The 72,089-nt window shown below is 43.6% G+C and overlaps 1 protein-coding gene across 1 annotated transcript; it reads left to right on the forward strand.

Annotated features, from left to right (window-relative positions):
- The first annotated feature begins 6,024 nt into the window (after nt 1–6,024).
- Nucleotides 6,025–56,149, forward strand: CCKAR (cholecystokinin A receptor). The gene is made up of 5 exons (XM_054999671.1): nt 6,025–6,166; nt 7,483–7,734; nt 49,342–49,594; nt 53,548–53,675; nt 54,977–56,149. The coding sequence occupies exons 1-5, from the start codon at nt 6,049–6,051 to the stop codon at nt 55,504–55,506; spliced, it is 1,281 nt and encodes a 426-aa protein (XP_054855646.1). The 5' UTR covers nt 6,025–6,048; the 3' UTR covers nt 55,507–56,149.
- The last annotated feature ends 15,940 nt before the right edge of the window (nt 56,150–72,089 follow it).

Genomic DNA, 72,089 nt, shown 5'->3' on the forward strand with positions numbered 1-72,089 from the left:
TCTGCATAGGGGGGAGGGAGAGCTGCAGCCCTCCCCCTCCCTTCCAACCCTCTAGTCTTCACCCTTACTTTTCTCCCAGGCCCCCGCTGTACTCTTCTCTCACTTACTCTGTCCCCTTTAATCTGTTCTACACTAACCCACAAAAATTGACACTAACCCACAAAAACAGCGATCCAAAAATCAGAATTTTTTAAAAAGCTACTCTGACTAGAGCAGACTACTCTTTAAAAGCTTGCTAACTGTTTTGATTGTAACCTGGAGGTGGAAAAATCTCATTTTAAAAAGCCTTATTTAGGTGGGTGCTATTAACACACTACACTAGCAAGAAGTTTAATTCTTCTTCAGGAATCAAGCAACTCCCTGAAACCCAGATCACAGTCAACCTATGGGGCAGCACAAACCCGGCACTGGTTCTTTCTTAAAGCCCCTGGACTGGCTTCACTGAAGCCAAGAGACCCAGAACAAGGCAGCAGTGGCCGAGTTAAACGTTTTACAGGGGAGGAGGTGCTATTTATCTATTTAACTAGAACATAACACCTGAACCCTTCTATATTTCTACACAAGCCTCTTAAGAAGAAAGCTCTGTTGGTCCCCTCAAGCTAAAAATTAATTTGTGTTTTTTAAAGAAGGCCTACACCTACCCTATGTTTTAAAAAAAACCTTTTCATACGTTCACCTTTTTCTCTAAACAACCCACTAAAAAGGAGCACCCTAAAAGCCCACTAGTGACAAAATCAATAATAACAATAACTTCAGGCTAACAACATGCCTCTAACTGGTGAACAGCAATCCCCCCCCCCCCCGATTGGAACAGGACCTCTCAACAACAAATAGCAAGCAGTGGCAGAACTCTCTTCACTGGCTTTTAAACCAGCATGCAAGTGAAGAAACAACAAGAAGAGAAAAATGAGGAGGCCCCAGAAGGTCAGAAGGAAATAAATGGACAGTGAACAATTTAATTTAGCTAAAGCCAAAGCATGCCCTGACCTGGATAGCCCAGGTGAGTCTGATCTTGTCAGATCTCAGACTCTAAGCAGGGTCGGTCTTGGTTACTAGTTGGATGGGAGGCCTCCAGTGAAGACCAAGGCTGAAGAGGCAGCCAATGGCAAACCATCTCTGTTAGTCTCTTGTCATGAAAACCCTGCCAGGGGTCGCCATAAGTCAGCTATGACTTGAGGGCACTCTCCAACACCAAAGCCAAAGCATCCCCGTAACAGCAAAATCAGTTATTAAAGATAAACTGTAAGGAAAAACTTGTCTCTTTCTCCCCTCCTAGTCTATCACTCCCAACCAACCCACTCACCCAAGACAGGAATAAACAATGAGTCTACAGCCTCCACTCCACACAGTAAATCCGAGGCAGAGAGCTGCCAGAGGCTAAACATTCACACAGCACAGTTTCTCCAGTCTCCCTCTGACTCAAAATGGATTCTGTGCTCTGATCCAGACTGCCTGAATCTCTGCCTGGCAAGTTTGAAAAAGGCCCTCTCACATCAGAGAATCCCAGCTGACCAGACAACCAAGATCTGTCCCGTCCCCCCCCCCCCCCATACTGGCCACTCACTCATTCTGGCCTCTGCCTCCCATTCTTTTGCCTTTAAAACTTTTCACAACAGTGTGAGGATCCCAGTTTCAATTAGCAAAACCTAGCAGGAGTCTAAGGGTAAAGAATCCTTCTGTTCTTCCAACACTGCCCTGAACCACCTCAAAGCTGTGGTCCAATTTCCCTTTAAGAGCCTGATGGAGGTCCACCTTGTCTGTCTGGGTTCTTAAGATAAAAATCCAGAGCCTGAACACAGAATAGCAAGTCACGTGCTTTGTTCTCTTATCATGTTTGTGCTGGATCTCTGTGGCATGGGGAGGGATAGAAGGAGTCTTTCTCTGGGGGGCCTGCCAGGGCACTAAGGAGCTCATCAATCAGAACAATTAGATGCTCAGGTACAGCTTACTTTGGCTCCCCCCCCCTTCTCACTTTTCCTCCAGACTATCAGCCATTAAACTGGGAGAGGGAATGGGCCAAAAAAGAGCATGGGGGAAAACTAGCAGGAGGCGGCAGCTTCTGCTTTTTTGCCAGATAATTTAAAAGGTTGCTGCCTGGCAACCTTAATTAAAACTGTGTTCAGAAACTCAGAAAAAAATTAGGCAATCTACTATGTGCTGCTCACTTTCCAGCAGTAATTTTAAAAAATTGGGTTTAAGAGCTGGTGAACGCACCATTGTGGAAAATGGAACAGCACTTTCCACATGGTGAAAGTACCCCTGCATTTGATTTGAGCCATACAGCTAGCTCTAAAACACGAGGAGACTTAGACCGTCTCTTGAAATTCAGCTGCATGGCAGTCACTCTACATATGACGTCCCCTTTCTGCTGCCGCATGTTCACATGATACTTCCACATGGAGCAGCAGAAACAGGGAAATGACTTCCCTCCACATTGTTTTTGCATGGGGGGGGAAGCTTGGGAGAAAGGCAGGAGCTCTCCCTTCCCTGGTGGTAGTTTTCTGAGCCCATTTTTCAGGCTCTTTTTTAAGTAGAAGCTAATCCCTGAGGTGATACCTGTCTGCGCAGAGCACAGGTTGTCTCCATGCAGAACTCGTAAAAGAAGGAACGTGTAGAATGACTGTAAGATGAGAGGGGAAATAGCATGTAATTACACCATTCCTAGGTGCTACCTTGCTCGCACTGTGGTCTATAGAACAGGGTCAGTAAAACTGATGAAAAGAAGTAACTGACCCCCATTTGTGCCCATTAACAAATTACGAGAACTGTCTACTGATTAAAGGCATTTTAGTTGATTATCTTTTAACCAATTACACTTAAATGCATTTGTACATTAATGTAACCTAAATATCAGCACTTTTTAAGGTCATTGAAGGAAACAGGAGCAGGAGTCTACTTTTTTTTTGCACTCAGAACTCTCCCAGAATCCTGTACATTGACAGCAACATGTAATAACACTTGAATACTCCAATAGACTGGTAGCTGTCTTTAACACGCCTTCCTCGTGTATATTTCATTTTTAACTGAATTGAATAAGTAAAGGGTAGAAAGAGAAAGGGCTTAGCCATTCCTCCACTCTATTCCTCCCAGAAAGCAGGTGATCTACCACTGAGCTATGGCCTTCCCCCGTGTAGTACTGGGAGTGGCTTCTGAGAGAAGCCCTGGCACCCATAGACACGCAGCTCAGATCGGCTGCCCCTTTCCCTGTGTTCTACTTTAACTCAAGAGCGAGTTGGAGTGTTTGTTTCCTAGCTCCAAATGTTCTCAGATGAATACTAGGCCTGTTTTTTTGGAAAGCTAGTGTAGAACATTGTTTAGGTAAATGAAAAAACAAACCCAGGTACAACAAGGAACATGGATCTTTCTGCTGTATCAACAACTTCCTGGATCATGGCCAGTGACTGTTTTTTGTTCCACAGTCTGAACTGTGTTCACTAACTTTTCACCAGAGCTGTTAAAGGAGACAGATGTGTGCAAACCGTGAATTGGTTCCTGCTTGGAGAAAAATATCTGTTTGTTGTATACTAATTAATCTCTATTGGTGACAAGACAGCCAATGTTTTTCACACACTGGAACAAGAAATTTGAAGAAAGAAAGCTCACATTCACAACTGATTCTGTGGACTTGGTCACATCCTAAACACATTTTTGGGTAGACTCGACATTGCCCTCTGTCCTTGGAATTCCACCTGAGCAGGTCTGTGGTGCCACATCTCTGTTTTTCAGTCTTTCCAAACCTTTTCTACAAGGACTTTGGACTGACCCTTTAATCATCACCAACAAGGTCTAGATTTGCTCATATTCATCCTTCTCACCTTTGTCTGCCCTTTCTCTCCACCTGCAGTCTTCCTGTTGAGTTTAGATTATAAGAATTTTCAGAGCAGAAATCTACTTTTTTAACACAAAAGAATCCTGTACATTGACAGCAATGTGTAGTAACAATTCAATAAAATAACAATACTAATTCAATATCAAGGAGAAATTATCCACATTATACAAAACAAGATGGCTGGCCAATCTGACAAATTCTGGTTGTATACTTGACACTTTAAAGGGTGGGGTGGGTGGATGAGGAAACGGTTCTCTCACATTTTAAAAATGAATGAATGATTTATTACAATTAAAGACCAGCTCCAGAATATACATATCAGCAGTGTCACATAAAACCATTACATACGTTGTATTAAAATGAGCAAGTATAATCCACTAATCAGGGGCCCCCAACACGGTGGCCGTGGCCTCATGCTGTCCACCGACAACTTTCCTGCACCAACCAAGTGGATGGGGCCAGGTGGGCTAGATTAAAATAAAATAATGTTGATTTGGCAGCAATTGCCTTACCACCATAGTGTTGGTTTTATTCTCTCACTCCTCTTTTGCAGTGTATTTTTTATACTACCCCTCTTTTCTCCTGCACTTGTATTTCCTCTTGGTGTGTGTGTGACTCTACCTCACACAGCAGCCATTTTGTGGTTGTGTCCACCATCCTGTGTCAGAAATCCAAATGTGTCCTCAGTATTCCAAAGGTTGGAGACTCCTGCACTAAGTTAATAAAGAACCACAATAAACTCTAGCCATTTTTTTAAAAAGCTGAGTACATAACAAGAAAAGCTGACAATTACAGGAGGTTTAGTTTGCCACATGTAGAAAGCAACCACAAACATGGCCGACTGCTAACTGAAGCGGTACAAATCTACAGCTGTACTGCCTAAATCTGCCCCCACACCCTGTGCAAAAATGCAGAATGGCTTTCAGGACCAAACAAGATATCAGATACGAGCCTGTTCATTGCTTTTAATTTTAAACTGAAAAGCGACTAAGGAAGTTGACAGTTGAGCAGAAGAACAGTTGGGAGAGAACTAATTCTTTCCCCTTGTATCAGTTTTTGGATCAAATGCTCTTTTTCCAAGCTGGTTTTCTCCCCATTGGGGAAAATATAGGAAGACCCCAAATCTGTTCCTCCATGAATAATAATAATAATATGTTTATTGCTTTTCCAGCCAAAGCCATAAGCCATACAAACACCAACAAAATATGAACTGTACACTTGAACATACGTTCCTCCATGAAATTGAAATAGCTTGTGGAGGGTGATTCTGAGCAGCAAACAGAGGGAAGGGGGAAAGTAATGTTGGCCCTCCTCATGTCCTATTTACAGCCTTCTCTGCTGCTTTTCAAAAAGTCAGGAGACTTCTCTCTTCCCCCTTCCCATGTAATTTGACCCAAAGTCCCAGTGAATTTCGTGAGATCAGAACAAATGAGAGCATCAGTCTTAACAATTATGCTTAATGGTCTTGGCAACAATCCAACATATAATTAGGTGCACTGAAGCCCGTTGATTTCACACACTGTTTTGGACAGCAGGCATAACATTTTACTGACCTAATAAGGAACAGAAGCCGAATATCAACTGCTTTAGACATGAATATATTTTAAAGGATTGTACATTGCATTAAATATCATTACTTTAGGCTGCAATCCTATGCACACCTCCTTGAACATCAGTGGCATTTACTTCAGGGTAAGCAAGCTGAAGATCGGACTGCACAAGTCTGATTTGTGGCATTTTGAACTGCAGGTAATTTATTGCCCTGGGTTTATAAACAGCTGTGGATGAAGAAGTACAGAGTCTGTGTAAGCTCAGAGCTCTTATGCAAGGGGTTAATTTTTGTCCTCACTATCCAGCATAGTTATGATCCCAACACCAACCTCAGCTCGGTCAATAACAGAAAGGGGTGGCTCTAAAAGGGAGAGGAAAGCGAGAGAGAGCGTGTGTGCATGCATGCATTTCCCTCTGCGGCATCCAAGCTGTTCAGTGTCCTACTTGAAACAACCTTTCCCATGCTTCACAGAATTCCGTGGACTGAGCACACTCTACAGATGGCTGCAAAAGGACTTCCACGGGCAGCAGACTTTGTCATGCCTCACATGGCAGGTTTCTTTTAGGCCTGTTTGTGCTCCTCAAAAGGATGGACAAATAGCTACACCTTCTACACCTTCCAAACTACACCTTCTCCCACGGAAACCAACCTTTGGAGAGTGAAAAGAATGGATATTGTTAACAACAGCTTCTATGATATCAGCACCAACTATTCTGATCTCCTGTGTGAGCTCTTCTCAGAAAAAGATCCTTTTTTCTGCGGGATTCGCTCTCAGCGTTTTAAAGGTAGGTGCCCCCCCCTCCTTTTTTTTAAATCAACTAGTTTCATCAGCAGCTATTTTATAGAAAACAGTTTATCAAGGATTCTAAGTCAAGCTCTGAGAAAACCCACGCCTGTTGATAAATGCTGATGGCAGAAAGAGAAGCCGGACATTCACATGCTGTCCTTCTAATTATAATTACAGGAGAGTGTGGAAATTGGCTAGGAAACTGAACACTGGCGGGACATAGAATGTTAAAGAGAGTAAGCTTAAATAACCATTTCTACTTTTAAAAAAAACAATGCAAGCACCACTGCTTCCCTTAAGAACAACATTTAGAAGGAATTGATGTGGGCATAGTACACCATAGGTGTCAAAAGTGTAGTTATATTAAAGGAGATGTTGCATTATTTTTTCCCAGTTTGAATCATACTCCCAGGTAGTAAAAACAGGGAGTCACAAACTTTCTAATATGGAAATACTATCAAGACTCTGAATAAAGTCTTGAGATGCCGAGCATACTATGCTTTTGAAAGAAAACACGGCATGTATTTAAATAAATTACTGTCAGGTCAGGATCCATTTAGATCTATTTATGCTAGAGACTGCAATAGAGAAAACCTGTCTAAATACAAATCTCATCCATGGCTTACAGCAGTCCCGCCGTGAGGGCTCATTACATCCTGTTTAATTGCTTTTCATTTATGGGAACTGAGAGATGCTTAATTTTGGAGAACTTTCATTGCCCTTCTAGGACAGAGCTCCATGTTTAGCAATAAAGGTGGGATTTTCCAATCCTATCCAAAAGAGATGCAAGGAGGGAAAGGTGCTGGGGGGGGGGCAGGCAAGAAGGGCTGTTATCCTTGGATGTCAATTTTCCTCTCCAACTCACATATTGGCCACTCTTCCTGATTTGACTGGCAAAGATGCCTTGGAACCCAGCTAGGAGAAAAACAGCTAGTGGGAGAATGGTTGGGCATTCTCCTTGGGGTCCATGACTTCTGCCCTCCCTCCCATTGCTTTGCATATCAACAAAAAGTGCAGGTACCTGCCAAACTTGTGCCTGCAGCTATAGAATTAATGTAGTTTGCTGCAGAAGAGGATGGAGCTTTTCTTCTTCTAACAATTGTTTTTAGGAGATGGGATTCTTTCTGACAGGCACTGCATGCCCTGCAGTGGTGAGAAGTACTTCACCTGCTAAAACACGCTGTTCCATCACATAGCCATAGCTAACCCAAGGGGGGCCTTGCCACCCTGAACTGTAGCCAGAGAGACCTTATTAAGAACTTGCATTGCCTTTTCCAATCACAACTCTTTCCCATGCCTCCTTGTCATTTTCAGACCTGGACCAGACAGTTCGGATTCTGCTCTATTCCTTGATATTCCTGCTCAGCGTCCTGGGCAACACTCTGGTGATCATAGTACTGATTAGAAACAAACGAATGAGGACTGTCACCAATATATTCCTGCTCTCATTGGCCATCAGCGACCTCATGCTCTGTTTCTTCTGCATGCCCTTCACGCTCATTCCTAACCTTCTGCAAGACTTTATTTTTGGCAGCACCATTTGCAAAATTACCAGTTACTTCATGGGTGAGTATCTGAATGCCAGCTTTACTATCGTTGCCTTTATACAAGTGGGTTCCAAACCTTCTGCCTTTGGAGAAGTGGGAGAGCCTCTGCTCTGTGTGTAGAAGGCCCCAGCTTCCATCCTTAGAATTTCCAGTTGAACAGAGTCTCCATAGACGAGACATCTGACACCAAGATACGCAAGTGGAGAGAGGCGCACTGTTAGCCAGGAAACATAGGAGACAGAGCAGAAGGCTTTGTCACTTCCACCTCTCTGCAAAGAGCTGGGAGATGGCTCCTCCGGTTTGTTCATTTCCCCTTCCCCCTTCTCCTCCCCGAAGGTATGTTAATTTCACCTCCCAGTTAGGGAGGCAAAGAAGAAATAAACAAACCCTCCAAGGAGTAATCTCCCAGCTCTTTGCAGAGAGGTGGAAGTGACGAAGCCTTCTGCTCTGTCTCCTACGGTTTCTTGGCTAACAGTGCGCCTCTCTCCACTTGCGTATCTTCATGTCAGATGTCTCGTCTATAGACACTCTCAGGCCGTAGGTGTCCAGAAAGACCTTCTCATTGTCCGTGGCCATGGAGAGCAGGTGTCAGTAAGGACAGACAATGCTGAGCTAGTTGGACCAATGACATGACTTGATATCAAGCAGTTTCTTATGGGCCCTTTTGGGAAACACGGAAACTACTGACATGTCTTTGAAGAATTTGGGGGGGCCCCTGTAAAGAGTGCACATTCGGTCAGGTGCTCAGGCAACTTCATCTCCTTTGCCTGAAGAAACGGGTCATTTTAGGAAGCTCATCTGACATTAGTGATCTTTGTACTGAGGAAACCCCGTGAGTTTCCAAGGAACCTCACCGGATTTCTGCTAATGGTCGGTCTTTGTAAATGTACTTTTACTTACCCTATGGCACTGTTTATTGAAATGTTCTTGATACTGAATATACTAATCTCACATTATGTAACCTACCTTGAATCTCAGTGAGAAAGGTGGGCTATAAATGACAAATAAATAAATAAATAAATAAATAAATAAATAAATAAATAAATAAATAAATAAATAAATAATAGTGCCTCTTGGACACTATGCCATCCGCTGATTTGCTTCTTGCCATGTGCTTGTTGCCCACCTTCCTGACCTCTTCCTCGTTACCTCCTGATCCTTGTCAAAGATTCCTCCTCCTTTTTGTTCTTTTTTGTCTTATTTCCTACTCTTTCCTCCCCATCTTCCACATTCCTTCCTTCCTCTTTCTCTCTTGAATCTGTTTAATCCTTTCCAAAGCCAGCCATGGCTGTGGTGATCAGTACATCCACTGGCAGTGAATTCCAAATTTTTAAAAATTCCCTCCAGTCTTAGCCAAGGATCTCTGCACCACCATTCTAGCATCCAGTTTACCCACAATGTGTTTTCAGAGGAGAAAGGCATTCAGCACATGATCGGAGCACTGTACCTTTATGACTGCCCCCTGTCCCCCATTTTTTAAAAAAACAAACCAGCAATACAGGTTGACAATTCAACTTGCCTCTTCCAGTCTACATAACTGGCTTCTTGCTGGAGAATGGAGGAAATGTATAAGAATTCAGAGAACAGATACTAAGCACCACAACAAAATGGCTGCCATGGAGGGGTCTGGGTCCAATCACAAACCACTGGAAGGTCCACAAGGGAGGCAGCTGTTACCGAACTGGTGCTCCCTGAAAGCATAGGAGGAATATTGCATGTGCTGTTCTGAAGTGCTTCCTACTCCAGTGAAGTGGAGAAAAGTCAGGGTTGGCTCTTACCTTTAGAGAAGAGATGCATTGGGAAAGAAGCAAATGGGCACTGGGAGTCATATCAGCAGGTGCCATGGTGCCCATCAGGCATCACGTTGGTCTGTATCTTGACATTGTCATTCAGCCCTTTGGGGGGGGATACTGCATACCAGTTGCAGCAGCTATACCAGCCAACACATTTCATTTAGAAATGCGAATCTTCTATGGAAATAGCTGACATGACCACTGACATTTTTTCTGATGTGAGTAGCAATCTCTGCAGTTAAACATTATCCCAAAGAAAGGTTCAGTATTGGGGATCTGAATAAATAACCTAGAGCGTTTGGTTTAAAAAAACAATTTGCTAGAGAAAGCATTTGTAAACTAAACTAATCATGAGAAGTATTGCAGTAATTAATAAATGGAGTCCAGCTTTTAACATAAGCTTATATGGAACCATCAAGCCATTCCTCTTGTGTACATGCATCAATTTGTATGCTTCAGCAGTTCCCTGAACTTTTCTTTAGCCATTAAGTTGTTGATAGGGGAGTTGCTGATTTCAATCAATGCATCTGGCTGCAGTCGGTGGCCACCTACTTGCAAGTAACTTCTGTTATACAAAACAAGGCTTCCTTTCAAACAGACATGCATAGCGCCAGCCTGCCCATCAAATTATTCCATTGACCTGACCTTCAATCAAGCCACCAAAACACATGAAAAACCAGACAACAGAATACTCAGCTTTTAAAAAAATAGCTACTGCTCTGTGGTCTCTCTCTAAAACTATTTTTTGCTGTAGCTAGTAGGTTTTGCAAAAAGTGATTTAAGCTGATTCTCTAATGTTCTTTCAAAGCACTTCACTCCTGTTGTTAAAGGATAAAAAGGTCAACCTGCATTCTCTCATTTAATATACCTCCCACTTACCCGTATCCAATAGTTTTTGATATATTGACACTACTACCAGAATTAATAAAGACCAGCATATTCAGCACAGTTAGATGATTCCAGGAAAGAGACATGGGAGGGGTGGGATATTGCAGAGACGTATATAATTATATATGGTAGGGAGAGAAAGGGGGAAAGTAAGAATGGACACAGAGAGGTTTATCTCCTCAACTTGTCAGGTACCCAAGCTAATCAGTAGGTTTAAGACAGAGAAAAGGAAGTACCATTTCATACAACTCTTAGAATTCCCTACTGCAAAATGGGGTGAAAGACAAAAGTCTATATAGTTTTTAGAACGGCTTTGAGAAATGGATGGAAAGATTAGCCATGATGATCATGTGGAGTCTCCATATAGCTGCAGTATACCACTGTAAATATGGATAGTACATAGAAGTGCTGTTGTCCTAGCCTACACGAATCTTCAATTCCACCTAGCAGGTGTCTCGTTATGGTCTTAGTTTTTGAATAATGAATTTTCTGGACATCCTGTCTTCCTATGTGTCTCCTGGTGTGGGGCAAACTATCCACATGTCTTGGGGTGGGTGGATACTAACTAACTATGGAGTTAGGAAGTTTCCAGTGCCAGTGACCAGAACACAGCAGTTTGGGATGTGGGAAACCAGGGCTCAGATTTCTACAGAGCTTTGAAACACACTGGGAGGCCATATGCAAGCCTCTATTTCTTAAGACTAACCTACATTGACCATTGAGTTGTTTATTGACATGTCCATCCTGCCTGCCTGCCATTCTTCCAGCATGCAGCTCAAGGTGGCTTATGTAGGATTCTTGGGAGGTCTTCCATTCAGGCCCTGACCTGACCCAAGACTGCTGAAAGCCATTACAGGCCCCTGGGAAAATATTTCCTCTAGCCACCACCCCCTCCTTGCACAGACAGTTGGATATACACACTATTCCACACAGGAGGGAGGAAGGGAAGGGGGGAAATGCCTGTCTAGGAAACCATCATCATTCATTTTAACCCTTTGCTCAACTATCAACCATAGTGGGTGGTCTCTTGCTGCAGGAAACTTGCTGTGCAAATAGTTAAAAGGAGTGATTATGGATTTCTAGACAGTCCAAGATTACAGGCATCTTGCCATATGGAAACAAACTGCGGCAGGTGCGTTGCCTGGCGTTGTGCCCCCTGCCCCACTTCAACAGCAACTCAAGGAATTGTGTACCCACTTACAACCAGCCTGCCCAGACCAGCTTTCCTTCAGCGAAGGGTATGCCTTCAGACCATACCCTGATACCTTTTGTGAGGTTATAGTGATGTGCTGAGGCCTTCCCTGAAAAAGGAGAGCAAAACATGTCTCCCAAGTACCAGGTGGACAGGCTGCAAAGAGCCTGGGAGAGAGACTGGCCTGGGGACCCGAAGCAGCACTATCTGTCTGTGTAGCTGCCCACAATAAAGGTGGGCTGAAAAACAAGGTGCCTTCTCAGAATGCGAGTGCTTAATTAGAATGAGCAACAAACCATGTTCTGCCCTAGTAAAACTGAACCTTGTACTCAGCAGATATTCTGCATAGGTACTCATGAAAAAAAGTTCGCTACATCCTGTTTATGAGCAAAGCAAAGTCAGCCCAAGCCTAAGCCTAAATTCAGAGCTGGTTGCCTTCTTGTAAACGAGGTTGCGGTTTTTTAATATGGTTGTGTTGCAGTTGTATGATTGTTTATCAGTTTTGAATTGCCATCCACCTCTTTGAGAAAGGTGGACCTGAAATGCTCAGTTGAAATGCCATAGCTCAGTCATAGAGTCATAGAATCATAGAGTTGTAAGGGGCCATACAGACCATCTAGTCATGGAGCAGGGCTGCAGAGAGGCAGCCTGGACAGCAAGACAAAATATAGACTTCGGCCCTCCTCCTGCACCCCTTCCCCAATACTCTCAGTAGGCAACATAGCATATTTACAGTGCAACCCTAAGCAAACTTACAGCCTTCCAAGCCCATTGACTTCAGTAGATTCAGAGGGGTGTGATGGTGCTTGGGTCTGCACTGTTAAGTACATGGAACATAAGTGTAATAAAATGTTTTGCACAGTTTAGCAAGCAGTATTGAAATGTATTTGTTTGTTTCTAATCTTTATCTGCCACCGCTCCCGACACCTGTTCAAGGTGGCTGACAGCTTAGATAATACTATAAATCCATTAAACACAACCATAAAAAGATAGGCCAATGCCATTAAAACGCAACTATTAAAAAAACAGGCCAAGGTAATTTAAATAGGTCTGCCTGGTCTTCCATTATGGCAGGAGATCTTCCACAGGCAGCCTGATTTGCCTGAAGCTACACCAAACAACAGCAGGGGGGAAAGTCTTTCTACAACATTGCTAATGTCGGGTAGTTCCAAGAATTGCCAGAAACTCTATGGTAAACTCTATGGCAGTGACATAGTGACAAAAGTGACAGCACTGACATTGTCCCCACCACCATGGTTCCTGCCCACCCCCAGCCTCCTTCTGGTTGCCAGGCTAACAACCCTACATTAAAACAAGCTCAGGAATGATAAATAGTGATAGGTCCATTAATAACCATAGCCTTATAAGCCACTCCCCTGAAGATCAGGGTGAAAGGTCAGATAGTTGCCATCTTGTTTTTCCATTATCCTTAGGTAACAGGAATTAATATTTTGGAAGCCCTCAGTCATATGGGCTCCCAGAGCAGTCCCCCACCCCACCCCAATCCTTGGTAGAACACATGCTTTGCACACAGAAGGTCTCTGCTTCAGCCTCTGGTACGTCCAGATGAAGGGGCTCAGAGCTAAACCACACGAGACGAATTAGACAAGGACACTCAAGTGAAGGGAGATGCAATGTTAGCCGGGAAATGTAGTTTGAATTTTACCTCTCTCTGCAGAGCCAGCAAAGATCGCTCCTCAGAGGGTTTGTCAATTTCCTCTTTGCCTCTGGGAGGGCTCTGTCAATTACTAACAAACCTTCTGAAGAGCCATCTTTGCTGGTTCTGTAGAGAGTTGAAATTAACAAACCCTCTGGGGAGAGGTCTAGCTGGCTCTGTAGAGAGAGGTGAGATTCAAACTACGCTTCCCAGCTAACATTGCAGCTCCCTTCACTTGAGTGTCCTTGTGTAATTCATCTTGTGTGGTTTAGCTCTCAGGTAGCACATGTTTGGAAATACCTTGGAGTCACTGAAAGCCACTGCCTACTGGTTGAGGCAACAGTAGCAATGAAGATGGACCAGCGGTGTTTGATTCAGTACAAGGCTGCTTCGTCAACTGTCACATAAGCACTGCAGGATATTACAAGTCCAGCAATTAACTTCCAACCGCAGCTCACAGGACTCCAAAGCCAGAACCCTCCCTTGTTACTTGCATCTGTTATTTAGAGATATACTACCTCCAAACAAGCAAGGGGCGCCTACCATTGGAAATTGTCACCATCCATTGGTGCTCATTAAAAAAATATTGTCTCGCCTTCTGTGCCCTTTGGGAAGCATTCTTTACCATTAAACTAAACATTAAAAGACTGGGAGAAAAGGTCACCTCTGCATGCAGCAGTCATAATGCGACACATATAACCCTCCTGCTTCTTTCTTAACAAATTAAACCACTGAGCCCGATGGCGTGGCTAACATCCCTAATGCCTAACACACCTCGTGTTGTTTTGAACTGATTCATCTTTCTAAAGCTGCTCCACAACTTCCTGGATTAAGCCCCTGAGATCACTTCACACAGCCTTCAAAGGAATCTGTTAGCATGTTTTTGAAAACATTTTCTGAATGAGCAAACATCCTACAATACATCGTTCCATATATTTAAAGATGCAGCTTGGTCCCCATTCTAAACACAATTAAAGAACATCGTATTAAGTAATATATTCCAAAACATAAAATAACTGGCTTGGAATTTGATCATATATAGTTTCTTTCAGTAATGAACCACCTGTATCAAAGTCTGAGAAAAAAAGAGAACATTTTCATTAATAAAAGCCCATTTAGCATAAGTTAGGGTCTCCTTTTCAGCTACAGGGATAACTATTACCATATTTAAATAACTTACAAGTAAGACACAAAGTGGGTTGTTGGCTCTGTGTGAAGACGAGTGGGCTAAGGATGCAAGTCCTATACACTCTTGCTTAAACTCTTCTGAAAAAAGACTTAACTCTTTCAGCATATATACACCAGTCTATAGAAAGAACAAAACCAATAAATCAAGCTTATGAACTAGCCCTTTAATGTTACCTTAAAATAATTCCCATTGACTTTATAATACTTACAACTCAGTAAATATGTTAAGCATTACAGCTAAAGAACTCTTCCATGGAATAGTGAAGCAGTTGGAATTCACGTCTGACTAATGCTGTAATCCTTTGCACTCTTATTAGGGAGTAAGCAACATTCAGTTTAGTGGGATTTACCTCTGAGTAAATGCACATAGGATTGGGCTGCGGCCTCCATGTCAGGTCTGTCATGTGTAGAACAAGAAAATGAGGCTGGGGCAAAAGGGGACCATTTGTTGTAGACACACCTCCCAGTTTAGCACAATAAATTTCCCTGGGGTGGACAGATGGAAGGGAGACTACAGCAAATAAACAGACATGGGAAGTCAGTTCAGGAAGAGAAGCAGAACAGGAGGGACAGAAAACTTGCTCTGCCTGTCTGAACAAGGCGGTTCCAGGAATTTCATGCTCATAGCCCCAGAAAAAACTTCTAGAGCAGAACCAATGCCAGATGGAGTATGGAGGAGGGAGAATCCTGTGATTTCAGCACTGAGGAAAGCCCTTGGAGCTATAAAAATGGAGTACCTTTTGATACTCCTGGATTGGCGTGGATGGAAATGGTAGAGCACTACTATTGGCCAAATTGGGTATAGAATTAAGTGATACTGGACCAAAGGGCAATCTATATATTGCCCTTTGGTCCAGTATCACTTAATTCTATATCCAATTTGGCCAATAGTAGTGCTCTACCCTGGCACCATGCCTAATGGTGGCATTTAGGTTGCACTGTGATTGGTGCAACTTTAGGATGTAAAACCCCATTGGTGCCAGGGTCAGAACCTGGGCTGTCATGGGACAGCTCAAACTTTCTATTGCAAAGGAGGGGGGCACTAGAGAAGAGTACCAAAGTGATATAATGGGAGACCAGGAGATGTGCCAGCTGCAGATGACTGGGTTAGGATGGGTGTCAGGCATGACTCGTACCTGCTGACCATGGCCAGGGAGAGACTGACGACCCTTCCTGGCCTCTTGATTGAGTTATTAGGGATGTCTACATTGCATGGGATATTCTGAGTGCTTTGCTTATGATCCTGCAAACTTGGGTCATAGCTTATGGCCATGGATGCAAGGGGATTTGGAGAATGACACAGAAGAGCCTTGATTAATGTGTCCCCAGAGCTCTCAGGCTGTCAGGATACTTGCTCTTGTAAGCACCTGGGGAAAGAGGAAAGTCAAGAGGATAGTCAAGACATTGATTTGATATCAAGAGAGTAATGGATTCACCCATGCCAGTGACTGTTGATGGCCTACTCATCTTTTGGATTAGTGTTGCCGGATGTCCAGTTTTGATGGAGACAGTTTTGTATTTGTACTTTCTGTCCCAAAAATAAATTGATAAAGACCGGACACGTACATTTCCTAATTAAGAAATCTTGGAAACAAGCAGTTCCCAAGAGATAGAGTGTGGGGTGGGGGGACTCAGGGGTAAAAACAGAAAGGAATTGAGAAAATAAAGGACCAAAACAAGAAGTCAAACCCTAGAGCTTGGCTATGGAGGGTGGGCTAGTGAAAGGCAAACTGTGGCTGGTGCATTTCCGTCAATCACCACCTGGGAGGAGGAGACGATTAAGCTCTTCCTCCTCAAGCGACAGAGGGGCAGTTTATTGTCCTGTGGGAAGGCTCTTCCCTGTGCTGCAAGGGGGCAGTTAACTTTTGCTCATTCCTGTTGCGTGTTTTTTTCCCTTTCCCCTTCTCACTTGGGGACCTGCTCTCCCTGCGTTGTCTCACCCACCCTCTCCAAACTGGTTGTCTCTTCTGACTCCCATCTGAGGGTAAACTGACAGTTTTCCTCTCAGTGGAAGGCAGCTGCAAAAAAAGAAGGGGAAGGGAGTCCGAGCAAGTGCCAGGAGCAGGAATGATAAATCCCCATTGTGCCCTATAAGAGTCAGCCTAACCAAGATGACATTCCTGGCTGACCAGATGGTGTGGCGGGGGGTGGGTGGGGGTAGTTCAGTGCTCCAAAATCAGTGTAGCGGTTCCCCAAATCAGAGGGCATTTTCACCTCTGAGAAATAGTCTCCCCCCCCGCCATTCTGACCCTTGAGTGCCTCCCTCCCTCCCTCGGTGATCAACAGCAGCAGCTTTTCCCCTGAAGCCCTAACCTCCCTGACTCCAGAAGCAATGACCATGGGATAGAGACAGGGGACACTTGGGCTTATGCGTCTTAATTGTGTAAATATTTATTGACTTAATTTCTACCCCACTTTTCTCTCTAATAGGGATCCAAAGTGGTTTAAAACATTCTTCCCTAATCCATTTTATCCACACAGTAGCCCTAAGGTAAGGTAAGGTAACCCTAAATGGTAGGTTGAAATCAGTTGAGTGCAATGGTGGCTCTGATTTTACTGCCCATTTCCCCAAAATACAAACATTCATCAGACATGGGCTCAAGCACCTTTCTCTGCAAATTGTTAACTGGCTTTTAAATTATTCATGTAGTAAAAAGTTGTCTCAGTCTATTTCAAAAAGGAGTAAAGCCAAAGTCTGAGGGAAAAACATTTCCCAAAATGGTCCTCCAAATTTTTCCCCCTACATTGGAAGACCATGATTTTAAAAAAAGTCAGAGTTCATTTTTAAATAAACAGAAAACTCCTTTGCACAGACAATCAATAAACCAGAGAAATAAGAAAACGAGAGTCAACAAGTGTGATTCAATTACAGATATAAAATCAGATGAGCGACAGGTTATCTTCTTGGAGATCACAATCTTGAACAAGTTTCAAGGGAATTTATCAATGTGACATTTATAACTGCAGTAACACTCCTTTGAAAATTTATGTGACCTAAATTACACAATACGGTTGCTAGAAGCTTTGTCCACAAAAGATATGATATTTTGGTTGTAACCTAAATTTAAGTCTTAAAGTATAGTTTACCTGTATCTAAAGCTGTACACTGGTAAAATCATTTAACAAGTTCTAACAAGTGAGGTATCCATTGAATACATTGCTATTAACAGTCCCATCCTGAGAAAAGTAACACCTTTCTATGCCCAATAATTTCAATGGATTTAGAGGGGTGTGCCTCTTTTAGTACAGCACATACATGGCACTTCTATTTAGGAAAAAAAATACTGGTAATTGGAATACATATGTGTAATCTTCACCCCAAGTACTTGTGGCACAATGTAGTAGTGTTTATTTATGGACAGATGGATAGATACATGCAGAATGATGTATACATAACATAACGCTTCCTGAAGAAATGATGCGTATGTGAGTGAAGTAGGCCTAAAATGGGAAATTACGCAGATGGAAAATTTTGTGTAAAGCCTATATGCACGTGTATCTCCATTGTACATGTAGAACAGTCCATGGCATTTAAGTAAATGGGGAATGTTAGTTGTTCCAGAACTTCCATGTTGCTTTTTTTTAGTTCTTGAGTTCTAATATGCATTCAAGCAGAGAAATAGACAAGAGGATAGACACTGGAAAGAAGAATGCGTCATTCAAAGACTAGTAGTCCTACTATTTAACCAGTGAAGGCCCTATTCATATCTTCCATAAATTGCTAAAACCAAATATGAGAGATGCCTTAAAGTAGAAGGAAAGACAGAAGAGCCTCATGAAGAAATATATTGGCTCCAGAATGACCTGTTCTGTTCTGGTGAGACATGCTTGTGAACCTGAAACAGCAAAGATGAATCCACGAGGCTGTGTTTTTTACTAACGTTCCAATTTCCTGCTCCGATAGGTACAGATTTTAGTTGAATTAGGTGAGCATGCATCTAGCAAGTTACAGCAGTAAATGAGACAAGCTGTTGGAAACTTTGTAGACTCCTTCCCTATAAATAAGATGGAAATGTTCATTTAATTTAAAAGGCAATTTTCTACCTTTTTGTGAGTGCCAGCATGGTGGATATCAAAACCTGCAGATAATCCATCAAGATTCAGGAACAATACTTCAACTGCACTGATACAGATAAGCAATTAGGTCATTACAAAACATCAGGAAATAAAACTATAGAATACAATACAGCAACAAATAGGAACCTACTTCCAGTATAAAATTTTAAAGGATCATATGTTAACACAGATCCAGAAGAGTTAGCCATGTAGACATGGGCACGAAAAGGAGAAAAAAAATGAACTCACTGTTCGTTGTTTGTTGCCGCCGCCGAACTTGAACAGGGGAACAGTAACGAACATGTCCCATTAACGAACATGTTCGTTGTTTGTGGGGGCCAGAATGGTCCCGTTGGACTTAAAGAGCCCATATTCAGAGGGAGTGTTCAGCAGGCTCTCCTCCATCCCTCACCCAAGTTTGGTCAAGATTGCAAGTTATATATTCCCAAGTTATACATTCCCAAATCTGACGCCCCCAGGAAACTCCCATTCGACACAATTGGAGCCACCAATTGACTTTGGCCCTGTGTACAAGTGGTAGACTTGAATGCGGGCTGCCTCTCCTCTATGGGGTGGGGGGTTTGGCCGGTGGCACCCCCCATGTCCCCACTTGCCAGGCCTCCCAGAGGCTACTTTCCGCCAAGGTATAATGGTGTTTGATGTTGGCAGCTGCCAGGCCTGGCAGGCTGGGGGAGGTGGTGGTAGGCTGCCTCCCCTCTAGGGGGTGGGGGGGTTGGCCGCTCACCGGCAGCACCCTCCATGTGCCCACTCACCAGGCCTCCCAGAGGCTACTTTCCACCAAGGTATAACGGTGGGTCATGTCGGTGGCCGCTGGGCCTGGCAGGCTGGAGGAGGTGGTGGCGGGCCACCTCTCCTCTAGGGGGCAGGGGGTTTGCCCCCCCCATGTCCCCTCCCACTAGCCCTCCCAGAGGTGTTGCAGAGGCTGTTGTCAGCCAAACACACTGGCTGGACATGGAGCATTGGACGTTTAGGTACATGGGATAGATAGGTTTCTCAATAGACAGGTGCATAGCTGTATAGGATAGGTGTATAGGATAGAGAAATGCATGGATACATTGAATACCTGTATTGGATTGACAGGAGAGACAGATACCGTGTATGGGCATATTGTGGAGACATGTGGATTGCATAAATATCTGTGTTATCCCGTCATTAGAAATTTGGAAGGAAAGAACCAATGGTGGGAGGTGGGGCCTGCCCCTAATATGTAGAAGTGGAGGCTCACGTGCTGGCCATGGAGGCGGTGGAGGATGCCTCCCCCCCCCATTGGTTCCGCAAGGAAAAAGGATTGTGGGCAGACAGGTATGTGCCCATGTGGGGAGCTGTCGGCTGCCCCCCCCCCACATCACCCAATGGCCTGCCGTCACAGATGTGGCAGCCTATTCAGTGCACCCTATAGAAGACGGCAGTTCCACAGAATCTGCACCACTCAGAGACAGCTTACCTGTGTAGGCAGTAGAGGCAGACTGCTGCCAGCATCACCCACCTTCCTGCCTTTGCGGAAAGGACAGGTGTTGTGGCTGGGACCCATTCCCCCCCTGCTCAGAGGGGACACCAGGTGCCATGGAAAGGGGGACACCGTGCGGCACAACCACATGCGCAACAGCTCCTGAGCTGTCCCTCGTGCCCAAAAGCAGCAGCAGCAGACAGCACCCACCTTCCTGCCTTCACGTAAAGGGTGGGAGGGACCCATTTCCCCCTGCTCAGAGGGGACAGCAGGTGCCATGGAATGTGGGGCACCATGCGGCACAACCATATCAGCAACAGCTTTTGAGCTGCCCCTTGTGCTCAAAAGCAGCAGCAGCAGATAGCACCCACCTTCCTGCCTTCACAGAAAGGGTGGGAGGGACCCATTCCCCCCTGCTCAGAAGGGACAGCAGGTGCCATGGAAAGGGGGGCACCGTGCAGCACAACTGTATCAGCAACAGCTTTTGAGCTGCCCCTCGTGACCCAAAGCGGTGGCAGCTGACATGACCCACCTTCCTGCCTTCGTGGAAAGGACGGGATGGGCAGGACAGAAGAGGCCATTGGGAAGGGTCATATTGGTTCCATCCAGAGAGGGAGAGGTTGAAAGAGGGACCGTCCAGGAACTTGTCAGGGAGAGGACATGATGGGCAGGACAAGTCAAGGGGAAGGGTCATTTGGGCACCATCCAGAGAGGGAAAGGTTGAAAGAGGGACCGGGACTTTGTCAGGGAGAGAGGGACAAAGGGTTGCCAGCTGCATTGAGGGGCAGGACCGGGAAGACCCCTTCATTGGCGAGCCATTAGCCGAGAAACCCACTGAGTTGCGGGGCAGCAGAGGCAGCTGATATGATCCACCTTCCTGCCTTCACAGAAAGAACAGGACGGGCAGGACAGGAGAAGTTGCGAGGCATCTGAGTGGTTCCGGAGATGGAGAGGTAGAAAGAGGTACCATCAGGGAACTTGTCAGGGAGACGGGGGGAAAGTGTTACCGCTGGCTGCATCGCAGAGCAGGACTGGGAAGACCCCTTCAATAGTGAGTCATGAGCCGAGAAACTCGCTTTTTTTTTAAATGAAATTTTATTGGATGGGTTAACATACAATCAAATTAAAAGCAACTACATTTCTTTTCAATTCCCATAAGTATATGTTCCCCACCCCCTCCCCTCCCCCTTTTCAATGTTGACTTCCAACAGCACTCCAACCCCCCGTTTTCTGATCATATTTCTACAGTATAATTATTAGTCTGTTACTACTGGTAAAGATCGAAAGTATATCTTATCTTATTTAATATACTTCAAAAGACCACAATTGTCCTTTAACATCCCATTTTCTTTCTAAGTACTTTCTCATTTTCTTCCAATCTTCAAAAAATCCCTTTGGATCTTGGTCTCTCAGTTTTCTCGTTAATTTGTCCATTTCAGCCATGTACAACAGTTTTCATATCCATTCTTCAATTTCAGGTGTTTCTTCTCTCTTCCAGCATTGTGCATATAATATTCTTGCTGCTGTTATCATATAGTACAATAATATCCTATCATTTCTATTAACGTCTTCCAAATGTAAAGATAACAGCAACATTTCTGGATTTTTAACGACATTATACTGGAGTATTAAAGACATCTCAGCACATATTCTAGCACAAAAGTCTCTAGCCTTGCAACAAGTCCACCACATATGAAATAGAGAACCTTCATGCTCCTTACACTTCCAGCACTTATTAGACAGCTGTTTATTAGCTATGGCTAATTTTTTCGGTGTTAAATACCATCTATATAACATTTTATAGCCATTCTCTTTAATACTGGTACATGTTGAAGTTTTTAAGGTATTTTTCCACAATTGCTCCCATGCCTCCATCGTTATTTCATTATTACAATTTATCGCCCACTTTATCATTTGAATCTTGACTGCCTCATCTTCTGTAAACCACTTTAATAACAGTTTATACATTTTAGAGATTGCTTTATTGTTAGCCCCTAACAAAAGTTCTTCTAACTCTGAGTTTTTAATTCTAAAGCCTGTCTTCCTTTGATCTGAGTCAAATAAATCCTTAATCTGTCAATAGTGTAGCCAACCGTATTTGAATGGCAATTCCTTATTTGGTTTAAGTTTTAGCTCCTTGTCCTCTATTTCTGTTAAATCTTTAAAGGTAAGCCATTCTTTTCCTTTGTATTCCAAATTTGGGTTAATCACTTCAGCTGGTACAATCCACACTGGCTTCTCCTGATCAATGTACTTTTTCTATTTCAGCCAGGTTAAAAACAAAGTTCTTCTCAAATAGTGGTGCTGGAACATTGTGTCCATTTTGTGTTTATCTTACCACAAATATGCATGCCATCCAAAAAGTTTATTGTAGCCTTCCAATATTAACAGTTTATGGTTGGATAAAGACACCCATTCTTTTAGCCATACTAAACATATCGCTTCATGGTAAAGTCGAAGATCAGGTAACTGCATTCCACCTCTTTCCTTAGCATCACAAACTACTTTCATTTTTACTCTAGGTTTCTTTCCTGCCCACACAAATTCCGATATTTTCCTCTGCCATTTTTCAAATTGTTTTTTTTCTTTGACAATTGGTATTGTTTGCATTAGGAACATAATGCTAGGCAACACATTCATTTTAACTGTGGCAATCCGACCTAACCACGATAAGTTTAATTTGTTCGATTTTATCATATCCCTTTCAATTTGTGTCCAAAGCTTTTCATAGTTATTTTTAAATAAATCAATATTTTTAGCTGTCAGTTCTATTCCCAAATATTTAGTTTTGTGTACCACTTCACATTCTGTTACTTCCCTCAATTCTTGTTGCTTCTTCTTTGTTATGTTTTTGGTTATTATTTTAGACTTTTTTTTATTTATATAGAAACCTGCCAAGTCTCCAAATTCTTTAATTCTGTCCAGCAATCTTGGCAGAGTTTGTAGTGGATCTTCTACTATAAACATCACGTCATCTGCAAAAGCTCTTAACTTGTATGAAGATCCCTTTATTTTGATCCCTTTTATATTCTCATCCTCTCTGATCTGCCTTAATAATATTTCTAAGATCATAACAAACAACAGCGGTGATAGTGGACAACCTTGTCTTGTTCCTTTTCTTATTTCAGACTTCACTGTCAAGTCATTGTTAACACAAATTGTCGCTCTCTGTTCTTTATAAATTGACTTTACTGCTTTTATAAATTCTTTACCTAAATCCATCTTCTCCATCGATGCAAACATGAAGTCCCAATTCAAATTGTCAAAGGCCTTCTCTGCATCCGCAAAGAAGAGCCCAACTTCCTTATCTGGACGTTTATCAAAGTACTCAATGACATTTATAACCACCCTCAGACTATCTTTTAGTTGTCTATTTGGTAGAAATCCAGCCTGATCCTCTCCTACAAAATCCATTAGCCATATTTTAAGTCTATCTGCCAATATTCTTGCAAATATTTGGTAATCATTGTTTATCAACGAAACTGATCTATAATTTTTAACATCAGTCAAGTCCTGTGATTCCTTTGGTATCAAGGCAATACTCGCTTCATTCCATGTATCTGGAAGTCCTTTTCCTTGCAATATATCATTCATTATAGTTTTTAATACTAGTACAATGTCTTCCTTCATTACTTTGTAAAATTTAGCTTTTATTCCATCAGGTCCTGGTGCTTTACCAATCTTTGCTGCATCTATTGCTTGTGTAATTTCTTCATCTGTTATTGGAGCATTTAACTTCTCCTTCATATTTGTTGGTATCATTGGTTAAGTCTATTCTCTGTAGATATTGATCAACACTCTTCTGAGTTACTGCCTTCCTTTGAAATAATTTTGCATAATATTTATAAAAGGCTCGCTTAATTGTTTGATAATCTTTTAGTTCTTTTCCTTCTTCAATTATTCTGTTAATTATTTTATTCTCTCTCTTCCCCTCCCAATTGCTAGGCTAGGTACTTTCCTGGCTTATTTGCTCCTTCAAATGACTTTTGCTGTAATGTCTTCAATTTCCATTCTAATTCCTTATTTGCAATGGCTCTTATTTGCTCCTGCAGTATTTTGATTTCTTGTATTATTGTTTCCCCCCCTCCCCGGTTTTTTCTTTAATTCTTGTTCTTTTTTATGTAGTTTCTCCTTTATCTCTTGCCATTTCTCTTGTTTTTTCTTCTTGTCCTTGTTATTTAATGTAATTAAAATTCCTCTCACTACTGCCTTGTATGCATCCCATACCATCTGGGTTGAAACTTCATTGTTATTGTTGATTTGAAAGAATTGCTTTGTTTCTTCATTTATATATTCCATATTATCCTGGTCTTGCAGTAAATCCTCGTTTATTCTCCATCGCAGTTTTTTCTGCCCCATTGTAGCTTTCCATAGTATTGGATTATGGTCTGAACTCACTCTTGGCATTATTTCCACTTTTTTTGTCCATAGAGCTAACTCTTTTGTTGTCCAAATCATGTCAATTCTTGAAAATGATAGATGTCTCGCAGAGTAGTATGTATAATCTTTACATTTAGGATTTTCTTTCCTCCATACATCCTCCAGCTTTTCTTGATCAGATAGTTCAAAAAAAGATTTTGGTAATCTCCCAGATTTCTGTTTACCTCCTTTTGTCTTCCTGTCCATTTGTAAGTCCACAACTCCATTAAAGTCTCCTACCATTATCATCTTATCGTACAAATCTTGATCCAATTTGTCTGTTATTTCCCTATAAAACTGGTCCTTTGCACCATTGGGTGCATACAGGCCTATTATCAATATTTTCTTACCATTTACATTGATTTCCACGGCTAAATATCTTCCATTTTGATCTTGAAAAATTAATTTAGAGTCCAAATCCTCCTTAATATAAATTACTACTCCTTTTTTCTTTTCTTTTGTTGACGTTATATATTCTCTTCCTAATTGTTTGTTTTTTAAATATTTAACATCTTGTTCCTTGATGTGTTTCTTGTAGACAAACTATGTTACAATTTTGTTTCTTTAGCCAATGAAAAATTGCCCTTCTTTTTTGAGGTGAGTTTAGTCCATTTACATTCCATGATATTAATTTGTACTCCATAGTATTACTCTCTTAATAGACTATGAAAGTCATTTGCATTTTCTTCAAAAAACCTTTCCATTTCACTTCTTGTTTTAATTGTGACTCTTAAACCGTTGAAGTAAAAGCTAAGCCCTTCTGGTAGTTCCCATCTGTATCTGATATCTTTCTCTCTTAATCTTTGGGTCAACTCTGTATTTTTTCCTTTCTTGGAGAATCCTTCTAGGCAGCTTTTATTATCTTGATCCTGGTTCCCTCCAGTGATAGGGGATTTTCAAAGTGCCTTTTAATAATTTCCTCTTTCATTCTTTTTGTTATTTGTTGCACAATAATATCTCTTGGTAGTTTCTTTTGTTTTGCATAGGCTGAATTGACTCTGTATACTAGATCCAAGTTTGCTGTTATTTCTTCTGGTTCTTTATTCACAAATTCTACTAAAATATCCGTCATTTGTTCTTGCGCACTTTGCGTATCCGATTCTTGCACACCCCTAAACCTTAATTGTCTTTCCGTCGCCCTACATTCCATCATAGCCATTCTTTCCTGCAACTCTTGGTTTTCCAGCTTTATGTTTGTAGCTAAGTCATTAGTTTTCTGCTCCACATCTTGCACTTTATTATTTGTTACTTGTAATTCATTTTTGATTCCTTCCACGTTCTTGGCCAATTCCGCTACTTCCGCCCTAATCGTATCTTTCATATCCTTTAAGTCTTTTGCCAAATTTTCATGCATTTTTTGTAACGATTGACTCAGTTCTTTATAGCTTTCTGTGACTTCCCCCCCCCAATCCTTCAATCGCTGCGTCTACTGATGCTTGCCATTCCTTATCAACTTTCCCCCCCACCATCGTAGGACTTGGCTTGGTGCCTGCCCATGTATCTGCTCTCCTTCTTAAATCCGTTTTGCCTTCTTTTGTTTTCTTCTCTTAATATATTTCACTGTCTCTGGTTTCACAATTAAAATTATTTTTTACCTTAGCTGCAAAATGTCGGGCGCTATTTCTCTATGGTTACTGGAATCGCTTCTTCCCTCATATAAGATGACATGCTTCCTGTTCCTCCAGTCTCTGCACTCTAGTGATGTTTCCTTTGTTTTGCTTCCGGGTCTTCTTTCTTCTTGCTGTTCTTCCTGCTTCCTGTCTTTTCCTGCCTACTCTAGGCACTGAGTTATCTCTTCCCTCCGTCTCATCCCGTCTCACGCTGCTTCCCCCAGCTCCCTCCTCCTCTTCTGTGCTGGTTATCACTCTTCTAACCACAAGTATGCATAAACAATATTTCTTATCGCCTTTTTAGTCCTTAAAGTCCTGCCAGTATTAAATTTTTTGCTCAATAATTGTTCCTTATTGTTTGCTCTCTTAGATTAAGTCTTTTTGGTATTTTTATCTTGGTCTTTTTGCCTCCTTTTTCAATTAGAAAGTCCGATATCAATCTTTACCTTAAGCTGCTTTTGTGGGTTATCTGTGTTGTTTCCTTCACTTAAAGATGGTCAAAGCTGTTACTGAAGCTTGGTTTCTGACGATCTTATGCCAATTTAATGACTCCAGAGGTACTGCAGAGTTAGTAGCTTGCCCTCCTCTGAGGGGACCTCAAGGTAGTGGGGAGAATCCTTGATTCAGAACCCCCCCCCCACCGAGATCACACTCTCGGGGCTGCGTAGTGTTCAGGACCCCCTTCTCCCTGAAGGGGGGTTGGTAGCAGGCGTACAGTCACCTCGCTTTCCAAAAAACAGTGCCTCGGATAGCCCAGATCTCTAGGCTCCTTTAGATCTCCATAATCCCAAACTGGAAGTATGAGCCGAGAAACTCACTGAGTTGTGCGGCAGCAGTGGCAGATGAAATAACCCACCTTCCTGCCTTTGTGGAAAGGACATGAGTCGTGGTGTGGGACCCATTCCCCCGATTCACGTGGACAGAAGGAGCCATGGATAGGGGGCATTGTGCAATACCATACAACCACCTGCGCAACAGCAGCAGAGCCATCCCTCGTGGCCAAAGGCAGCGGCAGCTGACATCACTCACCTTCCTGCCTTTGTGGAAAGGACGGGATGGGCAGGACAGGAGAGGTAGTTGGGAAGGGTCGTATTGGTTCCATCCAGAGGAGGAGAGATTGAAAGAGGAAATGTCCAGGGCCTTGTCAGGGAGAGGAGGACAAAAGGTTGTTTGTCACAGCCGCATTGCGGAGTGGGACTGGGAAAGCCCAAAGGCAGCAGCAGTGCTGTGGTAGTCTCTTGTGTCCCAAGGTGGCGGCAGCTGACATGATCCACTTTCCTGCTTTCGCAGAAAGGACAACATAGGCAGGACAAGAGAGGTTGTTGGGAAGGGTGGTACTGGTTCCATCCAGAGGGGAAGCGGTTGAAAGAGGGACCGGGAACTTGTCAAGGAGAGGAGAGGACACGATGGGCAGGACAAGTTGTGGGGAAGGGTCGTATTGGTGCCATCCGGACAGAGAGGGAGAGATTGAAAGAGAGACCAGGACTTGTCAGGGAAAGGACGCGATGGGCAGGACAAGGGGTCATATTGGTGCCATCCAGAGAGGGAGCTGTTGAAAGAGGGACTTGGATCTTGTCAGGGAGAGGACTCCTGCCTTCACAGAAAGGACAGGACGGACAGGACAGGAGAGGTTGTTGGGAGGGGTCTAAGAGATTCCAGAGAGGGAGAGGTTGAAGAGGGACCTTTAGGGAACTTGTCAGGGAGACGAGGACAAAGGCTTCCTGGCCGCATTGCACTGCAGGACTGGGAAGCCCCCAACAATTGCAAGCCATGAGCCAAGAAACCCACTGATTCTGTCAGCGGCGGCAGTGAACATCACCTACATTCCTGCCTTCATGGAAAGGATGTGACTGGTTGCAGCGGGACACATTCCCCCCTGCCCAGAGGGAAAACTGGTGCCGTTGACAGGGGCCACAGTCCCACACAATTGCATGTGCAACAACAGCTGAGCAGTTCCTCGCGCCCGGAAACTGCTGCAGCTGACATCACCCACCTTCCTGCCTTCGCGGAAAGGATGGGATAGAGAGGAGAGGCTGTTGGGAGGGCTCTGAGTGGTTTCAGAGAGGGAGAGGTCCAAAGAGGGACCGGGAGCTTGACAAGGCAAGGAGGACCAAGAGTTAACAACCACATTGCGGAGAAGGACTGGGAAGGAAGACACCAACATCCACCGTGTTGGATTCCGCAGACTGCTCCGGGAGAGGCTTGTCCGCCCCTCCTGTGTCTTACTGCAGGCTGTTGCCAGCATCATGCACCTTCCTGCTTTCGCAGAAAGGACAGGATGGGCAGGACAGGAGAGGCCGTTGCGAAGGGTTTTATTGGTTCCATCCCCAGAGGGCGAGGATGAAAGAGGGACCGTCCGGGAACTTGTCAGGGAGAGGATGCGATGGGCAGGACAAGTCGTGGGGAAGGGTCTTATTGGTGCCATCCAGAGAGGGAGAGGTTGAAAGAGGGACCGTCTGGGAACTTGTCAGGGAGAGGACGCGATGGGCAGGACAAGTCAAGGGGAAGGGTCGTTTGGGCACCATCCAGAAAGGGAAAGGTTGAAAGAGGGAACGGGAACTTGTCTGAGAAAGGAGGACAAAGGGTTACCAGCCGTGGAAGCAGCCCCGAGAACTGAGGGGGGCTACAGCCCCCTGCAGAGAAGCTTGTCCTAGAACCACAGTAGACTTGGGGTTGCTCAGAGCCCAGGTAGGTCCAGGTCCATGGAGGGATACCCATGTAGGTTGAGGTTGACCTTGATGAAGGTCAACATGTCCACCAGGTCCGGGTGCAGACGTGCGTGGCAGGGACAGAGGAGGTCTCCCAGGAGGGAGAACACCTGCTCGCTCTGCACACTGGTGGGAGGGCAGGACAGGATGTTGGTTGCCACAATGGACAGGTTTACTCGCCCAATACTCCAAGGGGTTGGAATTGGGGGGGGGCTCAGTGGGTTCCGCGAGGTACTCTTATACCATAGCCCCCGCTGAGTTCTCCACTGCGAGAGACACGCCCACTGTGCTGCGGCCAACCACTCAGCCCACCAACGAGGCCCAGAGATCAAGTGGGGCCATTTGGGTGGGTCTCTCCTGGCGTGGCTCCCTTCCCTCCTCCTCCTCCTCCTTCTCCGCCACCTGCCCCTTGCCCCTGTCCGGTTCCCTCCATTCTGCCTTCTCTTTCTGGAAAAGGAGCACTGCTGTGCGGAGCTCCTTTTTCCAGCGCTACATCTGACCCGCCCGCATGGCAATGCTGCCCTTGATCCAGGAGTCACAGAGAGAGGCCATTAGGTATGTTACCTTGTGGCGCAGAGGATGCAAGCGCTCTGCCACGCATGCCTGCACCCTCCTCACAAAGTCACGTACCCTAGGGAGCAGCTCTTTCTTGTGCTTGAGCTCCTTGGCCAGGAACTGTTCGAGCCCATGGATCAGGGGGATGACCTGGCCTAGGCTGGCCTCATACAAGCACAAGAGCTCAGTGGCCTCCTTAAAGGGTTTTAGCATCTGGGACATCTGGCCAAGGACTCTCCATTCCATGGAGCTGAGGCTCAGTTCCTCTCCCCTCCTCAGAATGTCCGAAGATGACAGGATGTCTTGCAACTCGCCCTTCTGCTCCACCAGACGACATATCATGTCATAGGTGGAGTTCCAGCGAATGGGCAGGTCCTGGAAGAGTTGGTGCTCGGGGTCCCCCCTCCCCCTGCCTCTGGAACAGCTCGCAGGAAGAGTTAATGCTGCGGGAGAAGTGGGAAGTGATGTGGTAGCAGCTCTCCAGCAGATCGCACGTTCAAAATGTTCTCTCATCCCAGCTGTCCCTTGGCTTGCTCCCCAGTCTGAGCACGTCCCTCATCACCAGGTGCAGCTTGTGCACACCAGGCCTGGGAGGGATGCCTCTTTCAGGGATGCCTCTTTGCATGTTGCTTTCTGCGTCCGTCACCATGAAGCCCACAGACAAACCCTTCTCCTCCAGCCATCCACTCCTTCAGTGCCGCCTTTACGATGGTGGCGATGTTCTTCCCAGTGTGGACATCGTCCATCCCCCGGGCCTGAAGAAGAACTACCCTGTAGCTCGGTGTCAAGCATGAGGAGCTTGACATTCTTAACGGGATCTACATATCCCATTAGAGTATTTATGAGACTCTTCACACTCTTCACAGCCACCTAATGAAGAACCTTCGTATCAAGTCTTATTTCCTCTAATACCATTGTGATAAAAGTGCTTTTTGGACTTTCTTCACTGTTGGACTCAAGTTTGATTGTTGGATATGCTCTTTAGAGCAAAAAGGGGGGGGGTTCGAAAGTCACAGTATCAATGAGCATATTGTTCTCAATAAAGCATTGGAACAGAAGCCTTTGTTGTTTCTTGTCCAATGTGAATGGAGTTAACGGGCGTGCGCCAGCAATATCTTCCCGTTTCGTGAATAACACTTTTCAGAGGCTTATATAGACCACAACAATTTAACCAGCTTTATCGCAGTTGACGGCACTTCACCGTCGAATGGCTATACCATTTGGCTAATTAACTGCAATTCAGCTGGTTAAATTGTCATGGTCTATGTGAGCCTCTGAAAAAGTGTTATTCACGAAACGGGAAGATATTGCTGGCGCACGCCCGTCAGCTCCGTCCTCATTGGACAAGAAACAACAACAAAGGCCTATGTTCCAATGCTTTATTGACTTTGGACACGCCTTGGCAAGCAGGATACAACCGCTGGTTTTCTTGTGAGCACCCGACAATAGAAGGATTTTCTAATTTAAGAGAACAAGACAAAGGAAATAACTGGGTTAATAGACTCAGGATTGTACAGATAATTGTTCTTTACCCATGGTGTATGCTGTACTGGAGTGATTCTGTGATGTCTTCTATGCATTGCATGTATTATTACAGGAGTTGAATTGACATTAGGATTCATATCCTCATGGATACTGTGACTTTCGATTATTGAGTACCATTGCACATTTTGCACTTTATAGTAAACTTTGTAAATACTAGCCATTAAGTAGTTGTTACTTTGTTGTGTTTTGTCCTCCGAGAGGCTTTGCCCCCCTGGTTGGATTCGGATATGCTCTTTAGACAAATTCTGCTATATGCTGCTATTCATGCACTTTGATATGTCCATGTGCAATATGATTACTCTTTGAGGACTAGCACCTTCACTATTTGCATCCTGTGTTTCCAGTGTGTATGTCCTTCACCTATTTTCAATAGCACTTTATGAATTTACTCACTTCGGGTACAGAGACCTTATATGACAGACATAGAACTATACATTTCCATATTAGAATATTTTCGACAGAAGGATTTATTGTCTTCTTTGCTTTATTGCTCTATTGACCGTGTCTTATTACATCCTAGTCAGTATATCGCGGGCTATCTTGTTTTTGTTTCTGCAAGGTAGCCGTGATGGCAGCCACCCCAGAGGTTGGCTGTGAAGTGTACTATATGGCCTTTGGCAGCTGACAGCTCCCTGAGCACCATGTCTCACACAGACTGGTAGAGGGCAGGCAGGACTCGATGCCCAATGGTGTGCCGTGACGGCATGGAGAACCATGGGGCAAAGTGCTGAAGCAGCCTTTGGAAGCCCACGCCCTCCACAATGGATAGGGGCAATCCATTGTAGGGCAATCGTCTCTGCCATGACACGCATCCCCGCCTCCTGAGCCCTTGACCTCACCCTTTTCAACGGCACTATCCCCGACCCCAATGGAACAACCTCCTCAAGGACGGCCTGCCTGACTGTTCTGCTCCCACCAGCAGCACCCTCGGGGCAAGGCTTCTTGCTTGGGGTGGATTCTGGTGACCCTCCCACTGATCCCTGCTCAGAGGAGCTGGTAGCCCTCTGTCTCCCCCCGCCAGATGTTTCACTGGCAGCGGATGGAGACCACAGGCTCAGGTGGTGCATCTTCAGGTGCCTAGTCAGGACCGTCAATGACAGGTGCTTCGGGTCATTGCCCCTGCACACCAGGCCATCACGGACACAGCACCGCACCACACAGGTCATTTGGAAGGGCCCCAAAGTGCCTCCATACAGAGAGTTTTAACCATGGCCCACTAACTGTTCCAGGGGAAGGAGGACGAAGGTTTACTGGCTGCGCCGCAGATCTGGCAACAGAAGACGAAGTGACGGGTGGACTGCAGGCAGGAACAGCACCGGAAGTTCGGGATGGGGATGGGATGAATGTTTCATTGAACCCCAACCATTCCTCAGTGGATCCCTCGCCCTCCTCCTCCTCCTCAAACAGTTTAAAGAGTTCCTCTTCCCCCAGCAGCAAGAGCTCTTCAGCCTCCTCCACAGCCCCCACATGTGATTTTTGGGGAGCAGAAGTCTCTGCTGCCCCAGAGCCCTGCCCAGTACTGCTTCCCATGGGGCAACCGGGACAATCTTTGCACTTCCCCCCACGACCACCCTTGGCCCCCGCCCAAAGTCTCATTGTGCCAGCAAACAAGAATTAAGGAGGAAAGAAAAGGAGAGAACACTGTGAGCCCTCGGCCGAGGTGCCCACTGAGCTTGGTCTCAGGGCCTGGCAGCAGCCCTGGAACCAGAGGGAAGGGGTAGAGCCCTAGCCCAGCACACCAAGATGCCTGACTAGATCAAGCACTAATAATCAGGGTGAGCCCTCAGCCAAGGTGCCCACTGAGCTTGGCCCCAGGGCCTGGCAGCAGCCCTGGAACCAGAGGGAAAGGGCTAGAGCACTTGTCCAGCACTCCCAGAAACCTGACCAGATCAGGCACTAATAATCAGGGTGAGCCCTCAGCCAAGGTGCCCACTGAGCTTGGCCCAGAGGAAACAGAGGAAAACAGAGATGGGTTTTATCATTCTGGAATCAGAAGGGAGCCCAGAGGCATCTCACCTATCTGGATAGAGGAATTATCCTAGCCCTCATCAGTTCCAACACTGGCACACACTTAACGGCGAGTCTGAGGGCGTCCGCAGGGATTAATTTCTGGGGAGAGATGGTTAGTATCATGCTGTATGCCATGTATCTGTTTATGGATTTCTAGTCCAAGCAAACAATTATTTACTAGTGTGTGTACTCCATAGCTTTATCCCACAGTTTATCTTCTTTAATCCTTTCAAAGACAGCAGTGAGATCAAGAAAGCTGCCTAAAAGTGCTTTTTTGGTCCCCGATTGTATTTGAGAATCAAGCAACGAATCTATCTCAACAGCCTTCACAGGATAAAGGGCAGTTTCGCTACAATGGATGTTCAATAAAAACCTCCTCAAAATGAACTCTTCACAAGAAGCTTTGCAGCAATGCAGACTTTGGAATAATCTTTTATACTCAACGGCATTATGGATAATGGGTCTGGGTTTTTTTAATATATATATAATCCTATAGGTATAATCCTAATAATCCTAATAATTGACTTGCCCTATTGTTAGTTAGAAATGGGCTTCCCCAGGGCTTTTTTTCTGGGAAAAGAGGTGGTGGAACTCAGTGGTGGAACTCAGGACCGCACAATGACGTCACTTTGGGTCAGCTGGAACAAGGGGGGAGTTTTTTAAAGTTTGCCCTTGGTGAAAATGGTCACATGGCCAGTGGCCCCACCCCCTGATCTCCAGACAGAAGGGAGTTTAGATTGCCTTCTGCGCCGCTCTGTGTTGAAGTGGCGCGGAGGGCAATCTAAACTCCCCTCTGTCTGGAGATCAGGGGGCGGGGGCACCGGCCATGTGACCATTTTTAGGAGGTGCCAGAACTCTGTTGCACCACGTTCCTGCTGAAAAAAAGCCCTGGGCTTCCTACTTTCCAGCATTATTTGGATACCTATCCTAATTTTCACCACATTTGAGCTACATGCCACAAAGTTCTGAATTCTGTTATTCATGGCAGCTGCTTTTAAGTTAGCCCTTTATAATCTTACATATTGGACTTCATTCTTTCACTAATATTATTATCTTGATGAGAGAACCAAGATAAGTCCTATAAATATATCTAATTTTTAACATGTTCTCATCTGCAGATACTTAAATGTGCAGATTGGGGGCATGGAGAGAGAAAAGAGATTTTCCTGCAGACTTGGGAGACCTGGGGAACCCTCAACCTTGCAGAAAAATCTGAAAACTAGGCATTCCCAGTTTGGCTTCTGTCAATAAAGGAGGGGGGGGCTTTCTGGGAATGTTTTGGCCTTTGAGGGAGGACTCATTGGGGCAAGCCCGGCTGCAACCACAGGGTGATTTGCTATCATGTGGCTTGCATGATTCACCCAACCCAACAGCCTTTTTAACAGCAGCCACCCCATGAAAGTCAGTGTGGTGCAGTGGTTAGAGTTTCAGACTAGGACTTCAAATCCCTGTTCTGTTGAAGGGGAGATATAAAAAGGTCCCCGTGAAGGAGAGAGTGGAGCACGCCCTGTTCTGTTGCCATTTTTATCAGGATATCCGTTCAAATACAATTGCCCCATTGCTTAAAAGCTTTCCAGCCTTTTCTTTCTTTTCTTTTTTTTAGGATGTTCTTTGTTTCTTTTTTATTTATTAGTATTTACACATTCCATAACAAAAAGGAGCTAATCTGATTAATACCATCTTGTGAATGTGCTTTTTTTAATCAATATATCTTGATTAAAAAATTATAACAATAAACTATTAAACTATATACAATCATGAATTTGCAGTCATACAAGAAGTTAATACTAAAATCCGTTAATAAATACATACATCAAAATTAATAAACACATAACATGTCATAATAAGTAACAATTGAGTGCATTTTAAAGCAGTTTAGAGGGTTATATCTGAGCATCTATCTGAACAAATATAAGGAGAAAGTACTTGTAAATTCTAACATATTAAATTAACAGATTACTTATATATTTGCATATGTATGAAAGAGTTTAAGACCAGGTAAGGAACTATTATTTTCGAGGTATTCAAAGAAAGGAAACCATTTCTCAATAAAGTTGGTTGTTCTTGGAAAATTTTCTACTTGGTAAATTTTATCATATGACTTTTCTGATATATAATGGTCCCAGATTCTTTTGTGCCGGTTATCAATTGAGGGTGTAGACTTGGATTCCCAAAAGGTAGCAATTGCGCTCTTTGTGGCTACTAGTAGGGTGGCTATTAGGTCTCTTCTTATTGCTGAAATTTGGTCTTGGTATTTGTCCCATTGGTCCAATAGAACAATTTCTGGCATCGGGGGGATTTCATATCCTGTCGTTTTCCGAAGTCCCTTCCGCACTCTGCTTTCCAAAATTTTCCAGCCTTTTCTGCTGTTGATGTTTCAAAGAAGCTTCTAATGGGTGCTAATCAGCCGATTACTATTAGCTGTGCTGAAATATTTTCAGCGGCTTGCAAAATCCATTGGGATTTTAGATTTTAGTACATTTTGACTGATGTGTAGCAGGATTGATCTTCCGTATTTTTAAAATTTGCTCTAATGTACATTTTTCTAATTTTTCAATTTGTACTGGTCATAGACCGATGACATTTGAATCTGAATTCTGTTGTAGAACCAGTATACATTCTCTTCCTTGCGTGTTAAATCTATTGCCAATTTCCATCCCTTTTCTTGCCTCTTTAGAGCAAGGATGAGATCAGAAGGCACCTCTACAAAAATCTAGGACAAGGCAGGCATGAAATTAACAAGAGTTCTCACCATTTTGCTGATTTCACCCAGGAAATAGCAGAGGCATCCTGAAAGGGCATTTGGGTACAGAAAGGAGAGGGTAAAATGTTGGAAAGGCTTTCCCCAAGGGTATAAAAAATGATCAATGGAATACTGTAAACACAGATCACAGAACATCTTCATTCACAGACCACGCACAAATAACAAGAAGGTTGAAAAGAGATTATAAACTAAGCTTTCTGCCCAACTACCAATCGATTCAGAAGCCATTTGAAAACTGCATTCCTGCTCTTCACATGTGGACACTTAAGAGCAAGAGAGAAGTTCAAAACATATTTGAAGACGCACATATGGATTTGAGTCTTTTGATGAGAAAAAGCTTTTTTGCAAGGTCCCTGAAGATACCGAACTCTGTTACTGTACTGAAAACTTGGGAACTGAGAGTTAATAGTAGATAACATCTGTTTGACATCCTTCACCTCTATAAATAATTTTGGCACTGACTTCCCTGTCAATTTACAGTGTTTTAACAGCACCTCATATGAATTATTGTTACTGTTTTCCTAGAAAGCTGAAGTTGCCAGGAAGGGGAAGAGATTATGTTGCTTAAAAATGAGGCTTCAGTTCTGAAAAGGAATCAATCTGAGCAATGACTGGATTAACAGACCAACTGTTAATAACCTCAGGTTATAAAAGGTTGGATGGTTTCTTACAGGAAGAGATCTTTGGGCAGGATTTAGAACATTCTGGCATTAAGATTTGCTTGCAAATGGGGGGACACTTTACTCTTTATATTCTTTATGTGGTTGGTTGCTGTTTTGAAACTTTGGAAGTTTTGGACTTTCTGGTATAGTATAGTAATTTAATATAATTTGCATATGTAATAGTATTGTTTTATATTGCTGGCTTTTGCTGTAATAAATTGGATTTGGATAATTTGCATATTCTTTTAATCTTATTTTTTATATATATTCGAATTCAGGCCATTCAAAACTTTGTTAGGTATTCTGTTATCAGTTCTGAGGATTTTATTAAGTCTTTTAAAAAAAATTGTAAGATGCTTTGAATGTTCCTGAATAGAAAAGCAGAGCGAGCCCGTGTGGCGCAGCGATTAGAGTGTTGGGCTAGGTACTGGGAGACTCAGGTTTGAATCTCACTCTGCTGTGGAAGCTCACTGGGTGACTTTCGGCCAGTCACGCTCTCTCAGCCTAACCCACCTCACAGAGTTGTTGTGTGGATAAAATGGAGGAGAGGAGAATGGTGTAATCAGCACTGGGTCTACAATGGGGAGAAAGGTGGAGTACAAATGAAGTAAATAAATTTTTTTAAATGCAAATATTCAAAATTTCTGACTGCTATTTTCCCTGCCTTCTAGTAACTACCGTATTAAATGAATAAACAATCCATTAATGCAGTGAATTGCATAGTCTAGCAAGACATTTGCTTTGCTTTGCTTTATTTATTGTTATCATTTGGTAGTAAGTTGGATTGAGCTGGTGATCTTCGTGCAGAAACTTTGTGCAGAAACTGTCAATCTTCCCCTCTTTCTCCTCAACCCAGAAACCATCTCGGAGCCTGGGACGGTTGATTCTGGGTTTGCCGTGTGATCGCAGCATTTGTTGGTGTGCTACCAGGAGGAGGGGGCTGGTTGCTTTAGAAAAAAAACGGACACTCTTTATTGTTAAGAGAAATACCAAGAAAGGGAGGGGAGAGAGAGAGGCAACCATCATAGCTAAGCTGTGACGGAGAAAGGTTCAGAGAGCACATTTTGCTCTCACAGAGGTCAGGAAAAGTGAATGCAGAGACAGGAAGTGAAGGAAACATCCGGAAAGACAATACTGAGATTAGCCTTCTGGGTAAGCAAAGACAGAAGGAAGAATGCAGAGGAAACTGACCTGTTCACATTAGCTCTTTACTGTGTCTGGAACAGACGATTTACTGTAATACTTTTGCAAAGTTTATTGCTGATAAAATAATACAAATATGCTCTGCTCTGAATGTCAGCTGTAATATAGGCCAGGCAGAAAAATTCCTAACATGTTTCCTGGGCTGCTTATGGACAATTTGGATCCAGTTGCCATGATGGATATTGACAGGATCTTGGAGTTCGTGAGGCCACCAGTTGTGCACTGGGTCCTTGCTCATCCTGGCTGCTAAAGTCAGGTAGGGACTGTATAAATGAGTTCCATCCTGATGTCTAACATAAATCAATCACTAACTCGAACCACTTTCCCTTGGTTACTTAAAGAGGAAGTTATCCATCCACCTCTTAAAAAAACATCTCTACAAAAAAATAACATGACCAATTATTTTATTGCCCAGTATCTAGGCAAAGCAAATGAGAAAGCAGAAGCAAACCAACTACAGGTCTTCTTGGATAAGATCTTCTTTGCCTGGTTTCAGTCCTGGTTTCTCTTCAGTCTGGTTTCAGGCCTGGCTATAGGATGGAGACGGTACTGGTGGCTTTAGCTGATGGACCTCCATTTCATTGTAGACAAAGGCTACACTTCTTTGTTGCTCTTACTGCATTTATTTATTTATTTGATTTATACCCCACCCTCCCCACAGATGGGCTCAGGGCTCTGTCTGCAGCCCTTTAAACAGTAGGTCATGCCATCCTTTTTTAAAATTTATTTAAAGAAGAATTTTATTGGGTAGGTTAATACACACATATATCTAATACATACATCAGTTCCCTATAACACTCTACAACTTTTATACCGTATATTCATTAATTAAAACATATATTCCCCACCCTCCCTCCCCCTTTCTCTCTTGACCCCCAACAGCACTAAAACCTTTTTAATTCTCTTCATATTTTATCTATTCTAATATTTCTAACATTCCCATTTCTCAAAGGTAAAGTTCCTACCTAGACTTTAATTCCACTATCTTATAGACATCAGTAATTATCCATAGACCATAACTGTCCCTTCACATCCCACTCATTTTCCTGATATTCTTTAATTTTCTCCCAGTCTTTTAAAAATTCATTTGAATTTTGGTCTTTCAATTTTCTAGTCAACTTGTCCATCTCCACCATGTACAACAGTTTTTGTATCCAATCTTCAATCTCTGGAATCTCCGCTTGCTTCCAATACTGCGCATATAATAGTCTTGCTGCCACCATCATATAATATAATAATGTCCTGTCCATTACATTAATTTTTTCCATACTAAGTCCTAACAAAAACAGCTCAGGGTTTTTTGGCAAATTACCTTTTATAATTATCAACATTTCCGCATATATCTTAGACCAGAATTGTTTAGCCTTATCACAAGTCCACCACATATGATAAAAAGAGCCTTCATGTTGTTTACATTTCCAGCACTTGTTTGACATAGCATTACTCATATTTGCTAATTTTTTCAGTGTTAAGTACCATCTATACATCATCTTATATCCATTCTCTTTTAAATTTACACATGTAGATATTTTCATAGTATTTTTCCACAAATGCTCCAATGCCTCCATTGTAATCTCTTTATTAATATTTAATGCCCATTTCACCATTTGTGTCTTTACCACTTCATCTTCTGTATACCATTTCAATAACAACTTATAAAACTTAGAAATTATCTTTATTCCTTCTCCAAGCAAAAGCTCTTCTAACTCTGAGTTTCCACTTCTGAAACCTACTTTTCTTCTGTCTACTTCAAATAAGTCTTTAATTTGTCGATATTGTAACCATCCATATTTAAAAGATAAGTCTTCTTCTTTCTTCATTTTAACAGTGTCTCTTTCTATCAACAATAGTTCCTTGTAAGTTATCCAGTCTTTGCGTTGGTACTCTGTATGTGGTTTTATCACCTCTGCCGGAACAATCCACAAGAGCCTTTTCTCTTCTAGATATTTTTTATATTTTTGCCAAACCGTGAAAACATTTCTCCTTACATAATGATGTTAAAACATATTATCCGCTTTACATTTATCATAACATAAATATGCATGCCAACCAAACAAATTGTTGTGACCCTCCAAGGTTAATAACTTTAAATTAGATAATTTTACCCAGTCTCTTAACCATGTTAAACATATCGCTTCATGATATAATCTCAGATTTGGTAACTGTAATCCACCTCTTCCTTTTGCATCACATAATACTTTCATCTTAACTCTTGGCTTCTTCCCAGCCCTCACAAAGTCTGATATTTTCCTTTGCCATTTATCAAATTGCTTGTTGTCTCTCACAATTGGGATAGTTTGAAGCAAAAACATCACTCTTGGTAACACATTTATTTTCACAACTGATATACGTCCCAACAACAACAAATTCAATTTATTCCACTTTATCAAATCCTTTTCTAATTGCGACCATAGTTTTTCATAATTATTCTTAAATAAATCTATATTTTTCATTGTTAATTCTATTCCCAAATATTTTGTTTTTTGGACCACTTCACAATACTCATTAGCTCGGCCTGTTTCTTTTTCGTCATATTTTTGCAGAGCAATTTAGATTTAGCTTTGTTAACATAAAAACCCGCCAGATCTCCAAATTCTTTAATCTTATTTAATAATAATGGTAATGTCTGGACCAGGTCTTCAGTAATAAACATCACATCATCTGCAAAAGCTCTGAATTGGTAAGAAAAACCTTTGAGCCTTATACCTTTATGTCATGCCATCCTGTTGAGGTGTTCGGAAGCATAAGTAGATATCAAGCAATGTGCCTTGGACTGGTTTAAATAATTCCTCATGGATTGGCCTCCAAGGGCCAATTAGCTTCAGGATGGAAGGTGCTTTGTGGAGTTACGTAGGGTGCAATCTCAACCCCCATGTTATCCAACCTCTATGTAAAGCCTTTAAGAGAAATCATTTGTTGCTATGGATCACCAAGCTGCTGGGTGAACTCACTCTGCAGCAGACCACGTAGAACTGCCCACGTGAGAAGCAGTCCTCCCTCAAGTCAATTCCGGACACCTTCCGTGTGTCAGGTTCTGACTCTGTTTTATGTATGTTTAAACCAAAGAGACTCCATTTTAATCCTGTCAGTATCTTAAGTGCTTCTTTTGCAGGTGGTAAGCTGTTCGCTGGAAGATCGCTCGGAGAAAAGGAATGTTTTGTCTACTGCCTTTCAAACCTTGAGAAACTTTCACTTTCTCACCCTCAGGCCGATTGTTTTGAAAACTATGGGGGAGGATGGGGCCTGCGGGGAATTGCTATTCTGTACCTCAGCTTTTACCTGTCATTCGTAACAATGCTTCAATATCAGCCAAGATCCTTGTATTTTGGAATGTGGACTATAATGGTTGTTTATATTCAGTAAACCTTTTTGAAATCGATGGACTCATGTCTCATTGCAAGGGGTAGTCTGGATTGCACCTTTTAATAAGCCACAGTCTGACACCGTGTCTGCCCCTGGGACTTGTTGATCGTCATAGCAAAGCAGACCTTGAGGGGGAACTGCAGTCTCTTGAATGTGAAGGGGTTCTCTGATGGTATGAGTGGTATGAACACCGACTCCCCCCACCCAGCACTGCTGGTGAACAATGTGGCCTCGATGACGTTTCTGTGGAGGGCTTTCACTTGTAGTCTGGTGCCATTGCTGAGTTTGGGTGGGCTGAGGTTCTGGAGCAGCATCACTGGAGCCCCCAATTTGAGAAGTTTGTGGGCTGGCAAGCCAGGAGGGTTGAGTGTGTTGAGGAACTCCACAGGACAGTGGACTGCATCATCCATTTGCATCACTGAATCCACAGATCTGTACTCCATGTTGAGTGAGTTATGTGTCATTAATGATGGCAGCCTTGTAAATCTTGGGGGTCAGAGTGGACTTCTCCATGATAATGACAATATCAGGGTATATCATGGCTGTTAGGTCTGCTAGGGTTGTCACTACTGTGCCCAGGCCTGCAGGGATGGTCACCTTTCCCTTGGACTCAGGATAAGAGATGGGCATGAACCTAAATATGAACCAAAATACCACACGAACCAACCTGGTTCGGGGTTCACGAACCAGGGTTTGTGGAAGCTCATTTCCACAAGCTTCCATGAACTACTGGTTCGTTTGGTTCGTATTAAAGGGCCAGTTTAAATGGCCCTTTAATTTAAACTTTTCCAGCCACTTGCAAGAGGCATTTAAACTTTTCCTGCCACTTGCAAGAGGCAGGTCCCTTTAAACTATTAGCTGGCAGGCAGCGAGGGGGAAAAATCCCCCCCCCGCTGACTGCCATCTGATAGTTTAAAGGGACCTGCTGCTTGCAAGTGGCAGGGCCCTTTAAACAGCCCAATCACCAGCCCCAGCCTCAGCCCCTCACCCCCCAAGCCCAAGCCCCAGCCCCCCACTTACCTTCCCTCTGATGCTGGGGTGGTTGAGGCCTCCTTTGCTGCCCTGCAGGCCCGCGCAGCAGAGGAGAAGGCCAAAAATTCCCTTTCTGCCCCTCAAATGGCAGCCGCTGCTACCATTTGAGGGGTGGAAAGGGCTTTTTCGGCCTTCTCCACTTCCCTGCACCCCTCAAATAGCAGCCACGGCTGCCATTTGAGGGGTGGGAGGGCCCTTTTTGGCCTCCTCCGCTGCCGTGGCTGCCATTTGAGGGGCAGAAAGGGCATTTTTGGCCTTCTCCTCTGCTGTGTGGGCCTGCAGGGCAGCGAAGGAAGCCTCTGCCACCCCAGGATCAGAGGGAAGATAAGTGGGGGGCTGGGGCTTGGGGGTGAGGAGTGGGGGGCTGGGGCTGGGGCTTGGGGCTGGGAGGGGCTGGGGTTTGGGGAGTTTAAAGGGCTCTGTTGATTGCAAGTGGCAGGTCCCTTTTAACTATCAAAGCAATAAGACAATGGCTGTTCCTGCAAGTAATGGCAAGAAAAAGAGGGAAATCCCACAGGAAACACAACATACTCACTTTCCCAATTTATATATTAAAGTGCAAGTGCTAATTAATTTATCAATACATGAAACATCAAATTTGTAAAGTTCATAATTAGTTCATAATTAGTAAAGTTCATAAAGTTTCCATATTAACATTGCACAATATCTCCTATACAGTGATAGCAATCCAATAAAGTGCATGGAGCAAGATACAATTTATACACATCTTATAGACACCCGGGTATGATGAAGAGTCCTTTCTATTCACTCTTTTAAAAAAAAATTTTTTTATTGGTGAGTATACTTTTCAAATTCAATACGTACATTCCCTCAATATCTAATTAACCCTATCCCCCACCCTTTTCCTCCCCCCTCTCAATCGACTTCCAACAGCTTTCCAACCCTTAACCCCTCTTATTACTTAATAAATTCCTTACTCTAAGCACATTCTAATTTTTTCCCCCAGGTATTCCATCATATATATCAAATATCCTATCAATATAGTATACTTCTATCAATTATGCTATCAGATATTCTATCAGTATAATATACATCTATCAGTTATACTATCAATATAGTATAGATCTTATACCCCTCAGTACAGCAGACCAGTATAATATAGTATAATATATAACAGAAGTCTTAATTTAAACATATTCTATTTCTTTTAAACATATATTCTATCAAATCTACTATCGTCATTATAATATGTATTAAAACCCCTACTGTGTGCCCTGCCACCAATGTGGCACAGCATACAACACCGTACTACACATTCATTATATAATATACAATCTGATCCACTAACATTATAGTATATATAATATGCCCCATCAGTATATTTATTTAACTATTCCCTTATTTATATACTCTAAAAAAGGTATTACTTATCCTAACCTCCCTATTTTATTCTTTACAAAATCAGTTCTAAATTTCACCCCTTTTCTACTATATTATAATCCAATCTTAGATTAAAATAGATATAAATTCTTAATGGTAAAGTCACTTCTCTCTTCTGTTTAAAATGTCTTGTTTTAAAAATTCTCAAACTGCCACAGTTCTCCTTTCACATCCCATTTTTTTTCCTATTCACTCTTAATGGTCATAGTTCCTTTCTTTAAGCCGTGCTTCCTCGGTCCCCTCGGCAGCACAGTGTTAATGAGATCAATTATTTGGACGTTAGATCTTACAGAAGCAGAGATAATAAGATCAGGGTTAAAACTAACTATAAAGAAACAGAAACTCTTACTTGGAGTTTAGTTCTTTTCACCCAAGACACCTTCGGGAAAATATTCCATTCAGCCAACTATTGAGAATCAAGCGAAATTCTTCGACCGATGTAGATTTTGAAAGGGGTGGACGTGAGTTGTGTAGGAGTTTTGCCAGAAGAAACTATCCAATGGGTGTGCTACAATCCGCTTGGGAGCGTGCTAGCACTACAAAAAGGGAGTCCCTCTTTAACCTTAAGAGCAAGGAACGAGACGCTGGAATTATATGGGCTCTGGACTATACCCCGTTAGCTAATAGTATTAAAAAGATTGTTTCTAAGCATTGGGGGTTAGTGTCAGATATAAAGGGGTGTGAACATCAGCCAGTGGTTGGGTTCCGTAGAACAAGGAATTTAAAAGACCAGTTGGTACGTGCTGATATCCTTGCTAGGGAGAGTCATCAACATTTGCCGTATGGAAACTTCAAATGCGGCCATTGCCAGATCTGTAGAAATCTATGGGAGGGTAAGGAAATCACTCTTAAGGATGTGAAATACACCTTTGGCCACTTTGCTAATTGTCAGACCAGAGGCGTCATTTATGCGTTGGAATGTCCATGCAAGTTACTGTATGTTGGTTGCACCTCGAGACCGGTTAAGGTCAGGGTCCTTGAACATGTTTCAAGGATCCAAAATAACATTCAGGAAGCACCTCTTACATCACACTATAGGGAGAAAGGACATCCAGATAATGCCGTTAGAGTGGTTATTTTGGAGGTGGTAAAAAACATTAATGAGCCTTTTCAAACACGCCTCCTCCGATAAATTAATTAGCACTTGCACTTTAATATATAAATTGGGAAAGTGAGTACGTTGTGTTTCCTGCGGGATTTCCCTTTAAACTATCAGCTGGCAGGCGGCAGGGGGGATTCCCCCGCCTGCCAGCTGATAGTTTAAAGGGTCCTGCCCCTTGCAAGCGGCAGGAAAGGACCCTTTAAATGATTAAATGCCCCTTTCCCTGCCAGAAAGGGGCATTTAAACCCACGAACCACAAACTGGTTCGTAACTGGGCCAGTTTCCATGGTTCAGTTTTTTTCTGGTTTGTGCCCATGTCTACTTGGGATACGCTCTGTTCCCTATTTTTAGTAGGACATAGAATTCCCCAGCGGACTTCTCCCCTCTCAAGTGGACCCTCATGTTCTTTCTTAGGGCCAAGCTACACATGACGAATGACACTTGAATGGCAAGTGTATTTCTCCCTGTTCACTTGCCCTCCACTCAATCCACTTGCCGTTCAAGTGTCATTCGTCATGTGTAGCTTGGCCCTCAGTGAGAGTTTCCTGATGAGGGGCCACAGATACAATGCCTTGATACATACAGTAACCTCATCAGCTCAAGTTCCCCTTGGGACTACAGGCAGAGTCTGTCAGAAGTCTCCAGCCAGCAGCACTGTGACTCCCCCTATCGTTCTCTCGTTGCCCCTGACATCTTTGAGGGTTATGCTCATTGCCTCAAAACACCCTTTAAGTGCCATGGTGCTCTCATCCCAAACAATGAGCGTACAGTTCCACAGCACTTGGACAATGTTGCTTTGTTTTGAGATGCTGAACAGGTGCGTTTCTGCATGGATGAGGTTAAGAGGCAGCTTGAAGGTAGCGAAGGATCATCTGCCATGCCTGAGTGAGCCTTGACCTTCCACGGAAGTGAGCGCCTCTCTACTTGTCTTCCAGGATTGCTTTGCTCATAGAGAGAGACTGCCACTCTATGCACCTCGGGGTGATCTTGGCAACTGCTGCTTGGTGCACCACAGGAGCAGGACGTGCATATTTCCTTGCCGCATCTCTAAGTTGCTTGCTCTTTTTAGCATTGGTGTATCTTGCAAGACGTCTGCCACAAGGCTACTTGGCAGCAGTAAGAGGTGATGGCTGCAAGAGGTGTGGAGTTGGACTGAGGGAGGGGTGGTGTGGTGGGCACTTCGGCAGGCTCATGTGAGAGGTTCGCATTGCAATGGCCCCTAGAAAGGTTGTGCACCATCTCCTCATGAACATTTAAAAACTCAGTTGCCATACTGACTTTTATATAAAATCACTTTTCAGGAATCTTGTACTGTCTTTCTTCAGCTGTCTACAGTTTACCTCAGAACACAGAGTTTCACCAATCAGGCCACATATGCAAATGACCTCGGGGCAGAGTGGCTGAGTTGGCAGTTGGTGGGGGCAGGGGGAGGAGCAGCCTGCCAGCCACACAGGGAAGCTGTATCCCTATGGGGAAACACATCTGACCCCTTTTTACCCCCTTAGGGGGTGAATTTCTTAGAATCCCTTCTTAGTGAGCCTCTACATCGCAAAAGGAACATTCTCCCCAAATTTCACATTTCTAGGTCCAGGGGTTTGGGCTGGGCATTGATGCGTCAGTAAGGACACTTGTCTTTATATAGAGAGATACAGATAAATAAAATAAACACTTCCTCCTCTGGAACCATGTGGTTCACTGGATTGCTTGAAAAGGCAGAACGGGGGCAAATCACTATTTTCTGACAGCTGAGCTAAAAAATGACCCAACTCTTACTGATAAAAAGTGGCAGAAAGCCCAATTTAACTTCTTCCTTTCTCATTAGTCCAGCCTGTAATTCCATGTTGGCTATCTTGGTACCCCAGGAATCAAGTTTCTTGGAATTAGAAAGTACTGTTAATAGATTGCTGGATCCAAACCAGTCTAGTTAGTATATTCTTATACTGCCCTACTAAGGGGCTCAGAGCAGCATCCATAGTTCCCCCTTCCCCTTTTTATCCTCACAACAACCCTGCAAGGTAGGTTAGCCTGAGAGTGTATCACTGGCCCAGCATCACCAAGTGAGCTTCACAGCAAAGTGGAGATTTGAACTGAGGTCTCCCAGACCCTAATCCAATGACTAGATAGCACTAGCTTGCACAGAAATTGGTTTCAATACTTAACAGTACAGAATATTACAAAAAATAGAATACCTGCTATGCATTGCTCATTGTATGACCTCGTACCAAAGTTCAACCAGTGGTGGCCAGCTTACATTAAATAGACTAAATCTTTGTGTCCCTTCCTTTGTTCTCATACTTTGAGACTGTCTAGCTGTACATACATACTCTTCTCTCTTACCTTTCCACTCTGAAAACGTATTATAGAGTGTGGTGGAGAGTGTCCTCAAGTCAGAGTTGGCTTATGGCAACCCCTGGCAGGGCTTTCCTGGCAAGAGACTAACAGAGGTGCCTTGCCATTGCCTGCCTCTGCAACCTTCGTCTTCCTTGGAGGTCTCCCATCCAATAACTAACCAAGGCTGACCCTGTTTAGCTTCTGAGATCAGACTCACCTGGGCTATCCAAGTCAGGGTGTATTATAGAGTAATTCCTCATAAATGTTTGGACCTTTAAAGCCCTTCATGGCTTGAAAGCCCTTCATGGCTGAAAGACCACTTGCTCCCTTATAAACCTACCCAACCACTATGGTCATCTTTGGAGGTCCTGCTTCAGCCGCCTCTGTCTTCTGAGATTAGGTGGGTGGCAACCCTGGAGAGGGCCTTCTCGATCATGGCACCAAACATCTGGCACTCTCTCTCTCCAGGGAAACTCACCTGTCCCTTTTGTTGCTGTCTTCTGTCAGTGAGTGAAGACTTTTTGTTTCATCTGGTATTTCCTCAATGAAACTCATCCCTACCCTATTGTTGCTTTTATGTACATGCATTTTACTGTATTGTGTGTGTATTTTAACTTGGTTTTAATTGTTTGAATGAAGTTTTTTTTGTTTGGTTTTAATGATTTTTCAAGCTTTTTAAAAATTTAGTATCTTTTTAATTTGTTGGCCACTTTGATGTCAGGCAGAAAGGTGGGTTATAAATTTGGAAAACAAATAAATCTACCATGTTCAACATTAGGGCAAATTAAGCCTAGTGACCTATATTCAAATTAGCACCAAGGCAATTAAACAAGAAACCCCAACCTCAGAGAGAAACAATTCATTGCTCTCTACATGTGTGCATAAAGGCACAGTTACGTGCCAAACACTCTGTCCTCTCACTGCCGTGGATATTACTTGGCTGCCAGCAACAACCTGCATGGTAGAGTAACCAGAGCGTCAGGCTAGGATCCTAGGACACCTGAGGTCATGCCTCCAGCCCATCGTGGAAGCCTGTTCCGTGGCTCTGGGCCAGTTATTTGATTTGATTGATTTTTTGAAATTCTTTGAGTGATTTGACTTACATTCCTCCCTCCCTACGAATGGGCTCAAGGTGGCCAACAACCATATTTTAAACCAACAATAAAATCATAAATAATAGTTCAGTTCAATAAAACCTCACTCTAAATGGCAGCTATACTTTCTTAACCATCACATCCCATCAGCCATCACATCCCATGGGGTGCAGGAAGGTTACCAGATGACCAAGATGAACCAACTGGTGGGAACCAGAACAGGGGAGTTACATTACGCCCCCCCCCCTCAACAGGAGACTGACCAGAAGGCTCGGCCCTGCCCCAACCTTAGCCATACACCTGGTGGAACATCTTTGTCTTGCAAGCCCTGTGAAAAAATAGTAAATCATGCTGGGCCCCAAATGGGCAGGCTGGTGCCAGGACAGAGAAAGCCCTGGCTCTAGTCAATGCCAGGCGAGCCTCCCTGGGGCTAGGGACTACCAGCAACTGTTTATCAGCTGAACGATGCATCCTCCAGGACACACATGAGGAGAGGCAGCGCTGCAGATATGCTGGTCCCCCTCCACTCACGGCTTTAGGGGTTAAAATCAAAACTTTGAATCTGATCCAGAACTCCAAGGTGAGCCAGTGCAGCTGCTGTAGAACTGGCGTTATGTGCATCCTATATGGAATATCTATACAGAATAGTCACGCTCTTTCAGCCTGACCTATCTCTCACAGGTAGGGTTCCCAGGTGCCCACCAGTGGCAAGCAAACTCCTGGAGTTTTGCCACCTTGCCTGCCAACCCATTGGTGGTCAGCGGGAGGTGGCAAGCTCCCTGAGGTTGCCGGCCACTGGCAGGCACCCTGGGAACACACTCCCAACAGGCACAGCAACATCCCTTCCAGATGTGACATCATCGCTCCAGCCACGGGAGTGTTCTTGCACTTCATTTGGGGCTGATTTGGGCCCCAAACGGGCAGAATTGTCCCCATGCAGAGTGTGGGAGCACTTGCGCAGCTGGCGTGATGACATCACTACCGGGAGTGGCATCAGTCAGCTCCGGGGTGCACGTGTGAAGAGGATCCTCATGAATGGCACAAGGTAAGTGCCAGCTGTCCCTACCTCCCAGCAGGAGGTAAGAGGGACCTGGCAACACTACATACAGGGTGGTGGTTGTGAGAAACTGAAGGAGGGGAGATTGATATTCTAAGTTCTTTGGGTCCCTGTTGTGGAGAAAAGTGAGATAAAAATAATACAGAATATATAATATATTACAAGGCTTATGCCCTGGAAGTCATGCTTACCTAGAATCACTGGGTGGGATCCCATAGATCTATTCTGCTCCCGCTGGTACTTGCTTCCAGTGTAAGGAGTTTTTCCTAATGCGAAATGCTCTCCCAACGCACTGAGTTCAACCATAAACCATAGAGTCTGTCTTGAGTCTGGAGAAGGAAGGGTCCCGAAAGGGAGCAGGATGGATGAACTGTCCTCCCATGGGGTGGGGAGGGGGAGCGTCTGGGTGGGCTGCCTCTCCTCTCAGGGTCACTGGTTTTATTTCTGTCATCCACTCAGCCAGCCACTGGCTGAAACAAGAGACAATCACCCTCTATTCTCTCTACTCTCCTTTCTCCCACAACACAGGCATCTCCGTCAGTGTGTCCACATTCAACCTGGTTGCAATCTCTTTGGAGAGATACAGTGCTATTTGCAAACCACTGCAGTCCCGTGTCTGGCAGACAAAATCACACGCCTTGAAGGTGATTGCCCTCACCTGGTGCCTCTCCTTCACCATCATGACGCCCTACCCAATTTACAGTAATCTGGTGCCACTTGAGAACAGCACAGCAAACATGTGTCGCTTCTTTTGGCCAAGCAAAGTGATGCAGCAGTCTTGGTAAGAAGGGGCTTATCTGTCGGGCAATGTCATTAAAGTGGTCACAGTTTAATCTGGCAAATTAGGAACTATCCAGCCCTTCATCTTTTTGGTGGGACCACATGGAAACTGGGGCCATTTCCACACGGCTTACCTGTGCACGTAATGTCCCAGTAGATCACGCAAAAAACACAGAAGATCGCGTTTTCTTGCGCGAGATTTGTGCGATGTCACGCGACATCGCGCAAATCTCGCGCAAGGAAACGCGAACTTCTGCATTTTTTGCACGATCTACCAGGACGTTACGTGCACAAGTAAGCTGTGTGGAAACAGCCAAGGCAGCGGGAGACTTCTTTTAAGGACTGCTTTTAATTAACTTTGGTTCTGTGTTTATTGGCAGTCTTAAATTTTGTTTTTAAACATTATTTTTATTCATTTCATTGGTGTAGCCAGTTTGGTGTCCTGGTTAAGAGCAGCAGGACTCTAATCTGGAGAGCCGGGTTTGATTCCCCACTCCTCTGCTTGAAGCCAGCTGGGTCAGTCACAGCTGTCTCTCAGAGCTCTCTCAGCCCCACCCACCTCACAGGGTGATTGTTGTGATGATAATAATAACACACTTTGTAAACCGCTCTGATTGGGTGTTAAGTTGTCTTGAAGTGTGGTATATAAATCGAATGTTGTTCATGCTATTTTATTTATATTGGCAGCCACCTTGAGTTCCTGCAAGGTAAAAAGATGACTAATAAATGTTTTTAATTAATTCATTAGATGGCTTGCAGGATGTCGAATGGTATGATACAGTTTCACTTCATCAGATTTTGGAAGCTCAGCAGGGTCAGTTCTTGTATGGGAGACCACCAAGAAAGACTCTGCAGAGGAAGGCCATGGCAAACCACCTCCGCTCCTCACTTGCCTTGACAGCCCTTTAGTGAGGTTACCATACGTCAGTTGCAACTTGATGGCACATACATACAAATTGAGTAGCTTATTGGAACCAGTTCTAGGCAGAATAGTTAACAAACCATTTCCTGTTAATCATGGAATCTAGTAAAATAGGTCACTGCTCAGTTCATCTCACTTGCACAGCCCCCAGCATTGTGCCAATAGGAGGGGATCTCTCTCAGAGGGGATCTCAGGGTCCAACTAAACAATACAAGGGACGTGAGTCTGGGGAGGGGGTGTGTGGTTTGCCAACCCAACTCACATCTACACATATACGAGGAGAGACTCACATTGGAAAGCTGTCAGGCTCAGTGTGACTCTGAGTGATGCGGGCAGGTGGAAGGGCTTTAGGTTTCCCTCCCGCATCGTTTTAGCCGTTGGAAACAGCCAGAGGAAGCCATTTCCCCTTTCTTGGGCTCCGCGTAGCCTGCAACAATGTAGCTCAGGACATGCGAAGCCTGAGAAAAGGGCAAACAGGGCTGGTTCTGATGGCAAAAACAATGAATGAGGGAACTCTCCTCCCTCTTCAGGTGCTCAGAGTGGCACCAAACAGTGGAGCGTTTTCCAAAGCAAGGACCCCCTTGTCTCTGTGTAGATGTGAGTTGGGTCAGGGTACTGGGACATTATATATATATATATATATATATATATATATATATATATATATATATATATATATATATATAATTATATTATATATATATATATATATATATATATATATATATATATATAACTAATTTATATATATATATACATTAGTTGGCTGAGTTTAGCAGAGTTTACCTAATCAGGAAATGTGAGCCACACACAGAAAATCACTCCACCACCAGGTAAACTATACAAAGATAAAACTTCGATTTATTGAGGTAGTTCCCATTCACAGCATTGCTGGTAGAAGAAAGAAAAGAAAAGCCTCATCTAAAAAGGCACTTTTCCTAGTTACACGGCCAGCTTCTCCACTGTCATGTCTGTGTGGAGGTATGCTTCATGGCTCCATAAGGAGAGAGCTGTGTATGGATCTTGCTCCTTGGAGAGCCAGGAGAGAAGACGAATAGAACAACGGACACAGGAAGAGAAAGACAGGTCAGAGAGGTGTTCCCACTTTAGAGAAAGAGAGGCATCTTGCTCATAAAGAATACACACAAAGATAAAATAGAGCGTCCCCTAATGTTCAGGTGTCCCACGTCACTTCTGTTCGAAGTAGACTTGTGTCCCTTGTATCACTTAGCTGAACCCTCAGCTGAACCTCTTTCCTTCCATTAGCCTTCAACCGAGTACAGGCATACCACAATACACTATCCTTTACCTGCTATGAGAAGTTTCTTCATGTTTACCATAGGTAGATCTGCTCTTCACCAGAGCCATGTATACAAATTACCTGTGCTTGAAGTATAAGTTATCTTCATGCACAGACCGGGAAGCAGCAAGGGCACCAGATGCATATATGGGAGACATACAGAGACTTCCGATAGCAAGAAATGGCTGGAATGGAAGATTGCCCCAGGTGAAGGGAACAGGGCTCCCTTGAACCTTATGGAAATCCTCTATCCCATGTGCAGATCCAGCAGCTACACACCCAGGACAATGTGAATCGTGCCCATTGTTGCAACTGCAATTGCAACAATCATTCAAATAAGTTCAAAGAGGCTCATAAAGATTAAACTGCAAAAAAAAAGAAAAAGAAAACAGCAGTTGTGTAGTAATGCTTTTTATGCCTCAACCACTGCAACAATCAAACACATGCAACCAGCTTTTTAAAGCTTTTGCCAAGCTGCTCCAGTACAACTGCGCATGCCTTCGTTTCTAAGAATAGTTTCTCTCAACCTAAAAGGACCTTTCCCTTTCCAAACATTGTTTGATTAATAAAGTAGAAACATGTCACTAATGCCTTATGGCTTTTAAACAGCAGGATTTTTGTCCAGTGGCACCTTTGAGACTGACAAGACTTTCAGAGTGTAAGCTTTTGAGAGTCAGGGCTCCCTTCTTCAGACACCAACGTGTCTTTATGGCTGTTGGAAGAATAATACACATTTGTTCTGTTTCTGCTTTTTTCTGAAACATTTGCAGCTGAAGGTAGCATTAGTTGAAGTTTATTCAGTTTTGACAAAAAATAGGGATAGATAGTATCCCTAATAGGTTTTGTACTTCTCATGTCCAGACTTCCTGAAACAGGGATGGAATGGCCATTTCATGTACAGGGGAAATTCCGGGTGAGCATTAGGAAATGTAGCAATCTACAGCAAATTTTCCCTGAGGGGTTCCAAGCCCTAGCGCACAAAATCTGGGCCAGTCAGTAAGAATCACTGATGGGTCAGGTCACATACAGCTCTTCTCAAACTGGAGGTGGCAAAAAGGGAAAGATGCAACAGGGAAAGACAGATGCAAAGTAAGCCTGTTTCTGGGAAGAGTAGAAGAGTCCCCTTGTTGCTTATTCTAATGAGCAAAGCCTGGCCGACTCTGATGAACTCACGAGGCTGCCTTATACTAAACCAGGCTCCTGGTCCATCAAGGGCACCATCATCTACTCCAACTGGCAGTGCTCCAGACACAGAGGTCTTTCACCTGACCCCCTCACTGGAGATGTTGGGGATTGAACATGGGACCTTCTGAATGCAAGGTTGACGCTCTACCGCTGAGCCACAACTGCCTCAAACAGCCCCCTCACACACACTGTTTTGATGTTTAACAAAATGGCATGGAATCTGATTACAGATCTTTCACTGTCTTGTTTCATTCGACTCGTAGGGCCAAATGATGACACCGGGATCCACGGAGTTGGAGCCAACCAACTTTTCAGTTGGTCAAAGAGGAAGGAGAGGGCCCCCTTTGATTGCCAAAAAAGCTATGCTGGGAATCAGGAGACCAGCATGAATGAAGGCTTTGTGCAATGGAGTGTATCAAGGCTGAGTGAAAAGTGAAAACCTTTGTATTTAGCAACAAAAAACAGCCAGCTGGATGGGGGACGAGGTTAAGGCTCCGGCATTGGTGAAAGGGAGTTTCCGTCTCAGTTTCTCCTGTTTTCCCCCCAGGTATATCTTCCAGCTGCTCATCCTCTTTCTCATCCCAGGGATTGTAATGATGATTGCGTACGGCCTCATATCCTTGGAACTCTACAGAGGAATCAAATTCGATGTCAGTCAGAGGAAGTCTTCACGAGGTAATCGTTATGATTGAACCTGTTCTCTTTCTCGTCACCTTAAGAGCTTCAGGTGTGAAAAATGTGGTCAGCAGATGCCATTTTTATTTCCTCACTAAAAGTTGACGAGAGAAGCCTCCAGGTTCTGGAAAGCAAAATCTTCCAAATGTTGCCAGGTTATTAATCATTCATTTGATGGTCACTGGTAACAAATGAGACCCTTTAAAAATTCATTTGTAACAAGAATAGACAGAGCCTACAAATTAATTCACAATTGTACTCAATATTCAAGCAAGAAAAGTAACAATTTAAATAATTGTTTTTTTTATCTACCTCTCTACAAAAGATCAGATTGGCTCAAATGATCTACAGGTCAAGTGGCTTTGGGCCCGAGCGATCCCTCCATCTCTCCACACTGGGTGCAACGGGCTGTTCTGTCATGTACAGCAGAAGTGCTTGCCTTCAGGGGGAGCGACCCCTTAGTTAGGGCGGCCAGCTTTTCAGATGTCCTGGAATCTCAAGTGGTATCCAGACTGTAGCGATCAGCCCCCCAGAGAAAATGGCAGCTTTGGAAAGAAGTGGAGGCTATCACCCCCACCCCCCGGTTGAACTCCCTCCTGTCCCTGACTGCCATCCTTCTCAGGCACTTCCCCAAATATCTGCCGTTAGGCCTCTCAATGAGTCACTGCTTTGATCTTGCTAAACAGAGAACAATAATTTAATGCAGCATCCAGAAGGTTGGAGAATACTGTCCAAATACAGGTTGCCAGCTCTGGGTTTAGAAACTCCTCAAAATGGGGTGGGGGGGTAGGGAGGGGAGGGACCTCAGTTCCCTAGGCTCCACTCTCCAAAGCAGCCATTATCCAGGAGAAGGGATCACTGTTGTCTGCAGATATGTTCCTGGAAATTTCCAGGCCCCGCTCGGAGGTTGGCAGTCCTAAAACTATAACCCTAAATCCACCCATAAATCCATATTTTCTTAGGAAGGGTTGCTGTTTTGTATCTGAGTAATATTTTTTTCATGTTGAAGAAACTTTGGGTTTGGATCCAAAGCACCCCCAATTAGAGTGAAGCTGGGGGGGGGGAGTTTTCCTTCCCTCCGTGCTTCAGTCCACAGAGCCTCCCCCCAATTCTGATCGGGGGGAGCCTCAAACACAATGTGAGGGGCAACACAGCGGGGCAGTTTGCAGTGAGAGGGGGGAATGGTGAACATTGCTCCCCCTCCTCTAATGGAAGTGCCCTTCTTGTTGGGGTGGTGCCTTTGGGTCCAGCCCTTGGTTTCAGCAGACATGTATGTGACCCCTGCTACTCTGTGCTCACAGAAAGGAAAAGTAGCACCAGCAGCAACAGAGATGAAGAAGGTGATGGCTGCTACCTGCAAAAAAGTAAAAAAAAGAAGAAGATGCCGCTGCAGTCACTCCCAGTGAACTCCAGTAGCAGCAAAATCGACCGCCCGCGAAGCAGCACCTCGGCTGCCAACTTGCTGGCCAAGAAGCTGGTGATTCGAATGCTGGTTGTGATTGTGATCCTGTTCTTCATCTGCTGGACTCCAGTCTTCAGTGTCAACACCTGGCGTGCCTTTGATACCTGGTCTGCCAACCTGCTTCTCACGGGAGCCCCCATTTCTTTCATCCATTTGCTGTCCTACACTTCCGCCTGCGTGAACCCAATTATTTACTGCTTCATGAACAAACGCTTCCGCATGGGGTTCCTGGCAACCTTCACCTGCTGTGCAAAGCAAAAACTTCCCGTGGCCAGAGCAGATCTGGCTGAGGAGGAGGAAGGGAAGACCACAGGAGCGTCCCTCTCCAGGTACTCTTACACACACATGAATGCATCTGCCCCACTGTGAAGGCGTCCAGTGGAAGGAATGAAACATTTTCTTTCCTGCTGCCTTGATTTGTCTAATATGGTTTTGTATGAAAATACTCGAGCAAATTGGGAAGGGGTAGGAGATCAACAATATGCTGAAGTGCCAATGCTCCCATCAGAAAGACATTTCAGCTTTGAATCTCAAAAGAGAACAGAAAATTTCACTCAGCTAGAACAGGCCAATGCCATTAGCCCTAAAGCTTCGCACAAACACATCTTGTAACTCACAACAATAAACGGTGTTTTTCAAAAGTAGATTGGCCTGTTTTCCAGTCCAAAAATTTGTCTTTCTAGTGTGCTCCACATAATGAGATTCCGAATGCCAGTCCATGAGTCCAACTTTGTACGGTCACATTCTGCAGCAAAATACCAGCGTGTGTGATGAAATTCAAAACCTGGCTATGTTTTCGGTTTTGCCATTGGGCTTCAATGCCTGGAAAATTATGAACACATAGGATAATGAAGGACAGAATATTGATGGTGCTCAGGAAAATAATAACGTGGAGCAGCAACGCTTTTTATTTTCTCGTGTAGGGAATGAACAATAGATACGAACTGAGCCAATAGGCTCTGACAGTTCTTTAATGCATTGCTATTTGTGACAATTTGGTATAATAAAGAGTCAAGACATTACATGGAGTAAGGGACTGATTTTGCATTGTTGTTTTCAAACGGCGATCTCTTATCTTTGCAACTGACTACAATTAGAAAAATAAAAAGAGCCCTGGTGGATCAGACTCATAATCTATCTTGTTGTACATCATTCCTCTAGCAGTGACCAGCAGATGCTTCCAGGGAATCCACCAAAACATGGCCCCAGTTCTTCCCTATGGTTTGCCTCCCAGAAATACACTGCCTCTAAATATGGAAGTTCCATTTAATTATCCTGGGTTATAGATTTTTCTTACAGGACTTCACTTTCTATCAACTGAAGTCTTCATTGATTGAGCAACCTATTTAAATATTTAAATAAACTCTCGTGGCTCTGTTTACCATACAATTGTTTCTCTGCAGTCCCCCAGTACTATCAACAGCAGATGTAACAGGCAGACCATTCTAGAAGTATTAACGTTTCAAAACATAACTTTTATAGGAAGGTACCAGCAACTGAAAAGTGTTAAGGGAGATCATACACCTATGGCTTCACTACTGCATTAACAAATTGAGACTGGGTGGCATCTCTCTTAGAAAAACAAAGGGTTTGTTTCAAATAAAATGACCTTGAATATCCGAGAGGGCAGGGAAATGGCAGGAAAGTAGCAATCTTAGAAGAACATCTATTTCCTTGGCACTACCAAGTGTCAAGCGCCTAAGTGTGAGTGCATGAACAGAGGCGGTAAAAACAAACGAGGCATGGAACAGAAAGCATGAAATGGGGGTCAAAGAGCAATGCGCTCTGCCCCGAAGTCCTTGGAGAAAGGGAGGATAATAATATAAGAGACATCTGGTTGAGCAATGCACCCCAACATAACAACAGGCAAGCTAAAACCAGTTTCTGTGCATGGCCGGCATCTTGTTATCCATTCTGAGTCAAGATAGAACTCTAAGGGGAATGTTTTTTGGGGGGGTTGTATCATTGTTTTCAAAGGATGCTATAACTGACAAGTCATTTTCAAAGTAACAGAGTTAATCCATCCCTAACTGAGAGTAGGTTCTGGGCACATAATATATCATTAAGTTACAGAATTTACAATGGCCCCTAATGCTCAATACAGTGAAATCCTAAGTAGAGTTACTCCAGTCTAAGCCCATTGAAACTGTTACTACCAAAACAGATGAAAGTCAGTGTGGTGTAGTGGTTAGAGCACAAGAGTAGACCCAGGTTCGAATCCCTACTCTGCCATGAAAGCTCACTGGGGGACCTTGGGCCACTTGCACACTCTCAGCCTAACCTCCTACATCACAGAGTGGTTGTTGGGATGAAATGCAGGAGGAAAGAATGTTGTAAGCCATTGTTGATCCCCATTGTGGAGAAAAGGGGGGGGACTAAAAGGGGGTTGTCTGTCCAAAACGGTACATCTACGTTCAAAGATACTGTACCTCTAAATATCAGGAGGAATGGACCATCATCTGGTATTTAGAGGGACAGTGTCTTTGAACATAGAAGTACCGTTTGTACCTCTAAATACCAGTGGAATGGGCCAGCGAGGCTCTTTATGTCATGGAGGTAAGAACTTCACCTGCTAAGCAACATGCTACTCAGGCCCTATTAAAGGGACAGGACTTATTTTCTGTAGGCAATGGGCAACACCATTTCTACCTTCCTTGGCTCTTATATATCTTGTTGGCTACTATGGGATGCTAGACTAGCAACAGCCGTGGCTCAGTATACATGGCCTCTTGGGGGGGTTGTCACTGGCCCCAGTTCTCCTCTCTTCTATCCTGTCAGGAACGATGGGAGATCATCCTTCAAACTTCTTCAGTGACCCATCAGTCTTCATAAATAACATGGCACATCCCATAGTGTTTCCTGAACATAAGCACAGAGCATCTGCTGGGCATCCAGAAGGTACCTGGTGCAGTCCCCCGTATTTTGAGTGAAAAGGGCTAGTGGTAGTAGGTGATGTGAAAGACCTGCTAAGACCCTGGAAAGGTGCTGCCAGTCGGAGAAGACAAGTAGACCTTGATGGACCAATGGTCTGATTGGGTGGAAGGTAGCTTCCTAAGGTTTCGGTCAACCAGGAATGGGGGCCAAACTCTCACAAGAAACATTCAGTAGAAAAGAGCAAGAGTCCAGTAGCACCTATAAGACTAACAAAATTTTTGGAAGGGTATGAGCTTTCATGAGCCACAACTCACTTCTTCAGATAGCAATAGCTTCAGAAGCTCATACCCTACCAAAGCTACTAGACTCTTGCTCTTCTCTATTGCTACAGACAAACACAGCTACCCATCTCGAGCTATCTCCAAGAAAAGTTCAGGAAGCCCTATAAGGTAAACACATTTGTCACATTACTAATAAAGAGAATGGAAGATAAAACAGTTAAGATTATCTCCTCTGGCTCCTCGCTTGGGATGGCAGTAAGGCAATCAAGCAGTTGGTTGGTTGTGGGAAGCTGCCCCCCCGCCCCCAAATCAGCTGCCTGAGACAATCAGCTCAGATGGCCTCACTGTAGAACCAGTTGAGACCATCAAGGCAATGTTTACATTGAAGCACACTCGAAAGTTATCTTGGAAGTGATTTGTAGAACAGACGGCTGAGGTCACAATTTCAAGGCCATTTTTTTCTCCTGCTCCTCAATTCCTCAAGGGTGGGAAATGGGGGCTAGGTGCTGGTAATTCTGCACTCTGGGTGGGTAAATGGGAGGCCTAGATGAGAGAAACTGTTTTTTAAACACAAGTAAAAACATGAATGTTTTGCCTCTTGAAGTGGTAGGAGTGGAAGTCTGAGATACAAGTGCCCATGTAAATATATGCAAATGTATGGACAGTGTGATATGATGTACATGGACCTGCCATCTCAAATCAAAAGAGGGAAGTTCCAAAACTATATACTGTGGTAACTTGAATGTCAAGGCTCTCATTTCTTGAAGCTGGAAAGAGGAATTGTGGAGATTTTTAGAAAAAGTCTGCCTACCTAGAATTCAGGTACAAATTTAGATTGTCTAGGCACATTTTTTCCCCAAAAATAGTGGCCATTTTTACACTGCTTACCAGCCACGGAACATCGCACGGAGCTCCCGGAACGACAGCGTCTTCCTGGTGCAATTTTGCATGAGAACTGCTGTTCTTGCACAAAATCGTGCCAGGAAGACGCTGTCGTTCCGGGAGCTCCGTGCGATGTTCCATGGCCGGTAAGCAGTGTGAAAACGGCCAGTATTGGAAATGCACAGCTCTGATAACAAAGGAAAAGTGATCACACAGTGGGGTCAGCATTAGAAGTTTGAATCAGAAGTCAGGAAAAACCATAAATACTCAAGGAGACTACAAAATATTCATTGTGCTTTTACTATATAGACTGACGGGTACATATATATTTGTGTACATATACAAATTTGGCATATGTTGTGTAGCTAATTGTGCACTTACCTGTGTTTTTTAAATGGGTGGTTTAAATTGATCTTCTTTTGTATTTTGGATATGCTGAGTTGTTTCACAGTATTTTTCATTTTGAAGAACAAACTGAAAAAGGTGTCACATGATCTGTATTAAAACTGCTGTACAAGTTATTGTTGAAGATCCAGATTAAAAATTAATTTCAAATTTTGATACGCTTACTGTCATATTAGTATGACTACAGAGATGCATACTGGAAAGCAGAATAGTTGAGGTGCGTTTTGCTTTGTCACTTATTTAAAAAATACAAATAGTTCAGAGATAAATTTGTCAAAGGATTTTCCGTTTGCAAATAATGTTCCAGATTATTTGAGCCATATGACATATTTGAGATCTTTTTGTTCATAATTTGCATTAATATGCCCTATTTGCTTATGCAGTGTTCTGTGGGTTGATATGATGTAGCAAATGTTTCTTTTGATGTCATGGTCAGGTGACATTTCATTCTGACAATGGTCGTGGCACAACTATGGTGGTGATTAGGGTCCCCAAAACTGCCCTTGCAAATAAATGCCAGGAGAGTGGGAGAGGCCGTGCCCGGGAAGGGCAGAGTTTGGAAAGGATTTGTTGTCACTCCTCCCTAGTCTCTGTGGTCTTTAGAAACGACAGAAAATTCCAAGAACATTCCTAGAGCCTTTTTTTTTTCTTTTGCTCCTCAATGGAAAATTTACTTGTGATAAATTGATTTTAAAACACACTCAGAAATTGGTTTTAAAACACAAGTAAAAATTTGAATTATACAGTGTATACAGTATGTTTTATAGACTACAAAAGACAGGTCACTCCCAGCCCTAAAGAGCTTGCAATCTGAACTTATTCTGCCATGTTTTCATTATGTTCTAGAATAAATAAAGGCTAAATAGAAGAGAGCAGGAAGGAAATACTACAGACTTGTCTACATCACTTATTCAGTCAATGCACAATTAGCACACTCTGCCGTGCACATATCCAAAGGTTTATGAAGCGTTCAGAAGCAGCAGCAGCAATTTCTACAAGTTTCCCCCTCCAACTGCAAACTCCTGCTTTGCCCACGGTGCTTTTCTGGGGGTTATGGTGACCTCCCCCCCAAGAACAAGTTCCTGCTCCTCAAAGTCTATGGAACATTGGTAGGGTTGCCATCCTCCAGGTGGAGGCTGGAGATCTCCCAGAATTACAGCTGATCTCCAGATGAGATAGATCAGTTCCCTGGAGAAAATGGCTGCTTTGGAAGGTGGATTTTATGGCATTATACCCCACTGCAATTCCCTCCCCTCCACAAACCCTCCCCTCCCCAGGATCCATGCCCAAATATCCAGAAATTTCCCAACCTGGAGTTGATCACTCCAATTGTTGAATACCCAATGGTAAGAACAACTCTGCTTTGTATCCAAACACAACAAATTAAAAAGACAGCTGGTGCATACAGGTATGGTTTTGACAGTGCATCTTTGGGTAATAATGTGTATGCTAGAAAGAGTACAGTACAGTGATTTAGGTGCTGGGCTAAGACTTTTGAGACCCAGATCCAGATGCCTGCTCATGAGGTGAGCTTGGACCAAATTCTTGCTTTCAGCCTAACCTATCTCACAGGGCTGTTGCAAGGATAAAATGACAGAGAGGAGAATGATGTAAGCTTCCTTGAGAAATGACAGAATAAAAATGTAATTGCCAGATGTGCCAGACATCACACAGCTTATTCCCAGTAGCGGCTGATACCCCAATGGAGCTGGTGAGGCAGAGAGCAGGGTGGTGAATAGAAGCAGAGCCAGTGTGTCAGCAGTAGGCCAAGTCAACTAAATCTGCTTTTCCTCCATCCTCCATTCTTGCAGTGATACTAAAAACATTTAAGCACTGCTATACAGTTCTTTAAAACTTAACATTCAGCTGAACTTAAACACACTGTCCAACCTTGGTTCCGTGGACTTCTTACCTATCTCATATAGGTCAAGCCAGCTCAATGTACTTTCTAGGTTACAAACAGTTCTCTGATCTCTTTGCAGGTGCCAACCTAATACCTCCTCTTCTTGTGCTACAGTGTTCGCAACAACAGCAGAAAGACTCAATTCAGAAGAGAAATCTGACCACATTCTCGTCTTTCCTAAAACCCATTGCTCAATACTGTAGTCAGAAGAGTTAGTAAGAAAAAGGAAATAGGGCCCTCCTTACACGTTACTCAAACTCGAGTTTGGTTTGTATGAAACCCTCACCCACCTTGTGTTTAACATGTGGCTGTAAGCTTACCTTTAAAAGGGGAGGCGGGAACAAATCATCTCCCATGATAGTTCTATACATCCATAAGGATTGTATTTATTAGCTGTATATCAGATTTTGTATATATTTTAGATTAATAAGTTTAGCTATTGTATGTGCTTCATCACTTTATATACCAAGTAGCGCTATATTGACTCTTTAAAATTTGCGTATTCATGTTGTTGATAATATCTTGATTTATTTTTAATTTACTGTCGGGGTACTGGCATGCCTGGGCCTCCCATGCCTCCTGTTGTGGCTTGGTTTCCCTTGTTTGCTAGTTCTATATGTCTGCCAAAGATCTTCCAGTACCACCTAATCATGCTAGAGCAGACACGTGGAATCATCAGTAATGTAAATATCCCCTTCCTCATGGCCTTTCTTGGCTACTTAAAACATGGGAAGTGATGGAATAGGCAATTCAGCATGCCTTGGACATAGGTGTATATGTATATGTGTGTATGTATATATGTGTATATGTATGTGTGTGTATATGTTACTCTCTTGCTAAGTAAGCAGCTTTTCTTTGTCTAAAGTGGGAACACCTCCTGTCCTGACTCTTTCTATCTCTGTTTCCTTTGGGAGATTCTTTTTCTTTTTGCCTCATGGCATTCCAAGGAAAAGGATGTACTCTTCAGAGCTCCTGCCACAAAGGCTTCATCCACATACCCACATGCAAGCGTGATGCATTAGCTGGTCATGCTCAATATGGAAAGTTCATCATTAGGCTGACCTCTGTCTTTACAGAAGTCACAGAAATGGGAGATGGACATTTATTTTGACTTACGTTGATGGTCAGATTATTTCCCATGAAAATCAAGATGACTGTGCTGAAATTATATCTCATCAAAATAAGGAAATGTAAGTGAAATATTTGGGCACTGCTTTTACCTTGGCATTCAGATTGAACAAGAACCAGAAGGCAGTTACCTTCTTAGTCAAAAACAGAAGATACTGGAACATTTTGGTGTAGTGGTTAAGAGTGCGGGACTCTGGAGAACCAGGTTTGATTCCCCACTCCTCCACTTGAAGCCAGCTGGGTGACCTTGGGTCAGTCACAGCTTCTAGGAGCTCTCTCAGCCCCAACCACCTCAGAGGGTGTTTGTTGTGGGGATAATAATAACATACTTTGTAAACCGCTCTGAGTGGGCGTTAAGTTGTCCTGAAGGGCAGTATATTTCAGTGATAATCAGCTGACGGTGGGGAGAACCATTTGAGCTACAACCATTAAGACATAAGAACACCCAGGGCTTTTTTTCAGCAGGAACACAGTGGAACGGAGTTCCAGCACCTCTTGAAAATGGTCACATGGCTGGTGGCCCTGCCCCCTGATCTCCAGACAGAGGGGAGTTTAGATTGTCCTCCGCGCTGCTGGGTGGCATGGAGGGCAATCTAAACTCCCCTCTGTCTGGAGATCAGGGAGCAGGGCCACCAGCCATGTGACCATTTTCGCCAAGGGCAATTTAAACTTTAAAAAACGCCCCCTTGTTCCAGCTGACCCAAAGTGACATCATTGTGCAGTCCTGAGTTCCACCACCTCTTTTCCCAGAAAAAAAGCCCTGAGAACACCTATCTGCTGATGAATATATTGATGAAAGCCTTCTGTGACTTGGACACAGCTATCCATTCCTAGCATAAAACTGGAATAACCACAACTGATATTTTAAGTAATACAAATACCCATAACTGATATATTTAACTAACACAGAACCAATCTGCATTCAATAGCTGTGGAAACCATAACAATGTCAACTTCAGTCAACAAATGAATGAAAGCAACACACATATATACGCACAGACTCACCCACCATCATGAAAAGAAAGCAGAATGAACTCAAAGCAGCACACACACACATAGCCCCCCCCACCCCCATGAAAAAAGCAGAATAAACTCAAAGCAGCATGCATACACACACAGCCCCACCCACCCACTCCCCCAATGAAAATAAAATAGAATGAACTCAAAGTAGATTAGCCTCCTCTGGAGAGCTGGCCCCAGCAGCTCTGCTCTCTCTCCCTCCCTCCCTCTCTCTCTCTCTCTCTCACACACACACACACACACAATGAAAAAAAGCAGAATGAACTCAAAGTAGGTAAGCCTCCTCTGCAGAGCTTGTGCTGGGCCCCAGCTCTCTCTCTCTCTCTCTCTCTCTCTTTCTCTCTCTCTCTCTCTCTCTCTCTCTCTCTCTCACACACACACACACACACACACAATGAAAAAAAGCAGAATGAACTCAAAGCAGCTAAACGTCTTCTGCAGAGCCAATGCTGGGTCCCAGCTTGAGCTCTCTCTCTCTCACACACACACACTCACAGAGGAATGGGGGGGAAAGCAGAATTAACTCAAAGCAGCTAAACCTCCTCTGGAGAGCCAGCCCCAGCAGCTCTGCTTGCACTCGCTCTCACTCATGAATGCAGAAAAGCAGAATGAACTCAAAGCAGCTAAGCCTCCTCTGCAGAGCCAGCGCCAGGCCTGAGCAGTGTCTGCTTGCGCTCTCTCTCCCTCCCCCTCAAGGAAGCAGAATGAACTCAAAGCAGCTTGGCCTCCTCTGCAGAGCCCGCAGGGCCAAAGGAGGAAGGAATCACATGGGCAGATTCTAGAGCTGCCAGAACACTGTTCTGGAGCATCCCCCCTCAAAAAAAGCCCTGGAGGTCCAGCACATGCTTTGCCATGGGGGTCAGAGATGGACTAATATTCTAACTCGGCATCATCACATACTCATATACCACATAAGCCATGCACCTGTTTGATTGACCACTACACAGGCACTGTGCTGGTCTCAACTAACACAGCAAAACCACTATTGATGACATGCTGGCTGAGCATTCAGTGGATTTGCTGTGAGGTACAGAACGAAAGGCATTACAGAGATGTTTTAATCAAAGTAAGCTTATGGCAGTTGAAATAGATGCTTAATTGCAAGCCATGATGACCAAACTTGATATTTCAGCTCACAGAATTGTGCTCTGTCAAGGCAGTACAATCATTCTGCAAAGCTCTCATTCTCTCTCCATCCATCCTCTTTTGTAAGTGTGGTGCCATCAAGCCGCCTCCAACCTAGGACAACCCTATGAATGAAAGACCACCGAAATTGCTTATCATTAACAGTCTATCCATCCTACCAGGTTGCTTTGTGGTTGCTGTTTCCACCACATAATTTCTGTGCTCCTGCTGTGAGCCATCTCCAGACTTCCCTAGTTAATTGTATTTAATGCATGTGCCTGCTTAATCTGTATTATAAATTCAGCATTTCAGGGGGGGGGAATGCAACATTTTAGCCTTAAATGCACATTAAACTCTAAGCATTGCTAACAATAATCCTCCTGTAATTACTCCATTTTTGTTGTTGGTTTTCTCTGAACTCCTGCCAGAAAAAAATTAATAAACCCATTGGGTAAACCTGTTATTTTGTTTCTCTGTCCTTCTTTGGCTGAAGGCATCCACCTGTTTCTTTTCAGCCTGTGCTTCAAAGCCAAGAATTCTTCCTGTTTGCCTTTCACTGTCCTTGGTGTCAGGTACGAGGGTATATTTGCTTCGATTTGCTCCCCAATCCCGATCAGGAGGTGTGAGAATTTCTCCACCTGCCTGCTTGTTTTATCTTTGATAGCGGCTAAAGGTTGCTTTGAAGAGGGTAACATATTTGTTAAATCAATCATACATTGCTTCATCTTTTAAGTAAAACTTCCTGTTCTCAAGGCACACCAGAAACTGATGGTCTTAAAAAATGGACACATTGTAACAGTCACTATATTCAGTTCCTGACATGGCAAGTCCCTTCCAGTTTCACCCCCACCATTTGTTCCTGGGCTTCCCTCCATCCTCTCCCTCCCTGAACGCTAGGAGCAGCCTTGGGCGTTGAAACAGCCCTAGGATGGTCCCACATCTGTCCCCATGTCCTGGATCCAAACTGAGCTGCTGCTATCAGTTTATGGTTGCCAAATCCAGTCCGAGAAATTTTGGCAATTTGGGGTCAGTGCCCACGGAGGGGGGAATTCTTGGAGGGATGTCCCCTAAAGTCTATGGTATACCATTGATTTTGACACCTAAAATTGTCAATTCCTCCAGGGGAACTGATCTCTAGCCTGAAGATCAGTTGTAATACTGGGAGAACTCTGGCCCCCACCTGAAGACTGGCTATCCTAGTTGCAGGCATGGAGGACCACGTGGCTTAGCTTGTGCTTGACCACTCGTGGTTGTCCAGGACAGCTGGTGAGCCACCAGGAGCTTTCTTAAACCCAATCAGGAGGCACCTCCACTATCAGAACCTAACAACTCAGTGGGAAGTTCACAAATGGAGAGAAAATGAAACATCAATGTTTATAATTATAAATATAGAGTGTATTCATGTGCAAAGTGCTTGTAAAGACTTATGCTCATCTAACAAATATTCATACAAATATAAATTTCCAATATACAAATTAGATACTCATAAATACATTAATAACTACAGCCACATGAGTAAAGTTCATAGGTTCTCTAATGTGAAGTAAATATCTTTTCTTATCTCAGTTGAAGCTGAGAAGACTGTAATCCAACTAGAATCCCACAGATAAGTATATTCCAGTAGTCTGTTCTCAAAAATTCATTTAGACACAAAGGAAGTGCACAAGGACCTCCTGTGTGAAGTAAGGTAGGACTTCAACAGGTGTTCAACAGGTGTATCTTCTACCGTTCCTTCCTGTAACTATTTTATATTCTTCTCACAAAAGTAGAGAGGATATGAAGAACCAAACAACTCTTGAAGAAATCACTCACAGGTAAAGCTCTCTAAGTCTATAAATTTTCCAATGACAAACTTTCTTCTTATTTTGTAGATGGAGACAAGAGGATGGAAGTGGATCTGAAGGACCCCACAGCCCAACAAGTGGCTGGCTAGATATTCCAACTTGTTTCATACATATGACATCATCAGGGGCTGGAAAGTCATACCACCCATATACTGAACTACAAATAATTCAATAAATCATTACTAAACTACAAGCAGTGACCCCAATGAATTAATAACAACACCTCCCTATTAGAGAAGCTTTCCGCAATGTCTTCTGATTGTGGAAACATTCAGTGCATTCTCTTGACGTGCCTAGCAGATATGGCTGACGCAATCTACCCTTCCCCACAAATTCAATTTAAGAGAAACACTGAAGCATACAAAGCAAAATTAGACGGACAGTAGACTCATTCATGATCACAAGAAACATGAGTAATTCAGTCCATAATTCAAGCCCTTGGGATGTAAGCAGTCAAGATGGTGTCTCCAATAGGCTTCCTTCTGAAGCAATTCCCATTGTGTATTATTATAGGGACTTCTGTCAGCTACATATAATATTGTAAATAGAAACTCCGTTTCTCTAGTATGTGAACCCACAAAGCATTCAACCAAGGGGGCTACAATTACTTTATTTTTGATCCTGGATACAAGTTCCAGGATGTGTGTTCTAATAGGTCTGATGGTACGACCTACATAAAGTTTATTGCAATTACACATTATTAGATATACAACCCCTGGGGTCTGGCTTGTAGAAAAGTGGCATAATTTAATAGGAGATTCTCTATTTGGTAGACTAACTGAGGCACCCAATTTAACCAAAGGGTAAGTTTTGCAGTGGCCGCAGGCAATATCTCCAACAGGTCTATTACTTATCTCCCTTGTGGTCCTTTGATCTGAATGAACAATAATCTCTTTAATACTTCTAGTTCTTCTCAGCCCAGTAGTGGGTGGTCTCTCACATCCAGGGATTGCACTAAGTATCACAGCCAGAACCAATCCCCTACAGACTCTTCGCTATCTGCTGAGCTACTCTGGGAAAGCAAAAAGATGTGTCTTGTGTGGATTATTACAAGTCAGTAGTTCTCAAACCTTCTGAGGTAAGATCCATTTCTAAACTTTCTGTTCTTTTCAGACCCTACTTGTGAACTAACTGCATGCTGCTTTCCCCTTCCTCACAATATAATGCAGGAGTTACATCAATTGGCATTAAACAAGTGCATATTTTTCTCTTTTTCTTTTTTTGTATTTATAAACATCTAGTATTATTGAGAACCAGGTTTGAATCCCCACTCCGCCATGGAAGCTCACCGGGTGACCTGGGTCACATATCCCCAGCCTAACCTGCAAGGCTCTGCCAGGTAAGCCTCAGAAAGACTTCACTGCATGAGCTAAAGAACTTAGTTGATAAGCTGCCAGTTCCAGGCTCTTACTCCGTCTTTGCCAGGAATGCCGTTTCTCTACAAGCACAAGACAGATACAGGATTCTAAGTGCGGGCGAATTCCCAGATCCCCCCACTTAAGGTAACGGTCATCTAAGTTCAAAAGGAAGCTTCTAAGCGGGAAAAAGCAGAGCCGATGTATGAAAACTCTCAAGGTCGTGTGTCCGTGCAGCATCTCTTCCCAGGCCAAGGAGAGAAGAGTTTAGGAGAACATCCAGATAAGAGACAGCCCCTCCCTTGCATACTTGCACATCACAGTCAATAAATAGCTTCAGCCTTTAGTTATACCCACAGCATTAGAGCACAAACATTACACAGAGTCTTATTGAGTATGGTCATAGATGCAGAGGAGTTAGCCGTGTTAGTCTGTGGTAGCAAAATCAAAGAGAGTCCAGTAGCACCTTTGTGGTCTCTGTATCATGCATCTGACGAAGAGAACTTGATTCTCAAAAGCTTATGCTACAATAAAATGGGTTACTCTTAAAGGTGCTACTGGACTCTTTTTGATTTTATTGAGTATGATAGGTTATGTTAAGCACCTGACATCCACAGGGCTTTTCTGAGGATAAAATGGAGAAGAAGAAAACCATGTAAGCTGCTTTGGGTCCCCACTTGGGAGACAGGATGGGTATAAAGGAATCATAGAATCACAGACTTGGAAGGGGCCATACAGACCATCTAGTCCAACCCCCTGCCCACTGCAGGATCAGCCTAAAGCATCCCTGACAAGTATTCATCCAGCCTCTTCTTGAAAACTGCCAGTGAGGGGGAGCTCACCACCTCCCTAGGCAGCTGATTCCACCTTTGAACTACTCTGACCGTGAAAAAGTTTTTCCTAATATCCAGCCGGTACCTTTGTGCATGTAGTTTTAGCCCATTGCTTCGCGTCCTACCCTCTGCTGCCAACTGGAACAGCTCCTTGCCCTCCTCCAAATAACAGCCTTTCAAATATTTAAAGAGAGCAATCAAATAGAGGAAGAGCACTTATCAAAGACTTACCTGTTGGTTTGTCTATTACACACTTACCTTGTTGATTAAAGAGACTTGATTTCCCTTGTGATTAATATTGTAAAAAAGGACGTTTGATGTTAATTGCTCCTATTGGACTGTATTTATTGAATGACATGTTTGTAAATTGATATATTTATGGGTATTTATTTGGGTGTTTATTGTATTTGAAAAGATAGTAGGGGTTTGCACTAAGAGCACTTTAGCATATGAAGTCTATACAATTCCATGATAAATTGTACGAACTTTAATTGTGATATTTCCTCAGTGGGGGCTTCTCCTAATTGTAGTTTTGTCCAGAGACCGATGTCACCTCCTTTTTGCATTGATAGCCTCCAGGTGGTGGCTGGAGATCTCTAGGAATTACAACTAATCTCCAAGTGACAACAGTCAGTTCCCCTGGAGAAAATGGCTGCATTAGGGGGTGCACTCTATGGCAGTATACTCCAGTGAGGCCCTTCCCATCTCCAATCCCCACCCTTTCCGAGCTCCACCCCCAAAATTTCCAGGAATTTCCCAACCTGGACCTGGCAACACTACCTCAGTCATACAGTGAAGATCCTTGTGCTGTGGTGGCAGCAGCTGCCAAAGCAATGTTTTTTTGAATCTGCACAGCCAATCAAGTCTCCAATGGTCAATCAGAAGCCCTGCTGGGCCAAACCCTCACCTGTCCATGCCCACTTTCTAAAAACACATGGCAGGAAGGATGTTGGCTGCTGCAGTGGCACCCACAAGCACCACATTGGCGATCCTGGTGTAACCGTTATGTTTCAGGTGAGTGGCTCCTTGGGTTGAGAGGGGAGGAGTACTCTCTTAGCAGGGAAGCTCATGGGATTCCCCTTCCCACATCTTCTTCCAGCCAAGTTCCTCTCCCCAATTGCCATTTTGCCTCTCATAATTGAGGCTTGACTGGCAGGCAGTGATGTGTATGTGCATATCATTTGAAACCAACTTAATGGCATATCCTCTGCTCCAGGTGGGAGGCTGCCCTTTCATTTGCTCTTTCTCTCTACCTGCCATTTTTTGGAGGGCCCCCAAGATATTGGCATGTGTAGATTTAAACCTCAAGGCAGTGCGTTTATTAAGAAATACATCTGATAGTATTCAATGTACTATGTACAATGTACTATTGCAACTCTGACATCTGGTAGATCAGGTTCATAATCTGTTTTTTTAAAAAATCCTCCTCACCTGTGCATATGGCTCAATGCTCCTGAGAACTGTAGAGGCAGGGGTCTCTTCATTGCCGTGGTCAAAATGGAAATATCCAGGTAATAGCAGCTAGATTGGGGTGGATTTGATGGGAAAGGGAAAAGTTAGACCCCCCCACACCCGAAACTATACCTCTCATATTTTTATTTATTCAAGGATAATACTGAAACTCTGCAACTGCTGCTCCACTAAAAATTCTGTAAGAAAATGTCTGTAAAAGAAAGTGCTCTTTCAAAGAAATGAAAAATTGCAGATGAGCACCGTGTCTTTAATGACAAATGGACTACTGAGTACTTTGTTTTAAACAAGGATAAAGCACTTTGTCTGATATGTATTAAAGAAGTACAATGTTGAATCCTATCACAAAAGCTACTCAATATATCAAGGAGAGGTGCATGTGAACAAGATCAATTATCTTCAAAAAAATCAATGTTTTTGCAGCAGAATAGTTTTAGAAAGCACATTGAGGAGAACCTGTCTGTGAGGGCCATCTTGCTAAATGTATTGCTGAGAGTGGTAGGCCATTTACTGATGGTGAATTTGTTTAAAAGTGCTTGGTTAAAGCAATGAAGGAAATTTGCCCTGATAAGGTATCTTGTGTTAGTTGTGGCAGTTTATTTGCATCTACAAACACCAGGCATCTTGAAGAACTAGAAGAGCCGTATATATCACTGATTGTCAAGGCAAAAAGTGTTGATTCCCCCCACCCCTTTTGGCATTAGGAGAGAGCAGTGGCATTATAGACACTGCTCAACTACTAATATTTATCAGGGGGAGATTCCAACTTCAGAATTACAGAAGAGTTGTGTGTACTACAGAATTTGAAAGGCATCACAACTGCAGAAAAGATATTCTTGAAGGTGTGTGAATCAGTAGAAAATCTTGGTCTGAGTTGGGATAAATTGAAAAGCATCACAACTGATGGTGCAAGAAATATGGTGGGAAGTAAAACTAGTGTCGTTGCAAGAATCAGTGAAGAGATACTGAAATTACTGGTCATAGATCCAGAGGATTTAGTCGTGTTAGTCTGTAGTAGCAAAATTGAAAGAGTCCAGGAGCACCTTTAAGACTCACCAACTTTACTGTAGCATAAGCTTTCAAGAATCACAGTTCTCTTCGTCAGATGCATGGAGGGCAAGAAGAAACTGGTCAGATATATAAGAGGAAAGGGGAGGGGGAGTAGATGCAATCAGTAGCTTCTGATAAAGCAGAATCTCAGCCATGCAGAAAGAGATGCCATAAACAGCCCCCAAAATAATTCTGGCATCGTAATCAAGGAAGCTGACAAAGGTGGCGCAGTTGTCATAGTGCTAAATAGAGAAAAGGCCAAAAAATATGTCATAGCGGACAAACATAGTGGACAAACATATAGGAAGCGGAGAGACAACTCTCCAACACTACCTTCTGACCCTACGGAGCAATACAAAAGAGAACTCAATAAAATATTAAAGACACTCCCCATGGACATACAAGAACGTATCCATATGGACACACCCCAGGAACCACAACCAGGAACATTCTACCTACTACCCCAAATCCACAAACCGGGTAACCCAGGACGTCCCATCGTCTCAGGAAGAGACACTATCACGGTAGGAGTCTCAGGATACATGGACTCTATCCTCAGGCCCTATGCCACCAGCACACCCAGCTATTTACGGGACACCACTGACTTCCTCAGGAAAATACAGTCCATTGACAACCTACCAGATGACACCATCCTAGCAACCATGGATGTGGAGGCCCTGTACATCAATATCCCACATGCAGATGGACTGCAAGCCATATGGAATATTATCCCGGACAAAACCACAGCACACCTCGCCACTGAACTTTGCCACTTCGTACTC

Source organism: Eublepharis macularius, chromosome 15, assembly GCF_028583425.1.
Source record: "Eublepharis macularius isolate TG4126 chromosome 15, MPM_Emac_v1.0, whole genome shotgun sequence".
In the NCBI taxonomy this organism is placed as follows: Eukaryota; Metazoa; Chordata; class Lepidosauria; order Squamata; family Eublepharidae; genus Eublepharis; species Eublepharis macularius.

Coding starts and splice junctions, on each gene's coding strand:
- CCKAR (XM_054999671.1), top strand. CDS start 6,049: ATGGATATTGTTAACAACAGCTTCTATGATATCAGCACCAACTATTCT. Junction 7,735..49,341: donor AATTACCAGTTACTTCATGG/GTGAGTATCTGA, acceptor CCCACAACACAG/GCATCTCCGTCAGTGTGTCC. Junction 49,595..53,547: donor AAAGTGATGCAGCAGTCTTG/GTAAGAAGGGGC, acceptor TTTTCCCCCCAG/GTATATCTTCCAGCTGCTCA.